A 72,089-nucleotide genomic window follows, 5' to 3' on the forward strand; every position below is an offset into this window, starting at 1 on the left:
AAAGAATCCTCCTTCCAACCAGGGGACGAGGGTTCGATCCTTGGTCAGGGAACTAAGATCCCACATGCTGCAGGGCAACTAAGCCTGTGTGCCACAACTACTGAGCTCATGCACCTCAACTAGAGCCCACATGCCGAAAACTAGAGAGCCCACGCGTTATGGAACCCCCGCGCCACAACTACAGAGCCCATGCGCCCTGGAGCCTATGCTCCACAACTAGAGAAGAGAAAACCCACATGCCACAACTAGAGAGAAGCCCGCACACCACAACAAAGAGCCCATGCGCTGAAATGAAAGATCCCACGTGCCGCAACTGAGACCCGATGCAGTCAAAAATAAATAAATAAATAAATAAATATATATATATATATATATATATATATATATATTTTAAAAAACCTCTAGGAAAGATCCTAAAGGAAAAGTTAGTAGTTAAAAACACTACAGCAGGGATTTCCCTGGTGGCTCAGTGGTTGGGAATCCGCCTGCCAAAGCAAGGGACACAGGCTCAATCCCTGGTCCAGGAAGATCCTACATGCCGCAGAGCAACTAAGCCAGTGTGCCACAACTACTGAGCCTGCACTCTAGAGTCCACAAGCCACAACTACTGAAGCCCACATGCCTAGAGCCCGTGCTCTGCAACAAGAGAAGCCACCGTGATGAGAAGCCCACACACTGCAACCAGGAGTAGCCCCTGCTCACCACAACTAGAGAAAGCCCGTGCGCAGCAACAGAGACCTAATGCAGCCAAAAATAAATAAATAAAAAGTAAATTTATAAAAAAGAAAAGAACACTACAGCAGAAATGAAAATACCTTTGATGGGCTCCCAAGGAGCCTGGACACAGCAGAGGAACAATCAATGAACTTCAAGATGGAAACAGCAAATTGAAATGCAAGAGGAATAAAAGGAAAAAAAACGAGACAGAACACCCAAGGAATGTGTGGACAATTACAAAGGAAGCAACATATGTATAATGAGGATACCAGAAGAAGGCAAAAACAAATGAAATATTTTAAATAATAATGGCTGAGTTTTTCAAAATTAGTGACAGACTCCCACCACAGATCCAGGAAGCCATCGGATACCAAGCCATATATAAATAAAACTATCTAGGAATATGCTGTTCAAACTTCCAGCATATAGAGTATTATTTGAAAGCTACCTGAATTACCTTTAAGTGTATAGTGTACTCTGGGGCAACCACTAAAGCTTTAAAAATGATAATTGGTATATCAAGAGGAAAGAAAATGCAATCACATAAAATGCACAGTTAAAATTACACAAGGCAGGGCTTCCCTGGTGGCGCAGTGGTTGAGAGTCCGCCTGCCGATGCAGGGGACACTGGTTCATGCCCTGGTCCAGGAAGATGCCACATGCCGCGGAGCGGCTGGGCCCGTGAACCATGGCTGCTGAGCCTGCGTGTCCGGAGCCTGTGGTCTGCAATGGGAGAGGCCACAATAGTGAGAGGCCCACGTACCGCAAAAAAAAAAAAAAAAAAAATTTACACAAGGCAGAAAAAGAGAAGAATGAAAAAGTACAATGAATAAATATTTTAAAACGGCAGATATATGTGAATTATCTAAATATACCAACGAAAAAACAATCTCAGAGTGGATTAAAAAAAGACCCAAATATATGCTATCTATACAAAACCCCTTTGAATGTAAAAAGATATATTAAAAGTAAAGGGATGAAGGGAATTCCTGGTGGTCCAGTGGTTAAAATTCCACCTTCCAATGCAGGGCACATGGGTTCGATCCCTGGTTGGGGAACTACGATCTCACATGCCACAGGGCAACTAAGCCTGCGCACCGCAACTACTGAGCCCGCATACTCTGGAGCCTGTGTGCCACAACTAGAGAGAAGCCTGAGAGCCGCAACGAAGAGAACATGCTCCGCAACGAAGGGTCTGGCATGCTGCAACTAAGCCAAATAAATAAATAAATAAATAAAAATTTAAAAGCCATTAAAAAAAAAAAAACAAAAGTAAACTACAGTAGCTTTATTACTTTCAGACAAAGCTGAATTAACAAAAGGAAAATTATCAGGAATAAAGAGGAGCATTACATAATGGTAAAGGGGTAGATTCAGCAGAAGATAGAACAAGCCTTAAGAGTATATGTTTAAAAACAGATCAAAATAGGAGGCAAGAACTGGGACTTCCCTGGTGGCACAGTGGTTAAGAATCTGCCTGCCAGTGCAGAGGACATGGGTTTGAGCCCTGGTCCAGGAAGATCCCACATGCCGCAGAGTGACTAAGCCCATGCGCCACAACTACTAAGCCTGCTTCGCAACAAGAGAAGCCACGGCAATGAGAAGCCCGAGCACCGCAATGCTGAGTAGCCCCCGCTTGCCACAACAAGAGAAAGTCCACGTGCAGCAATAAAGACCCAACGCAACCAAAAATAAATAATTTTTTTAAAAAAGAACTGAAAACAATTATAGTTTGAGATTTCAACAAACTTCCATTTGTACTTAATGGATTCATCAGTCGAAACAAGGACACAGTTGAACTGAGCAGCACCATCAATCAATGGGATCTAATCAACATTTATAGAATACTTTATTCTACAACAGCAGAATACACATTTTTAAGCTCAGATGGCACTTTGATTGAGATAGACAACATTGTGGGTCACAATGCACAATTCAAAAGACAATGAAGCTACTAGAATTAATTAAAAAAACAGCCAGAAATATCAAAACATTTGCAGACTGAACAACACACTTCTAAATAACATTTAGATCAAAAGAGTCCCAGATAATTTTAAAATATTTTGAACTAAAAGAGAATGGAAATACAACTTCTTTTTCTGCTTACAGGGTAAATAGTGAGTACCACTGTTCACAGCAACTCAATTGAATCAGATTTGTTCTCCCAACGACTGTGCATATGACTTTTGCATAATGAATATAATGTTCACACTAAATGCACTGGTGACCCTGAGACAATAAAAGTCTTGCAGAAAACATTGTTTGGCTTCTTTCCTGAAGAGGCAATTCAGTAACAATTGTATATCTTTTATACACTGGCCAGAAGACAGTAAGAGAAAATAGGAACATGAGGTATTTTAACTATCCAAATGTATCCTCTAACATGTTTACATAATGATAGTTTTTACATAAAAAGTGCATAATTCCCACTACCCTCATGTTGGATTCCAGTACAATTAAATTGAAGGTGGTCTTTGGGGAGAAAAGTTTTCCTCATCCATTACCTTCACAGGATGTTTTTCCTGTGTAAATTTCGAACACCCACTGAGTCTGGTGGAAAGACGGTTCATAAGTGATTAATTTCAAGGATTTACCTCTTGTGTGAGTCCTCTAATGTCCAATGAGGGCTGAAATCTGGTTGAAACACTATCCATACACAATGCACATGAGGGATTTCTCTGTGAGTTTTGTTGATTGATTTCTTGAAGAGAAAATTTCCAGGTTTATTATATTCATTGATCTTCCCGAGTCCTCTGATGCTGCACTTCCAGTCAAAGTTTCCCCATATCCATTACATTCATAGAGTTTCTCAGTCTAATGTGTCCTAAGACCTGACTTCTGGCTAAAAGCTTTCCCATATTCATCATGTTAATGGGATTTCCCCGTGTGACTTCTCTGATGTGTTCTTAGGCCTGGGTTGCTGCTTTAAGTTTTCTAAAGTTTACTACCGTTGATAAGGTTTCTCCCACGTGGGGACTGTCTGATGTACTCTGAGGTTCAGTTTATAGGGGAAAACTTTCTCACGTTCATTACTAATAGGATTTCTCCCCAGTGTGAGTTCTCTGAAATCTTTAGGACTGGCATCTAGTTAAAGCTTTCTCACATTCAACCCATTCATTGGGTTTCTCCTCCGTGAATTCGCTGATGCAGAGGTAGATGAGAATTTTCACAGAAGGATTTTCCACACTTACTACACTGTTAAGGTTTCTGTTCTGTGTGAATTTTGATGCCGAGTGAGGTGAGACTTCCTAGAGAGACATTTTCCACATTTACTACACTCATAGGGTTTCTCCCCTGTGTGATTTCTCTGATGTCTTTTTAGGGTTGATTTATGGCTAAAAGCTTTCCCACACTCACTACATTCATAAGGTTTCTCCCCTGTATGAGTTCTCTGATGTTCTCTGAGGTTTGACATGTGGGTAAAAGTTTTCTCACATTCATTACATGCATAAGGTCTCTCCCCACTATGAGTTCTCTGATGTCCAGTGAGGTATGACTTTCTATAGAAAAATATTCCACACTCATTACATTCATAGGGTTTCTCCCCTGTGTGAATTCTCTGATGCACAACGAGGTATGACTTCCTACAGATAGATTTTCCACACTCACTACATTCATAGCGTTTTGCCCCTGTGTGACTACTCTGATGCTCAGTGAGGTGAAACTTTGTATAGAAGACTTTTCCACATTTATTACACTCATAGGGTTTCTCACCTGTGTGACTTCTCTGATGTCTTTTTATGGTTGACTTATGGCTAAAAGCTTTCCCGCACTCACTACATTCATACGGTTTCTCCCCTGTGTGAGTTCTCTGATGATCTCTGAGGTGTGACGTGTGGGTAAAAGTTTTCTCACATTCATTACATGCATAAGGTCTCTCCCCAGTATGAGTTCTCTGATGTCCAATAAGGTAATACTTCCTAGAGAAGGATTTTCCACATTCTTTACATCCATAGGGTTTCACCCTTATTTGAGTTCTCTGATGTACACTAAAGGTAGACGGAGCGGGCGAGGAGGTTTGCCAAAATATGGTATCATGACGGAAGCTCCCTTTTGTGTCACATTTCTGGGGAATGGTAAGGGCTGCATCAGGGCTTAAGTTTCCTCCAATTTCAAAGGTCTTTATTTCTGAGTGAGTGCTTTGATGTCCTCTGCAGTGTAACTCCTGGAGGAAAGTTTTCTCAACTGTGTCTTTATTCTGAAGTTGAGCAAAAAAGTCTTCCTGCAAGTATTTTCCTTGATTTGCCAGACTTTTCTCTAAGAGGTTATCAAGTTTGCTGTCTTATAAAATAAAGAAAATTAAAATGTCTTATGAACATTAAACACATTTCTTATAGGATGCAGCCTTTATATATATGTGCTATATTGTATTTAATTATTTGCTTTCTAGGCACCAAGTCTCCCTGAAATAAACATTCCAACTGTTTATACTATTCCTATACTCCTTGAGAAAAAAGGACAACAAAATTATGATGATTATTACTATATAGTTGGCATTTTAAAAATAAGGAAATGAATGGTAAATAGACAATAGGACTCTCAAAAGTGGTTCACTCAGGAAATCTGAAAATGAGAGACTGGGATGACTGATTATGAGCAGTAGGTAGAATTGTAAGAAAAATCAGTTAACAAGGGTTTTCAAATGATAGATCAAAGAAGGGATTGGACTGAGGAAGAATAACAATGTCCAGGTCCTTATACTTCCAACTAGAGATTACAGTGGGAAGTCTACAAGTTTCCGGCTGGAGTCCCCCCTTTTCTATTCTAAACACATCAACACTAAAATAAATTTATAGTTGCACTAATTTTCTCCTGATTATAGAAACAATTCTATAGCTCAAGCTCAAATCCTCCTGGAGTTATTCACAGAAATACAAATGTACAAGAAGTGTAAAAGTGATGAGAGGTAAAACCATAATTTGACCTAGAATGAATTCACTTCTATATGCTGGCTCTAATGCCTTAGTTTACTATACCAGGGCTGTTCAACAACAAACCTCTCTTGAACATCAAATCGTAAGTTTCCACTTTCACTATGATTACTCACTCTCTTGAAACTAGTCTTAACCATGACTAATCTCTATATAAGCACTCCACCTACTTCTCAACATACTTAGTTTCTATTAGCTGAGATCCTTAACTAGCATGTTTCAACCTGTTTCCAAAAGCCTATTTAGAAATACCCTTTTTATTCATTTCACATAAAAGTTTCTTTCATATGTGTGACTCATCTTACCTAGGCTATTTTAACCTTTGATGTAAAATGCCAGCCCTATGCTAAAACCTAAGGTGGCACTGAACACACTACTCTAAATACAACAGAAAACAGGAGTTAAGTGGCATCATTCTGGAAAACAACTTTTTTTTTTTAACAACTCCAGGCACATTAGATATTCTAGCTACCATTTCACAACTCCATATTTTCCAATCTAGCCTGGCCAGGCTATTTTGTCTCCTACCAGTGGTTCCTTATCTACAATAATATTTTTCAGTTTCAACATTTATCTTCTACTCACAATCCTTTCTCTAAGGAACTCTATATCCCAATTTAAGGATTAAAGATTAATCTAGGTATCTTTTGAGGCAATACTATTCTCTAAACTTGACCGAGAAAATACCTTCTTAGAGCTCCCCAACACTAATTTACACTCTCACAATAAGTACTGCCTATACCATTCATCTTAACAATGAATAGATGGAGAGCACATGTGCACATTGAGGCACACACGTTTTTAAGCAAATTATTATCACTTAAATCAGGATTCATCTTAAAATTAATGGCATGTTGACAGTTTTTTAGCTACCCCTAAAATAATGGTTCCTCTTTCAACTGATACCTTCTTAGAGCCTATAAAATATATTTCATGCAGCTTTGTGCTCCTAAATCTGAAACAGAACTCTCATTCTCTGATTATTTTTGCACTCCTCTGTGATATGATATAAATTAGTAGTCCTTAAAAATGCAGTATGGAACTTCGCTGGTGGTGAAGTGGTTAAGAATCTGCCTGCCAATGCAGGGGAAAAGGGTTTGAGCCCTGGTCCAGGAAGATCCCACATGCTGTAGAGCAACTAAGCCTGTGCGCCACAACTACTGAGCCTGCACTCTAGAGCCCATGAGCCACCACTACTGAAGCCCATGCGCCTAGAGCCTGTGCTCCGCAACAAGAGAAGCCCGTGCACCACAATGAAGTGTAGCCCCCGCCCACTGCAACTAGAGAAAGCCTGTGCACAGCAACAAAGACCCAACGCAGCCAAAATAAAATATATATATATATATATACACACATACATACATATATATAGATAAATAGATAGATATATTTTTTTAAATGCAGTATGTTTCAGAGCTACCCAGACCACTCTCAGTTACACTGGCTTAGTCAAGGAAATTTGACTGCTGCATCAATAAGTATGAAATACCTCTCTCCAACCTTATGGTCAATCCAATGTAACTACACAATATTAATTATATATAATGTCCCAGAAGAGGCAGGAATAAAGTAGGGAATATTCTTTTCTGGTGCATTATAATACACCAAATAATTTACCCACACACATTCATTTTAAGTACATCTTAATTTTTGTATGTGTGTATGTTTTAACATTCTGTTCCAAATAACAAGATACTATTCAGTTTTTTGTTTCTGACCATTATTTATATGGCATTTTTCTACCAATAGACTTTTGCTGCTTGATTTCATATGCATAATTTTCATTTTAGCTTCATAGACCATGGTTGTCCTGCAGTGTGTAATATTCCATTGTATTATTATATCATGATTTAACTTTAAGTTCACATGTAAATTAGTATTGAGGTTCCTTCCAAAATTGGCCTTTTTACAAATGTTGTATGAAAAGTATCTTATTTTGTTTCCCAGTGAAAATGTACAGGAAACTCTAGAAGATAAACCTGGGAGTGAAACAGTACTGAGTCATGGGGAACAGGTATGTTAAAATTTAAAGAAAATGCTAATCTGTTTTCCCAAATACCAATTAATACCGCTCCTGCCTTGCTGATGATTCCCTGCATATCATCATACTCTTGGAATCATAAAACTTCTCCATGTTTGAAAATTGAGTGGGAAGAACATCATACTACAGTGTGATCTGATCTGAATTTGTGCTTCCCAGAGTAAGCTTTTTTCATCTATGCCATTCATCCCCTTCTTTGAGAAATGCCTCTTTATGGACTTTGACTCTTTTTTAAATGGGTTGCTTACCTTTTTACTAACAATTTTAGTAGTTTAATATTTAACATACATTTGAGTCCCAAGTTTTTGTCTCAGGTACTGAATCAGAAAATAAAATATTTTAAATATCTGCTCTCAGAGAGCTTATATTCCAGTGGAAAGAGACAGAGGGAAAAATTCATACTTCACAATAGTATATTAGGTGTTGAGTGGCTGGGAGAAAAATGAAACAGAAAAAAGGAGGAAATAAGACTATTTGACACAGGAGTGACATTTAAAATACGATAGTCATGGAAGGCCATACTAAGGAGATATCTGTCTTAAGAGCTGAATTCCTTATGTATTATAGAAATAAATTCTTTCTGAGGTATATTTATAACAAATATCATTTCCCACTGTTTGATTTGTCTCCTCATGGTTATAAAAATATGAAACAGCATAAATATACATACAACTATTCTGTCCATGATAAGAAACAGTACAGAGTGACCACCCATGGAATTATCATTCTCATAAAGAAACAGAATATGACTGGATCAGAAAAACATCAGGTCTTTCTTAAGCACAAGTTTCTGCATCATTACACGTCACATCACTCATAAAATTTATAGTAATTAATTACTCTCATTTCTGTGCTGTTTTACAACTCTCTTTTAGAGGCCTTAAGAATTTGGACGTTTAGAAAAAATATATTCAATATCGGAAAAGTAAGATGTAACAAAAGTAACGAGATGTAATCCTGATGTTTTTCACATCTTGAAAAGCTAGGAAGCCAAATACATAACTTACAGCTGACAAATCAAGTAATGGTCACAATGATATTGAAGAGGTAAAAACTAAGAGAGATTATAAAAGAAACTAAAGTTGGGTGTTAAAATATGGGAAGGAAGAGAAAGTAAGCATTTTAATTTCATAACTGTTTACACATCAGGTGATTACTAGACATTGTCTAAATAAATGGATCATTAAGCAATTGCATGAGATTATAAATTTTTATGGTCACACCTTAAGCCAAAGTACAACCTAACTACGTTATTAGGAGAAAAACACACTTATTCTAAAAAGAAAAGAAAGCAGGGCTATTACTGAAGAGCTTCTGTAACATTATACACAGAAACAGCATTTAGAAGTAACTGTCGATCAATATGAATGGGCTAAGGTAAACTATTAAAAGAAAATGCTATTAGACTGTATTTGAGACATACCTAAAATTAATTTGGAAAATCAGAAATATAAAGTGGTAAATTAAGAAAACATATAAAAATAATTCAGGATTCACTAATCTCAGTCAAGGCTGAATTCAATTTTTCAAAGTTAAATTCAAGGTTTAATATCATGCCAAAAAAAAATCTCATGAGTATTTTTTGAAATTTGATCAGCTCATTATTAAAACATGTCATAAAGGTGCTGTAATCAATATGAAATGGTCTAGTGTAGAGATATTAAAGAGGCCACAGAAACAACAGAGAAACCAGGACCAAATACATGATTTACTGACTCTTGACTTCTAAAGTAACAATGCATAAAACTGAAGAAAATTCCCCATGTGAATGACTGCTAAATTGCATGTTTGAATGGAAACGTTTATATCATTTATATTTAGAATAATCATCTATGTATTTGGGTTTGTACTGTATCTTGAAGCTTACTATTTGTAAGATGAGAAAATCAATGTGCTAATATTCCATCCCTTTTCTTACACACTCATTTACATCATATTTGGTATACTCTTTACACACTTCAAGATATAAGTCCTCACAAAGAAAAGTGTTTAAACTATTTCACAATGTCCACCTCTAACTGACCATTTTGGATCTAACTTCCCCTGGAGTTGTGTCTAAAGTACTCAACTCACCTGCATGGCTCTTGTTTAGAAATTCTTCCTCTAATAACAATGGATCATCTTGCTCCAACTTGATGATTACATCCGGTTTTGTAAAATAATACCCTGTAAATGGGAAATAATATGGCATTTAGATCAGCTGAACTGGCTTTAACGCACATGAATGTGAAGGAAGGAATAGTTATAGGAGTAGCAAAGTGATGGTGCTCATTTGACCTTTCCTTTGGAGAGGAAACTACAATATAGTTTTTTTCTGAATCTAAAAAGGAATTGATCTCATTAAAGCCCTGAGTCATAAGGATACATAACACTGAGTCTACGTGTACAGAGGTTTAAATAAGGCTCTGCACAGGAACTTCCAATCATGACCATCATGGTGTAAGAGGAATAATGGTACATGCCAATCAACTGGAAACCATGCAAAAATCAATAAAATAATGACCTTTAGGGATTACACATGAGACAATGGCACTGGAAAACAAGGACCTCTGAGAGAAGGGAAAGAAACAGAATTTCTAGGTTATGGTACAGAAAGAAGACACCAAATCACAGCCTGCTGAACTACAGAATGCAAAGTTCAGAGTTCAGGAAAGCCAAAACAATTAGAATTTCTGGAGTAAAATATTTCAGAGGAAAGAGGTACGCTGAGAGAGAGGCAGGAAGCTCTAACAGAAAGGTCACCTTGAGTAAAATTTGTACATTCATATAAGAAAGCTTCCAACAATGCAGGAAAAAGAACCCAAACACAATAGGTGGAAAAATTCCCAAGCATACACAGAGACAGGATGTTTGGAAAGAGTGGAAAGATCTACTATGTGAGGTATTAGATGCTCTGTATCCAAGAGTATTATTGTCCTACTACTGTGACCAAGTTAGTCTTAAAGAATGCTCTAGACCTGAAATAACAAGCAAATACTGAGTTAATTTAAATGATTTACTTGAATTAAATTACATTAGGGGCTTCCCTGGTGGCGCAGTGGTTGAGAGTCCACCTGCCGATGCAGGGGACACGGGTTCGTGTCCCGGTCCGGGAAGATCCCACATGCCGCGGAGCGGCTAGGCCCGTGAGCCATGGCCGCTGAGTCTGCGCCTCCGGAGCCTGTGCTCCGCAACGGGAGAGGCCACAACAGTGAGAGGCCCACGTACCGCAAAAAAAAAAAAAAATTACATTAGAAGCAAGCACTGAAAGGATTAAAATTATTCTCAACTAATTTACTACTCCCCCAAAAAATACCCCAAAGAATTTAAACAAATATCACAAAATCTAGCAGTCAACAATGCAAAAGTCACAATATGTAGCACACTATCAAAAATGACTAAGTATGGGGCAGGGAGCAGGAGACAAGATGGCGGAGTAGAAGAACTTGAGCTCACCTCCTCTCATGAAAACATCAAAAACACAACTGCAATCAACCATTGACAAAAAAGACTTGAACCTACCAAACAAGATATTCTACACCCAAAGACAAAGAAGAAGCCAAAACGAGACGGTAGGAGGGGAGCTTCTGTGATATAATCAAATCCCATGCTCACTGGGTAGGTGGCCTACAAACTGGAAAATAATTATATCGCAGAGGTTTTCCCACAGGAGTGAGAATTCTGAGCCCCACGTCAGGCTCCCAAGTCTGTGGGTCTGGCATCAGGAGGAGGCGCTGCCAGAGCATTTGGCTTTGAACACTAGTGGGGCTTGAGTGCAGGAGCTCCAAAGGACTGGAGGAAACAGAGATTCCATTCTTGGAGGACACACACAAGGTTTCATGTGCACTAGGAACCAGGGCAAAGCAGTGACTCCATAGGAGCCTGTGCCAGACATAGCTGTGGGTCTTGGAGGGTTTCTTGGAGAAGCGGGTGTTGGCCGTGGCTGTCTGTGGGGGCAAGTACACTGCTGGCGGAGGCCTCAAGAAATAATCATCACCATGAGCTCTTCGGGAGATTGTCATCTTGGCACCGACAGCTGGCCCCAACCAACAGCCTACAGGCTCCAGTGCAGGGATGCCTCGGGCCAAACAACCAACAAGGTGGGAACACAGCCTCACCCACCAGCAGACAGGCTGCCTACAGTCTTCTTAACCCCACAGCTGCCTCTAAACAAATCCCCTGACAAGGCCCTGACCACCAGAGGGACAAGACCCAGCTCCACCCACCAGTGGGCAGGCACCAGTCTCTCCAACCAGGAAGCCTACACAAGTCTCTGGACCAACCTCACTGACCAGGGGGCAGACACCAGAAGCAAAAGGAACTACAGTCCTGCAAACCGAGGAATGGAGACCACAAACACAGAAAGTTAGATAAAATAAGACAGCAGAGAAGTATGGCCCAGACGAAGGAACAAGATAAAACCACAGAATAACAACTAAGTGAAATAGAGATAGCCAATGTAACTGAAAAAGAATACAGAGTAATGATAATAAAGATGATCCAAGATCTTGGGAAAAGAATGAGGCACAGATGAAGAAGATAGAATAAATGTTTAATAATGCACTAGAAGCTTTGAGAAGGGAGTTGAACAATACAATAACTGAAATATAAATACATGAGAAGGAATCAATAGCAGGAAAAATGAGGCAGACTAACAAATAAGTGAGCTGGAAGACAGATTGTTGGAAATCACTGCTGCAGAACAGATAAAGAAAAAAGAATGCAAAGAAATGAGAACAGTCTAAGAGACCTCTGGGACAACATTATATGCACCAATATTCACATTATAGGGGTTCCAGAAGAAGAGAGAGAGAAAGGGCCTGAGAAAATATTTGAAGAGATAATAACTGAAGATTTCCCTAACATGGGAAAGGAAACAGTCACCCAAGTCCAGGAACTGCAGAGGCCCAGTCAGGAAAAACCCAAGGAGGAACACACTGAGACACACATTAATCAAATTGACAAAAATTAAAGACAATGAGAAAGTATTAACAGCAACAAGAATAAGCAACAAATAACATATAACAAAATTCCCATAAAGTTATGAGCTGATTTTTCAGCAGAAACTCTGCAGGCCAGAAGGGAGTGGTATGATATACTGAAAGCGATGAAAGGGAAGAATCTACAACCAAGAATCCTCTACCCAGCAAGGCTCTCGTTCAGATTCAATGGAGAAATCAAAAGCTTTACAGACAAGCAAAACCTGAGAGAATTCAGCACCGCCAAACTACCTTTACAACAAATGCTAAAGGAACTTCTCCAGATGGAAAGAAAAAGTCACAACTAGAAACAAGAAACAAGAAAATTATTAATGGAAAAGTTCACTGGTAAAGGCAAACAGAGTAAAGGTAGGAAATCACCCACACAGAAATGATATCAAAGCCAGCAACTGTGAGAAGAGGATGGTACAAATGTAGGATATTGGAAATGCATTTGAAATTAAAAGACCAGCAGCTTAAAACAATCTTGTTTATATACAGACTTCTATATCAAAACCTCATGGTAACCATAAACTGAAAATCTACAATAGAGACACACACACAAAAGAAGACAAAGCAAGGCAAACACAACTCTAAAGACAGTCATCAAATCACCAAAGAGAAAAGAGGAAGGGAAGAAAAAAGCCCCACAAACACAAATTCAAAACAATTAACAAAATGGCAATAAGAACATACATATAGATATGCTCCACCCAAAAGACTTATAGGCTGGCTGAATGGATACAAAAACAAGACCCATATATATGCTGTCTACAAAAAACCCACTTCAGACCTAGGGACACATACAGACTGAAAGTGAAGGAATGGAAAAAGATATTCCAAGCAAATGGAAATCAAAAGAAAGCTGGAGTACCAATCTTCTTATCAGACAAAATAGTCTTTAAAATAAAGACTGTTACAAAAGACAAATAAGGACACTGAATAATGATCAAGGGATTAATCCAAGAAGAAGATATAAAAATTATAAATATATATGCCCTAACATAGGAGCAACTTGATATATAAGGCAAATACTAACAGCCATAAAAGGAGAAATCAACAGTAACACATAATAGTGGGAGATTTCAATGCCACTATTATTAAACCCCACCTTCAAAGGACAGATCAACCACACAGAAAATCACTAAGGAAACACAAGTCTTAAATGACTTAGTTGATATTTATAAGACATTTCCATCTTACAGCAGAATACACATTCTTCTCAAGGGCACACAGAACAATCTCCAGGATAGATCACATCTTGGGTCACAAATCAAGCCTCTGTAAATTTAAGAAGATTTTCATCATAGCAAGCATCTCCTCCAACCACAGTGCTATGAGATTAGAAATCCACTACAAGGAAAAAAACTGTAAAAAACACAAACACATGGAGGATAAACAATATATTACTAAACAACCAATGGATCACTGAAGAAATCAAAGAGGAAATAAAAAAATACTTCAACACAAATGAAAATGAAAACATGATGATCTGAAACGTGGGAGGCAGCAAAAGCAGTTCTAAGGGGGAAGTTCATAGCAATACAACCTTACCACAGGAAAGAAGAAAAATCTCAAACATTAACAACCTAATATTACACCAAAAGCAACTAGAGAAAGAACAAACAAATTCCAAAGGTAGCATAAGGAAAGAAATAATAAAGATTAGAGCAGAAATAAATGAAAGAGAGATTGAGAAAACAATAGAAAAGGTCAATGAAACTAAAAGCTGGTTCTCTGAAAAGATAAAAAATCGGTAAACCTTTAGCCAGACTCATCAAGAAAAAAAGGGAGAGGGCTCAAATCAATAAAATTAGAAAAGAAAAAGGAGTTACAACTCACACCATAGAAACACAAAGGATCTATAAGAGACGACTACAAGCAACTATATGCCAATAAAATGGACAACCTAGAAGTAATGGACAAACTCTTAGAAAGGTACAATCTCCCAAGACTGAACCAGGAAGAAATAGAAAATATAAACAGACCAATCACAAGTACTGAAATTGAAACTGTGATTAAAAAATTTCCAAGAAACAAAAGTCCAGGACCAGATGGCTTCACAGGCGAATTCCATCAACATTTAGAGAAGAGATAACACCTATCCTTCCGGAACTCTTCCAAAAATTGCATAGGAGGGAATACTCCCAAACTTGTTCTATGAGGCCACCATCACCCTGATACCAAAATGAGACAAAGACACCACAAAAAAAGAAAATTACAGGCCAATATCACTGATGAACATAGATGCAAAAATACTCAACAAAATACTAAAAAAACGAATTCAACAATACATTAAAAGGATCATACACAATGACCAAGTGGGATTTATCCCAGGGATGCAAGAATTCTTCAATATGCACAAATCAATCAGTATGACACACCACATTAACAAATGGAAGAATAAAAACTGTATCATCATCTCAACAGAAGCAGAAAAAGCTTTCGACAAAATTCAGCACCCATTTATTATAAAAACTCTCCAAATGTGGGCATAGAGGAAACCTACCTCAACATAATAAAGGCCATATATGACAAGCCCACAGCTAACATCATTCTCAACCATGAAAAGTTGAAAGCATTTCCTCTAAGATCATGAACAAGACAAGGATCTCCAGTCTTGCCACTTTTATTCACTTTTACAGTTTTGGAAGTCCTAGCCATTGCAATCAGAGAAGAAAAAGAAACAAAAGGAATCCAAATTGGAAAAGAAGGAGTAAAACTGTCACTGTTCACAAATGACACGATATTATACATAGAAAATCCTAAAGATGCTAAAAGAAAACTACCAGAGCTAATCAGTGAATTTGGAAAGGTTGAAGGATACAAAATTGATGCACAGAAATCTCTTGCATTCCTATACACTAACAATGAAAGATCAGAAAGAGAAGTTAAGGAAACAATCCCATTTACCATCACATCAAAAAGAATAAAATACCTAGGAATAAACCTACCTAAGGAAGCAAAAGACCTGTACTCTGAAAACTATAAGACGCTGATGAAAGAAACTGAAGATGACACAAACAGATGGGAATATATACCATGCTGTTGGATTGGAAGAAACAATATTATCAAAATTACTATTCTACCCAATGCAATCTACAGATCCAATGCAATCCGTATCAAATTATCAATGGCATTTTTCACAGAACTAGAAGAAAAAAATTGAAAATTTGTGTGGAGACAAAAAAGACCCTGAATAGCCAAAGCAATTCTGAGAAAGAAAAACAGAGCTGGAGGAATCAGGCTCCCTGACTTCAGACTATCCTACAAAGCTACAGTCGTCAAAACAGTATGGTACTGGCACAAAAACAGAAATATAGATAAATGGAACAGGACACAAAGCCCAGAAATAAACCCACACAACTATGGTCAATTAATCTACAACAATGGAGGCCAGAACATACAATGGACAAAAGACAACCTCTTCAATAAATGGTGCTGGGAAAACTGGACAGCAACATGTAAAAAGAATGACACTAGAACATTCTCTAACACCACAGACAAAAATAAACTCAAAACGGATTAAAGACCTAAATGTAAGGCCAGATACTATAAAACTCTTAGAGGAAAACACAGGCAGACACTCTTTGGCATAAATTGCAACAACATCTATTTAGATCCACCTCCTAGAGTAATAAAAATTAAAACAGAAATAAACAAATGGACCTAATTAAACTTAAAACCTTTTGCACAGCACAGGAAACCATAAACAAAACAAAAAGACAACCTACAGAATGAGATAAAATATTTGCAAAGAAAGCAACTGACAAAGGATTAATCTCCAAAATATACAAACAGCTCATGCAGCTCAATATCAAAAAAACCCACAAAACAGAACAATCAATAAATGGGCAAAAGATGTAAATAGACATTTCTCCAAAGAAGACATACAGATGGCCAAAAAGCACAGGAAAAGATGCTCAACATCTCTAATTATTAGAGAAATGCAAATCAAAACTACAATGATGTATCACCTCACACCAGTCAGACTGGCCATCATCAAAAAGTCTATGAACAATAAATGCTGGAGAGGGTGTGGAGAAAAGGGAACCCTCCTCCATTGTCAGTGGTAATGTAATTTGGTACAAGCACTATGGAGAACAGTGTAGAGGTTTCTTGAAAACCTAAAAATACAACTACCATATGACCCAGCAATCCCACTCTTGGGCATATAACCGGAGAAAACCATAATTTAAAAAGATACATGCATCCCAATGTTCACTGCAGCACTATTTACAGTAGCCAAGACAAGGAAGCAACCTAAGTGTCCATCAACAGAGGAATGGATAAAGATGCAAGGCATATCTACCGTGGAATATTACTCAGCCATAAAAAAGAATAAACTAATGCCATTTATAGCAAAAAGAATAAAATAATGCCATTTGCAGATGGACCTAGAGATTATCACACTAAGTGAAGTCAGACAGAGAAAGATAAATATTACATGATATCCTTACATGTGGAATCTAAAAAAATGATGTAAGTGAACTTATTTACAAAACAGAAACAGACTCATAAATTTGAAAACAAATTTATGGTTACCAAAGGGGAAAGGCGGGGGAGGGACTAGTTAGGAGTTTGGGATTAACATATACACACTACTATATATCAAATAAACAAGGATATACTTTATAGTACAGGGAACTCCACTCAATATTCTATAATAATCTATATGGAAAAAGAATCTGAAAAAGAATGCTTATATGAATATTTAAAACTAAATCACTCTGCTGTACCTTGAAACTACTACAACATTATAAATCAACTATACCCCAGTATAAAATTAAAATTAAATTTTAAAAAAATGACCAAGTATGAAAAGAAGGAAAACATGATTCATGACCAGGAAACAAGTCAATCAATGGGACAGAAGAAAAAATGTCATCTGAGATTAAATTTGCTTCCAAGGACCTCAAAGCTGCTATTCTAATACACTCCATAGGTTAAAGAAGATAGAGAAAAACATGAACATGTTGAGAAAACAGTGTTAAAACAAAAGTTCAGAACTGAACTTCAAGGCAGGACAATATACTCCCCGGAGGGGAGAAAAACACTAAAAGACTCCAAAGGGTTTTGTTATAAGGATTACCAATATTTACATCAGATATAAAAACTGACATAGATCTCTTTAATAAGACATGTAGGTTCTCATGTGCTTTTGCACTCATTTTGTTATGTTCCAATCATATACTTATTTGGAAACTGCATTGTTTGCTTGTGAATGGTGCAAAAGGCTAATACCTTAGTGTCGTTATGGCAGCTTTTGACCTCAAAGGCACTCTGAGAAGGTCACTGGGACTCCCAAGTCAAAGGGCCATATGGTCCTAATAGACCTGCCATATTCAGTGCCTTCAGGAATTCCTCATTAATTTCAAAGGGCACCCAGCCAACTGAGCATTCTATTACTCTAGTGGTTCTTAAGTTGTGGTTCTGGGGTGACATATGAGAATTTGCATTTCTAACAAATTTTCCCAGATGATTCAAAAGTCTAATATTAGAGTCTAATATTAATATTAGAATGTCTAATGTTCTGGGGTGACATATAAGAATCTGCATTTCTAACAAATTTTCCCAGATGATTCAAAAGTCTAATATTAGAGTCTAATATTAATATTAGAATGTCTAATGTTCTGGGGTGACATATGAGAATCTGCATTTCTAACAAATTTTCCCAGATGATTCAAAAGTCTAATATTAAAGTCTAATATTAATATTAGAATGGCAAACATTTCTGTTCCCCTGTGACTTATTCTAAATGGCAGCTTTTAAAAAAAAGTCAGTATGCCCAAACATGAGATTTTCAAACTGTTCATGCTTATCTTACAAATTCAGTACATTATTCTTACTAACTTTCTCTGCTAAATAAAGGACCTAAAATTAAGTATTAACTTTCACCTGCCCCAATCAAGTTAGGTTCCTCTTGTCTCCCCAAACCAGTGTCTGGAATCCTGAGCAAACTCAAAGTGCTAGTACTTATCTAAAAATATAATGACACTTTTAGACAAATGAATAAATAAAACCCATTGCCAGCTGACCAGATCTAAAAGAAAAGTTAAGTCATCTGGATTTTAAAAAATTATACCAAGTGTAAATATGAATCTACACAAAAGAAATAAAGAGAAAAGTAAATGGATAATATATAAATAAAACACATTGTTCTTGTTTTAAAAATATATTAAAGTGCAAATAACATTTTATAAGAAGAAAACAAGGTATTATGTGGATTATAAGATATGTAGAAGTAAAATAAATGACAACAAGAACACAAAGGATAAAAGACAGAAAAGGAAAATATTCTGTAATAACAAAGTTGAAGTAACAAGATATCTGAAGGCAGACTGACACTTCAGAGATGTATATTTAGAAACCACTAAAAATACAAACAAGTATATCTCAGAAGCCAAAAGTGGTTAAAGGAGATTCATTAAAAATAAGTAGTTAAGGGAATTCCCTGGTGGTCCAGTGCTTAGGACTTGTGCTTTCACTGCTGAGGGCCCAGGTTCAATCCCTGGTCAGGGAACTGAGACCCTGCATGCCACACAGTGCAGCCAAAGAAAAAAAAAAAAAGGTGGGGGTGGGGGGGAACGAGTTAATCACAGAGAAGGTAGGAAAGAGGGGGGAAAAAAGACAAAAAACTAGAAGGTAAACAGCAAGAAGGTTTCAAATTCAACCACAAAGATAGTATTAAATATAAGTGATATGAACATTTTGCTAAAACACAAAAATTGTCAGAGCTAATAAAAAGTAAAACAAACATACTCTCTTAGAAACTGACTGTGAATGTAAAGACACAAGTTAGAAATAAAAGGACAGAAAAACTATATATCACACGAAGCACACAATAAGCAAATGATAGTCTGACTATACAGTACCAAACAAAATTCAGGAAAAGAAATACTACCAGGAATAAAAATAAACAATGGAAAATGCTAAAAGGGAAAATTCATCAGGAGGATGTAACAATCCTAAGTGCTTTGCCACTTAAAAACAGAGCTTCAAAATGCCTGAAGCAAATCTTGTTAAGAAAGATAACACACAAATTATACTTAGATACTCACATTCCTTTCTCAATATTTAATAAAACAAGTAGATAAGATATTAAAAGGATATAGAAGCCTTCAGCAATATGATCGGCCCACTGGAACTAATCCCCATCAAGAAAAAGTACTCTTTTCAGTCACATATGGAACATTCCCCAGAATCATATGCTAGGCCCTAAGACAAATTTCAATACATTCAGTAAGACTGAACCATGCATGAAATATTATCCAGAGTGACACACAAACAAAGGATATAAAAATTATAACAATAAGAAATTATGAAACAAATAGTTGGAAAGTAAACAAATTCTACAAAACCAATGGATCAAACAAGAAATCACTGGACATTTTAAAAAATATCTTGGATTAAATGAAAATAAAAACACAACATCAAAACTTGTGTGATGCAGCTAAAGCAGTTTTCAAAGGAAAATATAGTGCCTTATGCTTACATTAAAAAGCAAAACCGGGTGGCGCAGTGGTTAAGAATTCGCCTGTCAATGCAGGGGACACGGGTTCGAGCCCTGATCCAGGCAGATCCCACACACTGCAGAGCAACTAAGCCCATGTGCCACAACTACTGAGCCTGCGATCCACAACTACTGGGCCCACACGCCGCAACTACTGAAGCCTGTGCGCCTAGAGCCTGTGCTCCGCAACAAGAGAAGCCACCACAATGAGAAGCCCGCGCACCACAACGAGAAGCCCACACAACACAACGAAGAGTAGGCCCCGCTTACTGCAACTAGAGAAAGGCTGCATGTGGCAACGAAGACCCAACGCAGCCAAAAATAATTAATTAAAAATAAATAAATAAAAATAATAAAGCAAAACCAAGTCTCAATTCATGAGCTTAAATTTTATCATAAAACAGCAAAGAAAGGAAGGGCAAGGTAAACCAAATCAGTATAGAAAATCCTAAGGTATCCAGAAATAAATAAGTAAACTTCTGAAAGTTAATAACCAGGTTCATCAAGGTTGCAGAATACAAGATAAATATGCAAAACTCAGCTGTATTTCTATGTACTAGCAATGAGCAATCCAAATATGAAATAAAGAAAACAATTCCATTTACAATAGCATCAAACAGAATAAAATACTTAGAATAGCTTTAACAAAAGTATAAATCTTGCCCATTTAAAGCAACAAAATATCATTGCAATAAATTTTAAAAGGCCTAAATAAATGGAAAGACAGATAATCTCAATGTTCATGGATCAGAAGAATTAAAGTTGTCAAGATGGCAATACTCCAGGAGTTGAGCTACAGTCGAACCCTCTCAAAATCTCAGCTCTACTCTTTTACAGAAATTGACAAACCAATCCTAAAATTATGGAAATGCAAGTTACCCAAAATAGCTAAAACAACCTTGATAAAGAAAAAACTTGGAGGGCTCACACTATTCAATTTCAACTACTCTGTTATAGAAAACACTCCTGTTTCTCATCTATATTACTGTCTCTACTCACAAAATACTTCTGTATTCTCAATACTACTTCACTGCTGGTCACTGAATGTGTAGAGGTTTTTCCCACTACCAGGCAACTGCAATACAAGCAAGGTGTCCTACATTCAATTCAGTTCTGACATATCTACTTAGAGTTTGCATCAGATCCCACAGGCTAGGGGTTCAGTCCCACAAGATTGCCTCTCCTCACACTTTAGATGTCAATTACAAGTCCGGGATGCTACCTGTGCTTCTGACCAGCTAGCTATAAATGGGAGGTTCCCACATCCTGGTCCTCAGGTTTAATTTGCTAGAATGGCTCACAGAACTCAGGAAAACAGTTTGCTTACTATTAATAGATTGCCAGGTTTATTACAAAGCATACAACTCAGAAACAGCCAGACAAAAAAGCTGCATAGGGCAAAGCTTCCATGCCCTGTCCAGGAGCATCAGCCTCCCACCACCTACAAGTGTTCACCAACAACAAAGCTCTCTGAACCCCAGAGTTCAGAAATTTTTATGGAGATTTCATTATGTAGGAATAACTGTTGTTAGTAATTATGTCAAGCCCTGGAGGTCTGGGGGTGGGCCTGAATGTCCCAACCCCCAAATCACTTGATTGGTATTCCTGGCAACAAGCCTACATCCTCAGGGGGTTTCCAAATGCTACCTCATTAACATGAACTACGGGCATGGTTGAAAGGGGCTTGTTACCAATAACAAAAGACACCTCAATCTCTCTTACATTTAGGAAATCTCAAGGGATTTAGAACTCTGTGCCAGGAACAGGGATGAAGACCAAATTTTCTTTCTTATTATAAATCACAATATCATACTATACTATTAAGGTAGTACTGGTGTGAGAATAAACATTATAAAAATAAAAATAGAGACCAATGGAATAGAAGTGAGAGGACAGAAATAAACCCTTACATCTATGGACAACTGAATTTCAACAAGGGGGCTACAATTCAATCAGAAAAATATAGTCTTTTCAACAAATGATGTTGGAAAACACTTCACTATTCACATGCAAAAGAATAAAGTTGTAACACATACCATCTATAAAAATTAACTCAAAATGAATAACAGACCTGAATGTAGAGAAAAAAATTATAAAATATACAGAAAAAAATAGGAGTAAATGTTTTTGACTTTGAGTTAGGCAAAGTTTTCTGAGATTTGACAAAAAAGAGGAAAAGAGAAAATAGTCCAGCTGGATATTATCAAAATAAAAAACTTTTGCGATTCAAAGAGCTCCATGTAGAAAGTGAAAAGACAACTCATAGAATGGAAGAAAATATTTACAAAACATATAACTGATAAAGAGACTTGTATCCAGATTATATTAAAAAATCTTAAAAGTCAACAATGAAGACAAATAACCCAACTTATAAATGGAGAATGGGATGTGAACAGACATTTCTCCAAGGAATATACACAAACAGCTAATAAGCAATTAACACATTAAAATGCTCAAAATTAGAGAGATACAACTCATAACTATAATGAAATCCCACTTCACACTCCACTTTTTTAGGAGGGCTAAAAAAAAAACAACAGACGGTAACAATTATGCAGGTACATGTGGAAAAACAGGAACCCTCATTCATTGCTGGTGGGGTAGTAAAAGAACTTTGAGAAGTTCTTTTGGCAGTTCCTAAAATTGTTAAAACAGAGTTACCATATCACCCAGTAATTCTACGCTAAGTATATACAAAGTAGAATGGAAAACTATGTGCACACAAAAACACAACTGGTCTAGCAGCATTATTCATTAACAGTCAAAATGGAAACAACCCAAAGCCCACCAATGGAAAAAAAAATGTGATATAGCCATAAAATCAAATATTACTTAACCAGAAATTGAATTTGATTACGGATACATATTATAACACTGATGAACCTTAAAAAGATCATGCTGGGCTTCCCTGGTGGCGCAGTGGTTGAGAGTCCACCTGCCGACGCAGGGGACACGGGTTCGTGCCCCGGTCTGGGAGGATCCCACGTGCCGTGGAGCGGCTGGGCCCGTGAGCCATGGCCACTGGGCCTGCGCGTCCAGAGCCTGTGCTCCACAATGGGAGAGGCCACAGCAGGGAGAGGCCCGCGTACCGCAAAATAAAAAAAAAAAAGATCATGCTAAGTAGAAGAAGCCGCTCAGAAAAAGCTATATATTTTGTATTCTACTTATATGAAACCTCCAAAATGGGCAAATCTCTATAGACATAGAGTAGATTAGTAGATTAGGGTTTCTTCTTGGGGTGATGAAAATATACTAAAACTAAATAGTGGTGATAGTTCCATATCTCTGTGAACATATTAAAAAATACTGAATTGTGGGGCTTCCCTGGTGGCGCAGTGGTTGAGAGTCCGCCTGCCGATGCAGGGGACATGGGTTCCTGCCTCAGTCTGGGAAGATCCCACATGCCATGGAGTGGCTAGGCCCGTGAGCCATGGCCGCTGAACCTGTGCGTCTGGAGCCTGTGCTCTGCAACGGGAGAGGCCACAACAGTGAGAGGCCCGCGTACCCACCCCCCCCCACACACAAGATATATATATACTGAATTGTGTAAATTAAAAGGGTGAACTTTTGGTACACGAATTCTACCTCAATCAAGTTGTTATTAAAAAAAAAATTCCAACAAAGAAAATTCCAGGTCCAGATTGCTTCTGTAATGAATTCTAGTATGAACTTTTAAGGAAGAAATGATATTAATTTTACAGCACTAGGAATAGAAAGAAAAGAAATAGGTGACAATGAGCAACTATTTAAGGCCTATGACTAACATCATACTTAGTTGTAAATAATAAATAAATTCTTCACATTAAATCCTGGCCTGTTCAAAAAAGAAATTAAAATGCATAGAGATTAGAAAAATATCTTTATTTACAAATCATATTATTTAATATATAAAATAGTCTAAGGAATCTTCAAGACATCTAGTAGAAGTAACAAGTGAAGTTAGCAAAACAGAGATAAACAAATCAATGAACATGAATTATAATTCTACTTCAATCCAAAAAAAAATTGGAAATTGAAGTTTTTAAAAGTATCATTACAGATAGCATCAAAAGATTTAAGGATACATCTCACAAAAAAGGCTGAAGACACGTAAGTGAAAACTGTAACACACTGCAAAGGAACATTAAATGCTAAGGAAAAGTAAGGACATTGTTCACACATCAGAAAATTCATTATTAGATGTAAATTTTCTCCCAAATCTTCTAAACATTCAACACAATCCTTATAAAACACCACTAGGGTTTCCAGAAAAAATAAAATTTTTTAAAATTTATAGGGAAAGAAAAACAAACTGTAATAGCCAAAAGAAAAAGTTAAGAGGACTTATTCCTTCTGATGTAAAAACTTACTGCATAGACAGATTAATCAAAATAGTGCATGACTAGTGCACTAGTCAAATAGTACATACCTATTAAGATAGGTATTTAGATCAATAAACCAGAATGATATTGAGAGAAGCCTATGCATATATGTACAATTTATTTCAAAAGGTGCCAAGGCAACTGAATAGGAAAAGGATAACCAGTGAGCCAAGCAGACCTTTAGCTGCAAAAATGAATCACAATCTATATTTCACACCATTTACACAGATTAACCGGAAAAAGTCAAAGACTTAAATGTAAAATCTAAACCAAGGATATTTCTAGAAAAAAACAGAGGAGAAAATCTGAATAACCTCTGTTAGGCAAATTATGAAACAGGGGTGGGGGGAATAGAATAGGAAAGTAAAGGAAATGATAGATTGGACTTCATCAACATGAAAACCTTTTGCCCAACTGTTTCACAACTAAAAAGATCAACCACAGATTAGGAGAAAAAATTTTCAACATGTGTATCTTATAAAAGTCTTCTATCAAGACTGTATAAAGAACTGTTTCAACTGAATTATAAGCTGAAAAACTCAACAAAACAAATGGGCTAAGGATCTGAACTTACTTTTTTAAAAGCTATGTGAATGAACAAGTAGCATACAAAAGTTGTTCATCGTCATTAGTCAAAGAGAAATGATAAATGAAACCCAAGTAGATACAACAGACCCCCACTAAAAGGATAAAAACTCATCGGGTTTACAACACAAAATGATGGTGAATATTTGGAGCAACTAGAATTACTATAAGTTACTAATGCCCACGTAAATGACACATGCACTTTAAAAACATCTGGCAGTTATTGTTTTCTTCTTCATATACAGGCATATGTCAGAGACACTGCAGGTGTGGTTGCAGATCACAGCAATACAGTGAATATCACAATAAAGTGAGTCGCACAAATTGTCTGGTTTCCCAATACATAGAAAATCTGTGTTTACACACAGAGTAGACTAGTAAGTTTGCAACAGCATTATGTCTTAAAAAACAATGTACATATCTTAATTTAAAATAACACTTTATTGCTAAAAAATGCTAACTATCACTGAGCCTTCAGTGCATGGTAATCTTGCTGGTGGAGGGTTTGCCTCAGTGTTGATGCTGCTGACTATTAATGGTGGTGGTTACTGAAGGCTGGGGTGGCTGTGGCAGTTTCTTAAAACAAGACAACAATGAAGTTTGTCACATCAATTGACTCTTCCTTTCATGAATTATTTCTCCGTAATATGCAAAGTGAATTGACAGCATTTTACAGACAGTAAAACTTCTTTCAAAACTAGTCAATCCTCTCAAACCCTGCTACTACTTTATTAACTAAATGTGTAATATTCTAAATCCTTTGTTGTCCTTTGAACATCTTCAGAGTGTCTTCACCAGTAGATTCCATCTCAAGAAACCACTTTCTTTGCCCCTTCAAGAAGCAACTCCTCATCCATTAAATTTTTATCATGGGATTGCAGTAGCTCAGTCACATCTTCAGGATCTGCTTCTAATTCTGATTCTTCTGCTTCTTCCACCCATCTGCAGTCACTTCCAACACTCAAGTTTGGAATCCCGCAAAGTCATCCATAATGACTGGAATCAACTTCTTCCAAACTCCTGTTCAGGCTGATATTGTAAACTCCTCCCATGAATCACAAATGTTCTTAATGTCATCTAGAATGGTCAATCCTTTCCAGAAGGTTCTCAATTGACTCTGCCCAGACCCACAGAAGAATCATTATCTATGGCAGCCATAGCTTTACAAAATATATTTTTTAAATAATAAGACTTGAAAGTCAAAACAACTCAACACATGGGCTGCAGAATGGATGTTGTGTTAGCAAGCATAAATATACTAATCACATTGTACATCTCCATCAGAGCTCTTGAGTGACCAGGTGCATAACCAATGAGCATGTTTTGAAAGAAATCTTTTTTCTGAGCAATAGGTCTAACAATAGGCTTAAAATGCTCAGTAAATCATGTTGTCAACATATGTGCTGTCATCCAGGCTTCGTTGTTCCATTTCCAGAGCACAGGCAAAGTAAATTCAGCATAATTCCTAAGGCCCCTAGAATTTCTGGAATGGTAAATGAGCCCTGGATTTAAATTAAAGTCACCAGCTGCATTAGCTCGCAACAAGAGAGTCCTTGAAGCTTTGAAGCCAGGCATTGACTTCTCCTCTCTACATATGAAAGTCCTAGATGGCATTTTTTCCAATAGAAGAGTATTTCATCTACATTAAAACTCTGTTGTGTCATGTAGCCACCTTCATTAATCATCTTAACTAGATCTTCTGGATAACTTGCTGCAGCTTTTCCATCAGCACTTGCTGCTCCCCCTTGCACGTTCATCTTATAGAGATGGCTTCTTTCCTTAACCCTCATGAACCAACCTATAATAGATTCAAACTCTTCTGCAGGTTGCTTGCCTCTCTCAGCCTTTACAGAATTGAAGAGAGTTAGGACCTTGCCCTGGATTACACTTTGGCTTAAGGGAATGTTGTTTGACCTTTTATCTAAGACACTAAAATATTCTCCATATCAGTAATCAGGCTGTTTCACTTTCTTATCATTCATGTGTTCACTTGAGTTATCACTTTAATTTTCCCTCAAGAACTTTTCTTTTGCATTCACAACTTGGCTAACTGGTGCTATCAGCCTAGCTTTCAGAATATCTCGGCTTTCAACATGCCTTCCTTACTAATAATTTCTGTTTTTTAATTTAAAGTAAGTGGCATGTAACTCTCCCTTTCATTTGAACACTTACAAGCCATTGCAGGGTTATTAATTGGCCTAATTTCAATATTATTATGTCTCAGGAAATAGGAGGCCTGAAGAGAAAGAGAGAGATGGGGGAATGGCCAGTCAGCGGAGCAGTCAAAACACACACATATTTATCAATCAAGTTTGCCATCTCATATGGGTGCAATTCATGGTGCCCCAAAACAATTACAACAGATCACCATAACAAGTATAATAATGAAAGAGTTTGAAATGTTGTGAGAATTACCGAAACATGACACAGAGACACAAAGTGAGCAAATGCTGTTTGAAAACTGGCAGCAATAGACGTGGCTGGACCCAAGGGGCTGCCACAAACCTTCCATTTGTAACAAAAAGTAACAGCTGAGAAGCCTAATAAAGTAAAGCACGATAAAACCAGGTTTTCCTGTAGGTATACGTAAGACCCAGGAAACAACAACTAGGGTCTTTACACAAAGGTATGAAAACATAGCCACACACAGACTTGGACTTAAATATTCATAGCACCTTTGCTTATGATAGCACCAAAGCAAAGAGGACCTAATGTCTTATCAACAACTGAAAATACACGCCAAAGAACGAAACATTACTCATCACTATAAAGAATAAATACAGGAGAAGGCGGAAGATGGCGGAAGAGTAAGACGCAGAGATCACCTTCCTCCCCACAGATACACCAGAAATACATATACACGTGGAACAACTCCTACAGAACACCTACTGAAGGCTGGCAGAAGACCTCAGACCTCCCAAAAGGCAAGAAACTCCCCACGTACATGGGTAGGGCAAAAGAAAAGACAGAGACAAAAGAATAGGGACGGCACCTGCACCAGTGGGAGGGAGCTGTGAAGGAGGAAAAGTTACCACACACTAGGAAGCCCCTTCGCGGGCGGAGGCTGCGGGAGGCGGAGGGGGGAGCTTCGAAGCTGCGGAGGAGTGCACAGCAACGGGTGCGGAGGGCAAAGCGGGGAGATTCCCGCACAGAGGATCGGTGCTGACCGGCACTCACCAGCCCGAGAGGCTTGTCTGCTCACCCGCCGGGGCGGGCGGGGCTGCGAGCTGAGGCCGGAGCGCAGGGAGAGGACTGGGGTTGGCGGCTTGAACATAGCCTGAAGGGGTTAGTGCACCACAGCTAGCCGGGAGGGAGTCCGGGGAAAAAGCCTGCACCTGCCGAAGAGGCAGGAGACTTTTCCTTCCCTCTTTGTTTCCTGGGGCGTGAGGAGAGGGGTTTAAGAACGCTGCTTAAAGGAACTCCAGAGACGGGCGCGAGCCGCGGCTGAAAGCGCGGAATCCAGAGACGGGCGCGAGCCGCGGCTGAAAGCGCGGAATCCAGAGACGGGCGCGAGCCGCGGCTGAAAGCGCGGACCCCAGAGGCGGGCGGGAGACGTTAAGGCTGCTGCTGCCGCCACCGAGGGGCCTGTGTGCGAGCACAGGTCACTCTCCACACCCCTCTTCCGCGGAACCTGTGCAGCCCGCCACTGCCAGGTTCCCGGGATCCAGGGACAACTTCCCCGGGACAGCGCACAGCGCGCCTCAGGCTGGTGCAAAGTCACGCCGGCCTTTGCCACCGCAGGCCCGCCCCGCACTCTGTGCCCCTCCGTCCCCGCCGGCCTGAGTGCGCCAGAGCCCCCAATCAGCGGCTCTTTTAACCCCATCCTGTCTGAGCAAAAAACAGACGCCCTCCAGCGATCTACACGCAGTGGCAGGGCCAAATCCAAAGCTTAGCCCTGGGAGCTGTGAGAACAAAGAAGAGAAAGGGAAATCTCTCCCAGCAGCCTCAGAAGCAACGGATTAAAGCTCCACAATCAACTTGATGTACCCTGCATCTGTGGAATACATGAATAGACAACCAATCATCCCAAATTAAGGAAGTGGACTTTAGGAGCAAGATCTATGATTTTTTCCCCTTTCCTCTTTTTGTGAATGTGTATGTGTATGTTTCTGTGTGAGATCTTGTCTGTATAGTCTTGCTTCCACCATTTGTCCTAGGGTTCTATCCGTCCATGTTTTTTTTTAATTTTTTTTCTTAATAATTAATTTTAATAACAATATTATACTTTACCTTCGTTCTTTCTTTCTTTCTTTCCGTCCTTCCTTCCCTCCTTTAGACAACGAATCATCCCAAATTGAGGAGGTGGTCTCTGACAGCAAAATTTAGGATTTTTCCCCATTTACCTCTTTTAGTGAGGGTGTATGTGTATGCTTCTGTGTAAGATTTTGTCTGTATAGCTTTGCTGCCAACATTTGTCCTAAGGTTCTTTCCGTCCCTTTTTTTTTTTTTCTAAATAAGAATTTTTTAATTCAATAACTTTATTATACTTTATTTTATTTTTACTATATCTTCTTTCTTTCTGTCTTTTTTCCTTCTTTCCCTCCTTCCTTCCTTCCTCCCTCCCTCCCTCCCTCCTTTCTTTCCTTCTTGCCTTCTTTCCTTCTTTGCTTCTTTCTTTCTTTCTTCCTTCCTTCCTACCCTCCTTTCCTTCTTTCTTTCCTCATACTTCTACTAATTCCCTCTACTTTTTCTCCCTTTTATCCTGAGCCGTGTGGATGAAAAGCTTTTGGTGCTCCAGCCAGGAGGCAGGGCTCTGCCTCTGAGGTAGGAGAGCCAACTTCAGGACACTGATCAACAAGAGACCTCCCAGCTCCACATAATATCAAACGGCGAAAATCTCCCAGAGACCTCCATCTTAACACCAGCACCCAGCTTCACTCAACGACCAGCAAGCCACAGTGCTGGAAAACCTATGCCAAACAACTAGCAAAACAGGAACACAACCTCACCCATTAGCAGAGAGGCTGCCTAAAATCATAATAAGGCCACAGACACCCCCAAACACACCACCAGACGTGAACCTGCCCACTAGAGAGACAAGATCCAGCCTCATCCACCACAACACAGGCACTAGTCCCCTCCACCAGGAAGCCTACACAACCCACTGAACCAACCTTAGCCACTGGAGACAGACATCAAAAACAGGAGGAACTACAAACCTGCAGCCTGCAAAAAGGAGACCCCAAACACAGTAAGATAAGCAAAATGAGAAGACAGAAAAACACACAGCAGATAAAGGAGCAAGATAAAAATGCACCAGACCTAACAAATGAAGAGGAAATAGGCAGTCTACCTGAAAGAGAATTCAGAATAATGATAGTAAGGTTGATCCGAAATCTTGGCGATAGAATGGACAATAGATTGGACAAAATGCAAGAATCAGTTAACAAGGACCTAGAAGAACTAAAGATGAAACAAGCAACGATGAACAACACAATAAATGAAATTAAAAGTACTCTAGATGGGATCAATAGCAGAATAACTGAGGCAGAAGAACGGATAAGTGACCTGGAAGATAAAATAGTGGAAATAACTACTGCAGAGCAGAATAAAGAAAAAAGAATGAAAAGAACTGAGGACAGTCTCAGAGACCTCTGGGACAACATTAAACGCACCAACATTCGAATTATAGGGGTTCCAGAAGAAGAAGAGAAAAAGAAAGGGACTGAGAAAATATTTGAAGAGATTATAGTTGAAAACTTCCCTAACATGGGAAAGGAAATAGTTAATCAAGTCCAGGAAGCACAGAGAGTCCCATACAAGATAAATACAAGGAGAAATACGCCAAGACACATATTAATCAAACTGTCAAAAATTAAATACAAAGAAAGCATATTAAAAGCAGCAAGGGAAAAACAACAAATAACACATAAGGGAATCCCCATAAGGTTAACAGCTGATCTCTCAGCAGAAACCCTACAAGCCAGAAGGGAGTGGCAGGACATACTGAAAGTGATGAAGGAGAAAAACCTGCAGCCAAGACTACTCTACCCAGCAAGGATCTCATTCAGATTTGATGGAGAAATTAAAACCTTTACAGACAAGCAAAAGCTGAGAGAGTTCAGCACCACAAAACCAGCTTTACAACAAATGCTAAAGGATCTTTTCTAGGCAAGAAACACAAGAGAAGGAAAAGACCTATAATAACGAACCCAAAACAATTTAGAAAATGGGAATAGGAACATACATATCGATAATTACCTTAAATGTAAATGGACTAAATGCTCCCACCAAAAGACACAGATTAGCTGAATGGATACAAAAACAAGACCCTTATATATGCTGTCTACAAGAGACCCACTTCAGACCTAGAGACACATACAGACTGAAAGTAAGGGGATGGAAAAAGATATTCCATGCAAATGGAAACCAAAAGAAAGCTGGAGTAGCAATTCTCATATCAGACAAAATAGACTTTAAAATAAGGACTATTAAAAGAGACAAAGAAGGACACTACATAATGATCAAGGGATCGATCCAAGAAGAAGATATAACAATTGTAAATATTTATGCACCCAACATAGGAGCACCTCAATACATAAGGCAAATACTAACAGCCATAAAAGGGGAAATCGACAGTAACACATTCATAGCAGGGGACTTAAACACCCCACTTTCACCCATGGACAGATCATCCAAAATGAAAATAAATAAGGAAACACAAGCTTTAAATGATACATTAAACAAGATGGACTTAATTGATATTTATAGGACACTCCATCCAAAAACAACAGAATACACATTTTTCTCAAGTGCTCATGGAACATTCTCCAGGATAGATCATATCTTAGGTCACAAATCAAGCCTTGGTAAATTTAAGAAAATTGAAATTGTATCAAGTATCTTTTCTGACCACAACGCCATGAGACTAGATATCAATTACAGGAAAAGATCTGTAAAAAATACAAACACATGGAGGCTAAACAATACACTACTTAATAATGAAGATATCACTGAAGAAATCAAAGAGGAAATCAAAAAATACCTACAAACAAATGACAATGGAGACACAACGACCCAAAACCTGTGGGATGCAGCAAAAGCAGTTCTAAGGGGGAAGTTTATAGCAACACAAGCCCACCTTAAGAAGCAGAAAACATCTCGAATAAACAACCTAACCTTGCACCTCAAGCAATTAGAGAAAGAAGAACAAAAAAACCCCAAAGCTAGCAGAAGGAAAGAAATCATAAAAATCAGATCAGAAATAAATGAAAAAGAAATGAAGGAAACAATAGCAAAGATCAATAAAACTAAAAGCTGGTTCTTTGAGAAGATAAACAAAATAGATAAACCACTAGCCAGACTCATCAAGAAAAAAAGGGAGAAGACTCAAATCAATAGAATTAGAAATGAAAAAGGAGAGGTAACAACTGACACTGCAGAGATAAAAGAGATCATGAGAGATTACTACAAGCAACTCTATGCCAATAAAATGGACAATCTGGAAGAAATGGACAAATTCTTAGAAATGCACAACCTGCCAAGACTGAATCAGGAAGAAATAGAAAATATGAACAGACCAATCACAAGCACAGAAATTGAAACTGTGATTAAAAACCTTCCAACAAAGAAAAGCCCAGGACCAGATGGCTTTACAGGCGAATTCTATCAAACATTTAGAGAAGAGCTAACACCTATCCTTCTGAAACTCTTCCAAAATATAGCAGAGGGAGGACCACTCCCAAACTCCTTCTACGAGGCCACCATCACCTTGATACCAAAACCAGACAAGGATGTCACAAAGAAAGAAAACTACAGGCCAATATCACTGATGAACATAGATGCAAAAATCCTCAACAAAATACTAGCAAACAGAATCCAACAGCACATTAAAAGGATCATACACCATGATCAAGTGGGGTTTATTCCAGGAATGCAAGGATTCTTCAATATACGCAAATCTATCAATGTGATAAACCATATTAACAAATTGAAGGAGAAAAACCATATGATCATCTCAATAGATGCAGAGAAAGCTTTTGACAAAATTCAACACCCATTTATGATAAAAACCCTGCAGAAAGTAGGCATAGAGGGAACTTTCCTCAACATAATAAAGGCCATATATGACAAGCCCACAGCAAACATCATCCTCAATGGTGAAAAACTGAAAGCATTTCCACTAAGATCAGGAACAAGACAAGGTTGCCCACTCTCACCACTATTATTCAACATTGTTTTGGAAGTTTTAGCCACAGCAATCAGAGAAGAAAAGGAAATAAAAGGAATCCAAATCGGAAAAGAAGAAGTAAAGCTGTCACTGTTTGCAGATGACATGATCCTATACATAGAGAACCCTAAAGATGCTACCAGAAAACTACTAGAGCTAATCAATGAATTTGGTAAAGTGGCAGGATACAAAATTAATGCACAGAAATCTCTGGCATTCCTATATACTAATGATGAAAAATCTGAAAGTGAAATCAAGAAAACACTCCCATTTACCATTGCAACAAAAAGAATAAAATATCTAGGAATAAACCTACCTAAGGAGACAAAAGACCTGTATGCAGAAAATTATAAGACACTGATGAAAGAAATTAAAGATGATACAAATAGATGGAGAGATATACCATGTTCTTGGATTGGAAGAATCAACATTGTGAAAATGACTCTACTACCCAAAGCAATCTATAGATTCAATGCAATCCCTATCAAACTACCACTGGCATTTTTCACAGAACTAGAACAAAAAATTTCACAATTTGTATGGAAACACAAAAGACCCCGAATAGCCAAAGCAATCTTGAGAACGAAAGAAGGAACTGGAGGAATCAGGCTCCCTGACTTCAGACTATACTACAAAGCTACAGTTATCAAGACGGTATGGTACTGGCACAAAAACAGAAAGATAGATCAATGGAACAGGATAGAAAGCCCAGAGATAAACCCATGCACATATGGACACCTTATCTTTGATAAAGGTGGCAGTAATGTACAATGGAGAAAGGACAGCCTCTTCAATAAGTGGTGCTGGGAAAACTGGACAGGTACATGTAAAAGTATGAGATTAGATCACTCCCTAACACCATACACAAAAATAAGCTCAAAATGGATTAAAGACCTAAATGTAAGGCCAGAAACTATCAAACTCTTAGAGGAAAACATAGGCAGAACACTCTATGACATAAATCACAGCAAGATCCTTTCTGACCCACCTCCTAGAGTAATGGAAATAAAAACAAAAATAAACAAATGGGACCTAATGAAACTTCAAAGCTTTTGCACAGCAAAGGAAACCATAAACAGGACCAAGAGACAACCCTCAGAATGGGAGAAAATATTTGCAAATGAAGCAACCGACAAAGGATTAATCTCCAAAATTTACAAGCAGCTCATGCAGCTCAATAACAAGAAAACAAACAACCCAATCCAAAAATGGGCAGAAGACCTAAATAGACATTTCTCCAAAGAAGATATACAGACTGCCAACAAACACATGAAAGAATGCTCAACATCATTAATCATTAGAGAAATGCAAATCAAAACTACAATGAGATATCATGTCACACCAGTCAGAATGGCCATCATCAAAAAATCTAGAAACAATAAATGCTGGAGAGGGTGTGGAGAAAAGGGAACACTCTTGCACTGCTGGTGGGAATGTGAATTGGTTCAGCCACTGTGGAGAACAGTATGGAGGTTCCTTAAAAAACTACAAATAGAACTACCATATGACCCAGCAATCCCACTACTGGGCATATACCCTGAGAAAACCAAAATTCAAAAAGAGTCATGTACCAAAATGTTCATTGCAGCTCTATTTACAATAGCCCGGAGATGGAAACAACCTAAGTGCCCGTCATCGGATGAATGGATAAAGAAGATGTGGCACATATATACAATGGAATATTACTCAGCCATAAAAAGAAACGAAATTGAGCTATTTGTAATGAGGTGGATAGACCTAGAGTCTGTCATACAGAGTGAAGTAAGTCAGAAAGAAAAAGACAAATACCGTATGCTAACACATATATATGGAATTTAAGAAAAAAAATGTCATGAAGAACCTAGGGGTAAAGCAGGAATAAAGACACAGACCTCCTAGAGAACGGACTTGAGGTTATGGGGAGGGGGAAGGGTGAGCTGTGACAGGGCGAGAGAGAGTCATGGGCATATACACACTAACAAACGTAGTAAGGTAGATAGCTAGTGGGAAGCAGCCACATGGCACAGGGATATTGGCTTGGTGCTTTGTGACAGCCTGGAGGGGTGGGATAGGGAGGGTGGGAGGGAGGGAGACGCAACAGGGAAGACATATGGGAACATATGTTTATGTATGACTGATTCACTTTGTTATAAAGCAGAAACTAACACACCATTGTAAAGCAATTATACCCCAATAAAGATGTTAAAAAAAAAAAAAAAAAAAAAAAGAATAAATACAGACACACACAACAATATCCATGAATCTCCAAAGAATTATGCTAAGGGAAAGAAGCCATACAGACAGTATATAAAGTGTGATTCCATTTATATGAACTTTCAAAAAAGGCAAAAGTATTGAAATAGGAAGAGGATCAGTGATTATCATAAAATGGGTGGGAAGAGAGGACTGACTGAGAAAGGCCATAAGGAAAATTTTCACATGATAGAAATACCTGTATGATTTTGGTGGTATAGCCGTACACATTTTTCAAAAGTCACTGAATTATACATAGAAACTTGTTGAATTTTATTTTCTGTTAATTATACCTCAATATAGATGATTTTTTAAAAAAACAGGAGAAGAAACAGAAAATCAAATACACTGTAGGCAGTCGCATGATAAAGTAGGCTCACCCAATGAGACAAGGTGGCTGTAGTTCTCCAGCATCACATCTCTGTACAGGGTCCTCTGAGCAGAGCTCATACACTGCCACTCCTCCAGGGTAAACTCCACAGTCACGTCCTTGAATGACACTGATGTCTGTGAAAGCACATTTCTCATCAATCTGAAGAATTCAAAATTAGGTGACATGGATAATACCTTTGGAATGTAAGATGAAAACTGAAATTTTTTCACATTATGAAAAATCAAAAATATCTGACAGTACACACATTATCTGTGATGTCCTAGGGAAGCAGGCATTTTCAGAGTTTTGGTTCTGCCTTTAAATTCCATCCAAAATTTGATCACTTCAAAGTACAACTGCTAACATCACCATTTCTTGAAAGGATTACTGAAAGTCCTGCTATATCATTTATTTCCACCACTATCTCACTAGAGCCCACTCTCAGAGTTATTATTAAATTATAAGTCAGGTCATGTCTTTTCTCAGCTCAAAATTCTCTAAACAACCTAGTAAACAGAGATAAATATTGAATTCATAGATTAGGAGATTCAGTATGATGGAGATTGTCAGTTCTCCACAAAGAAATCTATAGATTCAATGAAATCATAATCAAAAGCTTACCAGGATTTTTAGAATCACAAGTTAATTCTAATATTTACATAGAAAGCAAACAACCTAGAATATGAAAACAGGTTTGAAAAAGAACAAAGTCAGAGGACTGATATTACTTGATTTCAAGACATACCATAGAGCTTAACACAAAGAAAGTGTGTGATATTAATGAAAATGAAACACAGAGATCAAAAGAAAAAGTATAAAAATGATATATACAAACATAATGCACACACACAATTATTTAATTTAGGTGTCTGGGCAATTCAATGGAGAAAGTATATTCTGACACAAATCATGTTAGACTAAAAAAACTCCATTAGAAAAATAATAACAATAACCTTGATTCATACTTTGCACCACAAAAAATAATTAATTCAAACTGATCAAGACCTCAATGAATATGCTTTCTGTTTAGATTTTAGAGTCACGTGAATATATCACCTATCTAAAAAAGAAATTGACAGCTGGTGTACTGAAGTTGGAACCAGCAAAATGGTTGAGTGCATGCTCCCTCAACTCAGTATTTAGAACATACTAACAGTACAAATTTCCAAGCCCAACAGCAGGCTCTGAAATTCTAGATTTATGACAGGGCCGACCCGTTAACATGTTTGGTTGTTTTCTGATCAGCATTCCCTGTGTTAAGTAGAAAGTTTAAATATATGAAAACAGAAATTATTGATGTAACAACAAATATAAGAGAAAACTACCAACAAGGTCATGAAAATACATTGCAAAAACAGACAAAAATGTACAATTTTCTCTGAAAATAATTAAAAAAATAGAAAACCAGACTAGATCCATGACTGTTTAAATAAAGTGACTCAGTAATCTACATCAACACACAAAAAGCAGATGTACTCACAAAGTCCAGTTTTAGAGGTGAGTTTCAGGAAGTCTATAACAGATGATTTTCTCATATGAAATAGACACACAGAGAGAGAGAGAGAGAGAGAGAGAGAAAGGATAAAAGAAGGAAGGGGGAAGGGAAAGGAGAGGAGAGGAGAAAAAAGCAGAAAGAGCCCCAAAGACTAATATAACCAAGATACCACAGTTAGTCAGGGACATAAGAAAACAAAATTATAGGCTAATGTAGTGTGTGAATACAGAATAAAAGTTCAAATATGATAATAGCAAAAAGATGTCAGTTACAAATTTAAAACAAAAAACAAAAAAGGCTCACACCCACTATCAAGTAGGGTCTATACAAGAATTCAAGAGTAAGTTAACATTCTAAAATCCATTTAAGCTACTTGCTACCTCTAATATTTGGAGATTAAAAAAAATAAGCTGTAGCTTTACTCCAATAGATACAAAAAGGTATTCGATATAATTCAGGGTACATTCATGACCCAAGTAAAACTGATTATAAAAGGGAAATAACTTACACTGATAAAAGATGTATAACAGAATCTGAGAGCAATCTGAAATCAAGAGTTGAATCTATCATACCACTAACAGGGGGATGAATAAAGAGCTCACCTCAGATATGTTCATTTTCAGTAGGTCTTGGGAGAGTGTAGACGACAGTGAAGATTCAGCTGGGGGGGACAGAAGAGGAAAAGGTCAGAACACCTGGCCTGCCTTATAGTTCCTACATTCACCTCCCAATCACCTCAGCAGCCCAGCTGAGGGGCAGCCTCTCTAAGGACTCACTTTGGCCCTTGAAAAGGCAAGGGAAGTACCCTGTGGAAGCACCACTTGTCCATCTTCCAGTTTGAAATGATCATGGGGCTTAAACCTACCACTTCTCAGTTGGTAAAAATAATTTTTTTTTACTAATTTAAACAATACAAACAAAAAACTAACATACTAAAATACACCAAAGAACGACACGTTTCATTAAAATTAACAGTAGAAGAAAAGACACTGCCTGCATCCTTACTTTGTTTTCCTAGCAATATTGTTTACCCCTGGAGTTAGAAAATCCACAGGAAGCCCAGTAAAAAGGATGGCAAGCTTTAAGACAATTTTTAAAATCATTATTGAAGTGGGCTGCATTTTCTCAAAAGGGACTCTTGATAAGTTTCTTCTGATGACTGAACGGTATGAACGACTGTTCGGCTCCTGGCTCTGTCACATTCCGGGTGAGCCTGGAGAAGTCACAGGCGCTCTCAAACTCAGGACCACCTCACCACCCTGAGACTCAGATCTGCTTTTTGCTTAACGTGTTTAATGCAGATGCTCATACCGCTATCACGAGATAATTGGGAGGCTTATGTAAACCACCCAAGGAAAAGAACAAAGTGTCTTCTGAACAACAACATCTACTGTCACTTTTTCGGCGGTTAGTACCTGGCACTTGCCTCTTTTTCCAAATGACACCACATCGCATTCTCAGAACAACGCCATGAAGCAGGCATTATTCATAGCCTCCTTTGCAGACCTGACTCGTCCCCAGGTTACTTCTCCCGCCCACAGTACCGGTGACACGGCTGTAACTGACCAGGTCTCTCCCGCTCCAGAGCAGGGCTGCCCAGCATACTCTCCGCCCGCGCTTTCTGGCCCGCTCACGGCCAGCGTGACCACCGCGCTTTCCCTCCCACTGTCCGCCACGGCGTCCCCCCGTCAGATGCAGGCCGGGCCGGGCTTTCCATCCCCACACGCACCGTCCCCGCTCCTAACGGGTCTCAGCGCCACCTGCCCCCGAGACCACAAGGCCCGAACCGGGATCGCCCCACCCACCTTCCCAGGGCCGACGTCCAGGCCAGACCCGGGCACTGCAGTCCCGCCTGGACCAGAAGGTGGCCCGAGACGTACCACTTCCGACCCCGCCACGAGAACGCCGCTCTCAGCAAAGCTCCGGGCCACGCGAAGTTCCCGTCCCCACCGTGCAGATCCCGCACCTGCGAGGGCCGAAGCTCCAGTCTCTTCACACCACGAGGCCTGTGAGAGCGGAAGAGATGAGGCGGGGCCTATGTTGCACAGGCGCAGAGGAAGCCCCAGAAACCAGGAGGGCTGTGGAGGGAGAAAGACTACATTTCCCGTCGCTCCCCGCGCCCTGGGGTGTCTTGAACAGAGCAATCCATTTATTGCAGCAGAGTAGAAATACGGGGGAAATGCTTGTTCCGTGGTCCTGGGTTCTCCGAGACCCCGGATTGGGTGTTTCTCCGCACTGTGGTTCTTGGACTATCTCCATACCGGGCCTATCTGGGTGTACCAAGGCAAGCAGGTAAAGGTCATGACTGATATCAGATTCTCCAGATTGGTAGATCCTGATAGTCCCGAGAAAATATCCTCCTAATGGAATAGAATTTTCCGTCTCTGCATTAATTAACCTACTTGGCATCAAGGGGGCGTCCTTTGTGAAAGACAAATAGCGTATTTTCTCAAAAGTGAGTTCACTGGTTTAGTCATAATGGGACAGACTTCTTTTTCATTTACTGCAATTTTGAAACCAAGTAGGACGCTACAGGGCTCTTCTGGATACAAAAGCCCTTCCCTGTCCCTTGCATCTTTGTAGGAAAAAGGTTTCAGCTCCTAGACCATCGCTGAGTTCCAAAGGACAGACTCAAACAGTTACTAACCAGGGAACGGAGGGAGTGCAGAAGCAAAGAGAAGCAGTCAAGAAACAATACTGCAGCTATAAAACAGGGACCTGGTTCCTCCTCAAGGGATTATACATAAAATATCTTTGAGTTTTGCTGCAGGATCTAAAGCCCCCTCTCTGCAGGAGGATGGTAACTTCAGGTTGAGCACAATATTCCTGAAGAGCACCCAGTCACCTCATCACCAACCAAAGTAAATACCATGCAGGCTCCGACCCCAAATATGCCTATAAAACTCTTTCCTCAAAATCATCGAGGAGTTCAGGTCTTTTGAGCATGAGCCACCTGTTCATTCTCCTTGCTTGACCACTGCAGTAAATCTTTACCTGCTCCAAACATCAATGTTTTGGTCTGTTTGGCCTTACTGTGCATCAGGTACATGAACTTGCATTTGGCAATGATTTTCTATGTAAAAATGCCTGACCTTCTAACACTAAATCTAAATATGACAGTATAATGCACTGATAGCCCAACCATGTTTGTTTTATGCAAATTAGATGGCCCTCCTCATGACATAGGCCTAGCAAAATACTCAATATACTTTGCAAGTATTTTTTTCATACACCACCAATTCTGACCTGAGCAAGGCTGTTGAAAAATCATTATTCTTTCAACATTTTATGGAGTATTTCCTGTGTTCTTTAATGTATATAAATATATTTCAACATTTTGTTTTAAATTATACAAAAACACAAGATCAGTTTCATCAAAAGAGTAGTGCTTGATGGGATAATTGGAGGAAGTTCCCACTCTCCATCTCCTTCCCAAACATAACCAATGTTAATTAGCCTCAACTTTATTCAGTGCAGTACACCACACAAATACATTTTTCAGATACAAGCTTTCCTTTTTTCTACTTATTTACAGCTTATTTTGACCCTTAATTAAAATGTAATCATATCATCAGGTCAAACTATTTAGAACTACATTGCTGGGCTGCACCCTGCATGCCTGCAAGAAAAGATATCTTTACAAAAGTGAAATAGTGACATTATCCTGTCTGCCACTAATATAATCCTGCCCACTATATATCCTCTCTCTTCTTTAAATCTCTTATGCAGGTTAATACTTTTCTTCATATAGACTTACATATAGGTAAACATTTATTAAGTTCTTTCAATTTGAATCCTATTACAGTAAATAAAACACTCTCACATATGGTGTAACAAGTATTTATTTGCACATAGGAGAGATGCTTGTTTTGATATATTAACAATATTTTCTCCTTCATCCTCTAATTTATTTTTTAACTAATTTTAATATTAATAGTCTTTGATTTTCATGCACAAAATGACAAGTTACTCATTTTCAATTTTATCATAATTTGTCCTCTATTATGGGCTGAATTGTGCCCATCTTCCAAATTAATATGTTGAAGCCCTAAGCCTGAGTACCCTACTATGTAACTATATTCAGAGTTAGGGCCTTCAGAGAAGTAATTAAGTTAAAATGAGGCTGTTAAGGTAAGCTCTAATCCAATCCAACTGGTGTTCTTATAAGAAGCTTTGGATACACAAGGAATGCATACCTACAGAAGAAAGACCATATGAAGACACAATAAGAGGGCAACACTAAAAAAGTCCCAGAGATCTAAAGCACAATATAGTGAATACAAACAACAATATTGTATTGTAATCGTCAAACTTGCTAAGAGACTAGATCTTAATTATTCCAATCACCAAAAAAAAAAAAGATAATCATGTAACATGATCAAGGTGCTGATTGTCCCTACAACAGCAATCATACTACAATACATAAACCTATCAAATCAACATGTTTTACAACTTAAATTTACATAATGTTATATGTCAAATATATTTCAGTTTAAAAAAGGAGACAACCACCTGCAAGCCAAGGAGAGATTCTACAGAAGACACCAAAATTAAGGACACCTTGATTATGAACTTCTGGACTCTCTAACTGTAAGAAAATATATTTCTGTTGCTTGAGCCCTTAGTCTGCACCATTTTGTTATGGCAGGCCTAGCAAACTAATACACCTCTCTAATGAAGTAAAAGTAATAAGCACAAAAAGGCTGGTGGAGCTTTATTAAATAAGTCATAATTGAATTTAAGTAAAGATTACTAATGGAGATAAAGTACATATACATCTCATCTCATATATTATATATATTATATATGAAATATCTTTTCTGTGTATTCATAAAACCTGCTGTGTGACACCTATTATTCTAGATGCTGTGTTGACAGTAGGGGAAAAGAAATAAAAATCCCTTTACTCTGCTCTTGGTTTTCTGTTCAGGATTAGTCTATTAGTTGGAGTCACAGCAAGCGAGCAAGAGAGTATGGCACTAACCTGGGAGAAAGTCCTGACCAAATTGTTGCTGCTCCCTTAGGTTGAGGTGCTTGATCATGGCTGGCCCTTTGTTCAGGACAAGATAGTCCAAAGAAGAGCCTTGCTCTCATCTCACTTAACAAACCTTAATGGCAAAACACAAAAAGATCAAACAGTTTACAAATAACATAAATACATCTCAGAACCAAGCTCAAGAATATTTTTTTGACTACAAAATATCCACCACCCAACGAGTCTCTAATCCAATTAAAAATGATCAGATTTGTAAAGATTCAAGAAAATGGGATCCATGCGGAGCAAAATAAACCAATTAAAATTGTTGCTAATCATATACGGGTGTTAGAATTAGGAGAAGGGTTTTAAAACAGTTATTGTCACTGTATTCTGTACATTCAAAAAGTTAAGTAGAGGCATGGGAGATAAAAGATTCAAACTGAACTTCTAGATGTAGATGAAAACTACAATGCTTGATATAAAAATACAATTGATGGGATCAACAGCACATTATGAATTTCTAGGGAAAAGACATAAGAAAAAAAAAAGAAAAAAATTAACAATGAACAGCAAATGGTAGAAAAACTTCAAGTGACCAGGTAAATATGCAATTGGAGTTCCTGTAGGAGTGTGAGGGATATGGGAGAGAAAATTTAAAGAAATAATGCTTGAAAACTTTTCAAACTGTAAATCCATACATCCATGAAGTTTATGTCAAGCATAAGAAACATAAAGCTACACCAAAGTACATCATAATCAAATTGCTCAAAACCAGTGATAAATATAAAATATTAAAAGCAGCTGGAGGCTTCCCTGGTGCCACAGCGGTTAAGAATCCACCTGCCAATGCAGGGGACATGGGCTTGATCCCCAGTCCAGGAAGATCCCACATGCCGCGGAGCAACTAAGCCTGTGTGCCACAACTACTGAGCCTGCGCTGTAGAGCCCGTGAGCCACAACTACTGAGCCCACAGTGCTGCAGCTACTGAAGCCCACGTGCCTAGAGCCTGTGCTCTGCAGCAAAAGAAGCCACCACAACAAGAAGCCTGTGCACCGCAATGAAGAGTAGCCCCTCCTTGCCACAGCTAGAGAAAGCCTGTGCACAGCCACAAAGACCCAACGCAGCCAAAAAAAAAATAAAATAAATTAATTTTTTTAAAAAGCTTTAAAAAATAAAAGCAGCTGGAGAAAAAAATAATCTGTATAAGGAAGCTAAGATAAAGATGACAAATTTCTTGTCAGAAACAAAGCAAGAAGAAAAAAGAAAGAAAAGAAAGAAAGAAAGGGACCAAAAAAAAAAACCTGTCAACTTGGCAGTTGGGGAGAACAGCAAAATCTTTCAAAATGATGAAAAAATAAAGTTTTTTAAAAATACCTCTTGGGGCTTCCCTGGTGGTGCAGTGGTTGAGAATCTGCCTGCCAATGCAGGGGACACGGGTTCGAGCACTGGTCTGGGAGGATCCCACATGCCGCAGAGCAACTAGGCCCGTGAGCCACAACTACTGAGGCTGCGCGTCTGGAGCCTGTGCTCCTCAACAAGAGAGGCTGTGATAGTGAGAGGCCTGCACACCGTGATGAAGAGTGGCCCCCGCTTGCCACAACTAGAGAAAGCCCTCACACAGAAACGAAGACCCAACACAGCCATAAATAAATAAATAAAATTAAAAAGAAATACCTCTTGATTTTATTTTTTAAAGAATTTGTGTTTCATTTGTATTTGCTTTTTGAATTTAATCACAGCTACTCTCAGGGGCCCTTTTTCCTGAAAATTATTAGTTAGAAAGTAGGGTGAAACCAAATCACAGATTAGACATCCCTCTGTAAAAAATAACAATTAAAATAATCATTTTATCTGAGTATTCTGACAAACTTCAGGGAAAGAACCTGACATAGGATTTAGTCACCTCCATATATCTGTACAACCACTCAAGACTATAAGAGTGTTGCACCCTCAGGGAGCTTTCAAGGAAAAGAAGGGGGTAACCTAAACTAGAATTATCAGGGCAGAACCTAAATTTCAAAATAGGTCCATATAACCCCATATTCTTTTCATCCTGATCATTATGCAGGAGGTGCGTGGAGGAAATTAATCCTTTCTGAAGAGAGCTGAAATCAGTGACCAAACTGCTTTACTAAGGTTAATTTTTTAAGACCTGCAGATCTTAGATTTGCATTCTCTGGAGAACTAGATTATTGGTGGACCCATATAATAAATTACATAGCTCCAAGGAGAAGCTAGAGTGAGACTCATTAAAAAATTAGTTATTTAAAACATCAAGTTATTTAAAACATCAAGTGTACCTATGTATGCATTATGTGAGTCCCAGATGAAGAAGAGAGAAAAGAGCAGAGAGATTACTTGAAGGATGAGGGCCAAAAATCTCCCAAATTAGAGAAAAGGAGGTATGTACAAATTTAAGAAACTCAATCATCTACCAAGAGGATAAACCCAAAGAGGCCCACACTGAGATACATTAAAATTAAACTGTTGAAAGACAAAGAAAAAGAGAGAATCTTGAAAGTAGTAGGAAAAAAGTGACTTGTCACAAACAAGATATCCATCCTCATTAAGATTATCAACCAATTTCTCAGCAGAAATCTTGGAGGCCAGAAGGCATTGGATGCTATATAGAAAGTATTGAAAGGGGAAAAAATCTTATCAACTGATAATTTTATATCTAATTGAGAGTTTTATATCCAGAAAAAAATGTCTTTATAAATGTGTAAGATATTAACATATTCCCTGTTAAACAAAAGCTGAGGGAATTCATGATCACTAGACTACCCTAAAAAATGCTGATGGGACTCCTCCAGATTATAATGAAAGGACACTAGGGAGTAATTTGAAACCATATGAACGTATAACAATCTCCAGTAAAGGTATACCCATGAGAAAATTTTTAAAAATTATAATTTTGTTTATAACTTTACTTTGTATTTTCTACAGGATTTAAAAGAAAAATGCATGAATGTTATTATAAAACTGTGCTAATGAGTACAGAAAATATAAAGATGTAACTTTTGACATCAGTAACATAAAGTGCAGGGAGATGGAATTATAAAGGGGTAGTTTTGTGTGCAGTTACATTTATATTGTTTCAATTCAAAATAGAGAACTATAACTTTAGGATGTTATCTGTAACCCTTATGGTAGCCACAAAGAAAATATCTGTAAAAGGAGTTAGAAGGCAGCTGACACATGTGACTACAAATAATTAACTAAACACAAGGGAAGGTAGTCATAGACAAAATGAGTTACCACAAAAAGCCATAAGAATTACAGAAAACAAATAATTACTTTATTTATGGAAAAATAACAAAAGAATTATTTCTTAACAGTAATTAAATATAAGTGGATTAAAATTCTGAAGCACAAGGCATAGTTTTGCACAGCTGATGTTTACAAAAAGGATATACTATATACAGCAGACTCACTTTAGATCTAAGGACACACATAAGTTAAAAGTGAAAGGATGGAAAAGATATCCTATGCAAATAGTAACCAAAAGAGCTGCATGGCTATATATTAATATCAGACAAAATAGATGTTAAATCTAAAACTGGTAAAAGAGAAAAATAAGAACATTATGTATCGGTAAAAGAAATATTTCACTGAGAATATATAATAACTATAGATATGTACACAACAAACCTCAGAGCTCCAAAGTATACAAGGCAAGTGTCGACAAAATTGAAGGGAGATATAGACACGTCCACAGTTAGAGAGCAAGATTTCAATATCCCATATTCAATAGTAGAATAACCAGCCCAAGGATCAATAAGGAAATAGAAAATTTGAACAACAATATAAAACAATTAGACCTAAAAGATATATACAGAACACTCCACCCAGAAAGCCCAGAACACACACTTTTCTTCAAGTGCATATTGAACATTTTGTATGATACATCATATGTTAGCTTACAAAAAGAACCCCCCCCAAAAAGCAAAGAAAGCCTTTGTGAACTATAGGAAACCATTACAAGTAATAATCTATGCATAACTGTGGTCCCAGAGGATGAGACAAAGAAAGGGGTAGAAAGTATATTTAAGGAAATAATGGCTGAGAACTTTCCATCTCTGCAGAGAGATTTGGACATCCAAGTTTACAAAGCTCGTAAGTCCCCAAACAGATCCAACCCAGAGGGATCCTTTCCAACAAGCATTGTGATAAAACTGCCTAAAATCAAAGGTAAAGAGAAAGTTTTAAAAGCAACAAGGGAAAAAAAAGCATCACATGCAGTGGAAACCACCCCCCCATAAAACTATCAGCAGATACCTCAAAATAAACTTTGCAGGGTATGAGAGAGTGGGATGATAAATTCAACATGCTGAAAGAAAAAAAAATCAACCAAAAATAGTTTACCTGAAAAGTTGTCTTTCAGAAATGGAGTGATAAAGACTCTCAGACAAGGAAAATCGAATGGAGTTCACAACTGGCAGACCTACACTGCTTACATTGCCAAAGGGAGTTCCTCAGGGTTAAATGAAAAAACACTAAGAACATTAAAACAAAAAATACAAAACACATTGGTAAGGCAAGTATATAGTGAAATAGGATTACAACAATGCATAAATATGATGGTGTGTTAATTAATCATACAAATGTTAAAGGACAGAAGCATTAAAAATAACTACACTTACACACTAATTTGCTACAGCTAAACAATATAAAAATACATAAACTGTGACCTCAAATCATAAACTGTTGGGAGAAGGGAGTAAAAGGGTAGAATTTTGTATGTGAATAGTTAGGTTGTTGCAGCCTAAAATAGACTGTTATATGTATAAGCTGTTCATGGCTTATCAGCTTCACAGTCACCACAAAGCAAAGACCTACAGTAGATACACAAGAGAAAAAGGAAAGAAAACCAAACATTCCTCTACAGGAAATCATCAGTTCACAAAGAAAGACATCAAGAGACAAAGAAAGGAACAGGAAGACTACAAAACAGCCAGAAAAAATTAACAAGATGTCATTAGTAAGTTCTTACATATAAATAAATACTCTAAATGTAAATAGATTAACATTTCCAATTAAAGGACAGAGTGAACGAATTTTTAAAAAGACTAACTGTATTCCACCTAAAGAGATTTTTTTTTCAGCTTTCATGACAAATAAAAATGAGGAGATGGAAAAAATATATTCCATAAAAATGAAAACCAAAAATGAGCAAGGGTAGGCAGTCGCGGGCAGCCATCTCCCTTCGATGGCGGCGGAGCAGGGCCGGCTGCTGCCGCGGCCAGAAAGACGGCAGTGGTGGAGATAGTGGTAGGTGTAGCGGGGGCCTGTGACCGGGAGCCATCCTCGGGCCCAGGCACCTTGAGCCAAGGCTCACCCCCCGCCAAACGGGAGAGCAGCGAGCCCGCGAAGCAAAGGTCCCCAACACTAAGCAGCTTTATCCGGGCTGTGGTAAAGGCTGTGCATCGACTTGACCTCATCCTTTGCAACAAAACCGCTTATCAAGAAGCGTTCAAACCAGAGAACATTAGCCCGAGGAGCAAGCTGCGTGACCTCTGCGTCAAGCACCCGGTGGACTATGGGAGGAAGGCTAAGGAGCTGCTGTGGAGAAAGGTATGCTACGAAGTTATCCAGGTCATCAAGTCTAACAAAAAGCATATCCACAGCCGGAGCACCTTAGAATGTGCCTACAGGACACACCTGGTCGCTGGGATTGGCTTCTACCAGCATCTCCTTCTCTATATCCAGTCCCACTACCAGCTAGAACTGCAATGCTGCGTCGACTGGCCCCATGTCACCAACCCCCTCATAGGATGCAGGAAGCCAGTGTCTGCCTCAGAGAAGTAGATGGATTGAGCACAGACGGCATGCCACCAATGGCTAGTGTACCTGGGGGATTTGTCATGATATCAGAATGAATTAGCTGGCATAAACTCTGAGCTGCTAGCTGAGAGATTTTACTACCAAGCCCTGTCAGTGGCTCCCCAGATTGGAATGCCTTCAACCAGCTGGGCACCCTTGCAGGCAGCAAGTACTATAATGTGGAAGCCATGTATTGCTACCTGTGCTGCATCTAGTCGGAAGTGTCCTTTGAGGGGGACTATGGGAATCTCAAGCGGCTGTGTGACAAGGCAGCCAAAATGTACCACAGCTGAAGAAGTGCGAGACTAGGAAATGCTCTCCCAACAAGAAGCGATGTAAAGATATTAAGAGGTTGCTGGTGAACTTTATGTATCTGCAAAGCCTCCTGCAGCCCAAAAGTAGCTCCCTAGACTCAAAGCTGATGTCACTTTGCCAGTCAGTCCTGAAGGGCTTCAGCCTCTGTCTCTTCTACCTGCCCTCCCCACCCAACCTCAGCCTGGCCAGTGAGGATGAGAGTGGATATGATTTCCTCCCAGACCTTCTCAGCTTTCAAATGGTCGTCATCTGCCTTATGTGTGTGCACAGCTTGAAGAGAGCAGATCCAAGCAGTAGAGTGCAGCTATTGCCTTCACCCTGGCCCTCTTCTCCCACCTCGTCAGTCATGTCCACATAGGGTGGCAAGCTGAGCTGGAAGAGGGCGAGACTCCTGTCCCGGCATTCCAGAGCGATGGCACATATGAACCAGAGTCCAAGGGACCCTTGGAGAAGGAGGGTCTTGAGCCTCTTCCTGCAGCACCTCAAGAGGGCAAAGCCAGAAAGAACCAGAAGTTCTCCCACCTCTCTTGCCTCTGCCGCCCACCCACAGCTGGTGATGACAGTGACATGAGTGAAGGCTTTGACTAGGACTTGAGCCATGACTCAGTCCAGGCCAGCGAGGGCTCGGACAGTGGCTCTGACAAGAGTCTTGAAGGTGGGGGAACGGCCTTTGATGCCAAGACAGATTCAGAAATGAAGAGCCAAGAGTCCAGATCAGACCTGGAAGATAAGGAGGATGAGGAAGGGACATGGTCCCCAGCCCTGGAGCCACCTTGGGCCAGGTCAGAGGCTCCTGAATCCTTCAATGGCCCACTGGACCCCAGCAAGGCCAGCACTGCCAGCAATCTACAAGCGATGTCCACCCAGATGTTGCAGACTAAACGCTGCTTCCAACTGGCCCCCATCTTCAGCAACCTGCTCCTCCAGCCCACCACCAAAGCTCCCACATTGGCCAGCCCCAGGCCCTGTGTCAGAGGGGATGTGGACAAGCCCTCAGAGCCAGCCTCTGAAGAGGGCTGTGAGTCGGAGGGAAGTGAGTCCAACAGTGGGCGTGCCTGCTGGAATGAGCGCAGCATCCAGGAGAAGCTGCAAGTCCTCATGGCCAAAGGCCAGCTTCCTGCTGTGAAAGTCTTCCTGGACTGGCTGCAAACCAACCGCAGCCTCATCATTGTATGTGCGCAGAGCTCTCTAAGTCTGTGGAACTGCCTGTCTGTGTTGCTGAATCTGTTGCCAGCTGCTGGAGAACTCCAAGAGTCTGGCGTGGTCCTGTGTCCCAAGGTCCAGGATCTTCTTGAAGGTTGTGAACTGCCTGACCTCCCGTCTAGCCTGCTGCTCCCAGAGGACATGGCACTTCACAATCTGCCTTCCCTCCAGGCTGCCCACAGATGCTTTAACTTTGACACGGATCAGCTCTTGCTCAGCAGCTTAGAGGAGACAGTCGTGCACATCTGCTGCATCCACAGCTTTGGCCACTTCATTGCCCGCCTGCATGGCAGCATCCTACGGTTCAACCCAGAGGTCAGCATCTTTGTCAGCATCTCCCAGTCTGAGCAAGACAGCCTGCTGCAGCAGGCCCGGGCCCAGTTCCTCATGGCACAGGAGGAAGCTCAGCGGAATGGGCTAATGAGAGACATGGCCCAGCTATGACTTCAGCTTGAGGTCTCTCAGCTGGAAGGGAGCCTGCAGCAGCCCAAGGCCCGGTCAGCAATGTCTCCCTTCCTCGTCCCCAACATCCAAGCCCTCTGCCACCACCACCCTATCATCCGCCAGCTGGCCACCAGTGGCCTCTTCATTGTCATCATCCCAATGACAGTGATCGATGGCCTAGATTTGCTGAAGAAGGAACACCCAGGGGCCCAGGATGGAATCCAATACCTGGAGGCAGAGTTTAAAAAAGGGAACAGGAACATTGGCTGCCAGAAAGAGGTGGGGAAGAGCTGCAAGTGGCATAAGCTGAAGAGGCAGGATGCAGATGCCTGGATGCTCTATAAGATCCTGGACAGCTGCAAACAGCTGACTCTGGCCCAGAGGGCAGGTGAGGAGGACCTGAGTGGCATGGTGACCATCATCACAGGCCTTCCACTGGACAACCCCAGCATGCTCTCAGGCCCTATGCAGGCAGCCTTGCAGGCCACTGCACATGCCAGTGTGGATATTAAGAATGTTCTGGACTTCTACAAGCAGTGGAAGGAGATTGGCTGAGACCAACCCCCAGGCCCTGCAGTGGGCTGACTCCACAACTCTCCCGCCCTCCCTGGCAGCCAGGACCACCACCTGTAGTCACCCCACCACACGCAGACTCACGCATTGTACACAGGAAGGAAGCCCAGCTGCACACAGGCTGCAGGAAGGGCCCAGGAGCCAGCTGGGAGGGTGGGGGTTCCCCTGTTTCCAAGATAACGTCAGGAAAGCAAGGAAAGTGCTTGGAGCAGGAGAGGCCTGTGGGCCCCTAGCCAGCCTTCCTGCCTCAGCCCCCCTGCTTTCCCCAGGGGCAGGTGGTAGGCACGGGTGTCTTCGTTTCATTGGAGTAGTTCCTGGACTGCTGGGGGGAAGGGACAGCAGAAGGGGCCCTTCTTCCTCACCCAAGGCATAGGGTGGTTGGTGCCAGGAGTTTGGGCCCTCTGGCCTTGTGGGTAGAGTTGGGTAACACCAGATGTCTGGGTGGTCCTCTGCAGACCCTTCCTCTCCCCAAGGCCCACGCATCCCCCTCTCATCTCCCTTTGCAAAAGCTGGGCAGCTCTGGAGCCTTGGGGACTCTTAAGAAAGAGGGGCCTGGAGCTGCCTGCACCAATAGCAGGGCAGAGCTTAGATCCATCTTGCTGCAGGGGCTGCACATCCACTACCCCACTTCTCGTTTCTGTCTCCCTTCATCTGGCTTCCAGTGCAGGGAGCAGGCCCATGACGGCTTCAGGCAGTCAGGCCTGTATGCCAGTGAGGGCTCCTGTGCCCACCAGCCCCGTGGTCACTGCGCTTTGTGCTCTGGGCTGCTGTGCTGGGACAGAGTGGGATGCCAGTAAGAGGAGGGGGGGTGATGTTTGAGGCCATCACCTCCCTTACTCTCTAGGGAGGGGCCTATGTTCCGATGGGCAGCAGAAAGGAGACATCCCTTGAAGCTGCCCGGCCAGGGGCCCTCTGCCCTGATAGGCTTCCCTACTTTTGTCCTTCCCCAGGACTAAAGGCCTGGAGGAGCTGAGCACGGGTCTAGCTTTTGGAGTGTCGAGGTGAATGTGGGAGCAGAGATCACGAGTGGAACAGCAAGAGCAGGGCTGTGTGTGGGAGGCTTTGGCCAGGATTGCCTCAGCCCCCCCCCCTCAGGCTGCACATAGAGCTCGGACTGGAGGTTGAAGGTGGGGATCTCAGCTCTGCTGTTCCCCCCAGCCCCAGTGCTAGCCTAGCTTCCCAGGCTGTTCTCAGAGGACAGCAGGCATCCTGCCTCTTTCCTCTGAGACGGTAAGTCTGGGACAACCTGGGGGCAGTGTGATCACCCCCATTTCCAGTCCCTGGCAGAGACTGAGACTAAAGCGTCACTGAATAAAGACCCACCCCCACCTGAAACCTAAAACAAAAACAAAAACAAAACTACAAAAACAAAAATGAGCAAGGGTAGCTCTACTTATAACAGAAAAAATAGACTTTATGCCTAAAATTTAACATGAGACACAGAAAGTCATTATATAATATTGAAGGGTCAATTCAGCAAGGGATTTAACACTTGTAAATTTTATACAACTGACGTTGGCACACCTAAATATATTAAGTCAATACTAACAGATCTGAAGGGAGAAACTGGACAGCAAAACAATAATAGTATGAATTTCATTACCGCATTTTCGACAACAGATATATGATCCATACAGAAAATCAATAAAGAAAGAGCACACTTATGCTCTACTTAGACTAAATGGACCTAACAGGTATACACAGAGCATTCATTCCAGCACCGACAGAATAGACATTTTCTCAAGGATACATGAAATGTTCTCCAGGAAAAAGCATATGATAGGTTACAAAGCAAGTCTTAGCAAAATTAAAATATTTAAATCATGTTAAGTACTATTTTTTTTTTACCACAATGATATGAAACTAGAGATCAATAATAGGAGGAAACCTGGAAATGTGCACATATGTATAAATTTTTAAAACACATACTCCTGAATAACCAATGGATCAAAAAATAATAAAAAGAGATGTAAAAAACACTCTGACATACATAAAAATAGAAATACAACATGGCAAAACTAATGAAATTCAGCAAAAGTGCTCCTAACAGAGAAGTTTATAGTGAAAAATGCCTACATTAAGGATAAAAAGAGATCTCAAGTAAACAATGTAACTTTTTACATTGTTTACACTTTTTACATTGTTTACACTTAAAGTGTTTTACACTTTTTACACTCAAACCCAAGTTTAGCAGAAGAAAATTATGAAGATCAGAGCAAAAATAAGTGAAAATCAGATAAACAATAGACAAATCAACAAATGAAGAGCTAGTTTAAAAAAAATAAGGAAAATCAACAAAACTTCAGCTAAACTAACACCAGGAATAAGAGCAGACTTTGTAACTGACACCACAGAAATACAAAGGATTATAGGAGACTACTATAGGCATTTATATGCTAATAAATAGGATTACCTAGAAGAAATGGATAAATTCCAAGAAACATACAAGCTACCAAGACTGAATTAGGATGAAAGAGAAAATTTGACCAGACCTATAATGAGTAATGAGAATGACTCACTATTCAAAAATCTCCTGGGCTTCCCTGGTGGCGCGGTGGTTGGGAGTCCGCCTGCCAATGCAGGGGACACGGTTTCGTACCCCGGTCCGGGAAGATCCCACATGCCGCGGAGCGGCTGGGCCTGTGAGCCATGGCCGCTGGGCCTGCGCGTCCAGAGCCTGTGCTCCGCAACGGGAGAGGCCACGGCAGTGAGAGGCCCACGTACCGCAAAAAAAAAAAAAACAAAAAAACAAAAAACCTCCCGACAAGAAAAGCCCAGGAGCAGATGGCTTTCCAGGTGAATTCTACAAAGCATTTAAAGAAGAAGTAGTGCCAGTCTTTCCAAATTCTTCCAAAATATTGTAGAGGAGAAAACATTCCCAAACTCATTTTTTTTGAGGTCAGAATTACCCTGCTTCCAAAACCTGATAAGGACATGGCTAGAAACAAAAATCACAAACCAATATTCCTGATGAATATAGATGCAAATCATCAACAAAATACTAGTAATCCAAATCAGTCACACAATAAAAGGAACACGCACCCTGATAAAGTGGGATTTATCCCTGGATGCAAGGAAGGTACAAAATATACAAATTAATAAATGTGATACACCACTTTAATGGAAAGTTAAAAATCATATTATCATCTCAATAAATTCAGAAAAAGAATTGGACAAAATTAAAAATTATTTCATGATAAAAACTCTCAACAAGTGGACATAGAAGGAATATCCCACAAAATAATAAAGGTCATATATGACAAACCCACTGCTAACATCTTACTCCACAGAAAAAGTTTGAAATCTTTTCCCCTGGAAAAGAGAAGGATGCCACTTTCACCTGTCCTCTCAACAATGTATTGGTAGTTCTGGCCAGAGCAATTAGAAGAGAAAAAGAAGGAACAGGCATCCAAACTGGAAGGGAAGAAGTAAAATTGGCTTTTGCAGATGACATATTATTATATATGTAGAATATCTTAAGTACTCCTATGCAAAAAACATTTAGAACTAATAAACAAATTTAATGAAGTAACAAGATACAGAATATAGAAAACAATGTAGCTGCATTTCATTACACTAGGAAAAAACTATCTGAAAAAGAAATAAAGAAAATAATCCCATTACAGTTGCATCAAAAATAATAATATACTTAGGAATAAACTTAACCAAGGTGGCAAAAATCTGTACACTGAGAACTATAAGACTTTGATGAAAGAAACTGAAGAAGTCATAAATAAACAGAAAGATACATTCATGTATTGGAAGAATTGGTTTTTTAACATCTTTATTGGAGTATAATTGCTTTACAATGGTGTGTTAGTTTCTGCTTTATAACAAAGTGAATCAGCTATACATATACATATATCCCCATATCTCCTCCCTCTTGCGTCTCCCCCCCACCCTCCCTATCCCACCCCTCTAGATGGTCACAAAGCACCGAGCTGATCTCCCTGCGCTATGCATCTGCTTCCCACTAGCTATCTATTTTACATTTGGTAGCATTTATAAGTCCATGTCACTCTCTCACTTCGTCCCAACTTACCCTTCCCCCTCCCAATGTCCTCAAGTTCATGCTCTACATCTGCATCTTTATTCCTATACTGCCCCTAGGTTCTTCAGAACCTTTTTTTTTTTTTTAGATTCCATATATATGTGTTAGCATACGGTATTTGTTTTTCTCTTTCTGACTTACTTCACTGTGTATGTCAGACTCTAGGTCCATCCACCTCACTACAAATAACTCAATTTCATTTCTTTTTATGGCTGAGTAATATTCCATTGTATATATGTGCCCCATCTTCTTTATCCATTCCTAAGAATTGTTATTGTTATACTGTCCCTACAATACAAAGGCATCTATAGATTCAGTGCAACCCCTATCAAAGAGTCAATTACATTTTTCACAGAAATATAAAATTGCTAAAATTAATCTGGAACCACAACAGACCCCCAATAGACAAAGTAATCCAGAGAAATAATTTTTAAAAAGCTGGAGGCTTCACACTTTCTGATTTCAAACTCTATTAAAATGCAATACTAATCAAAACAGAATGGTACTGGCATAAAAATACACATGTAGATAATGAAACAGAATTGAGAGCACAGGAAAAAAATCTCATGTGTATATGGCTTACTAATATTTGAGAAGGGAACTGTGAATATATAATGGGGAAAAGATAGTCTCTTCAGTACATAGTATTTGAAAAAGTGGATATTTGCATGCAAAATAATGACACTGGATCCTTTTCTTAAATCACTCAAAAATTAACTTCAAATGGATTAAGACTTAAATGTAAGACCTGAAACCATAAAACTCCTCAGAGAAAATACAGGGAAAAGCTTCTTGACATTGGTCTTGGCCATGATTTTATGTGTACGACACCAAAGCACAAAGACAATAGCCAAAATAAACAAGTGGAACTACATCAAACTTCTGCACAGCTTCTACACACAACAAAGGAAATAAGAAAATGAAAGGCAACTGACAGAATGGGTGCAAATATTTGCAAGCCACATCTAATAAGGGGTTAATTCTAATATATATAAGAAACTTATACAGCTCAATATCCAATAATAACAGTGATAATGATAATAAATAAATAATCTGGTTAAAAAATGGATAAAAGACCTGGATAGACATTTTTTTCACAAAGAAGACATACAAATGGCCAACAGATACATGAAAAGTTGCTCAATGTCAGTAATCATCACTGAAATGAAAATCAAAACCTCAAAGAAATATCACCTCACACCTGGTTAGAATGGCTATTATAAAAATGACAGGAGGTAACAAGTGTTGGCAACGATGTGGAGAAAAGGGAACTTCTGTACACTGCTGGTCGGAAAGTAAATTGGTGCACCCCCTGGAAAACAGTATGAAGTTTCCCCTAAAAATTAAAAATAGAATTACCATATGATCTAGCAGTTCCTCTCTGGGTGTCCATTCTTAACAAATGAAGTCACTCTCTCAAAGAGATGTCTGCTCCTCCATGTTCTTTAAGCATTATTTACAGTAGTCAAATTATGAAAATAACCTAAGTGTCCACTGATCAATAAATGAATAAAGAAAATTATGCGTGTGTGTGTGTGTATATATATATATATATATATATATATATATATATATATATATATAATGGAATATATTTCAACCATATAAATGTCTGCCATTTGCAACAACATTGATGTACCTTGAGGGCATTATGCTAAGTGAAATAAGTCAGACAGAGAAAGATGCATATTGTAGCACCTAACTTATGCATGAAATCTAAGAAACCCTAAGTCATAGAAACAGAGAGTAGGTGGTATTTGGCAGGGAAAGGTAAGGAATATGGGTGGGAGAGGCTAAGATGGTCAAAGGGAACAAACTTCCAATCTTTAGATGAATAAGTTCTAGGGTGTAATATACAGCAATGTGACTATAGTTAACAATACTATATACTTGAAATATACTAAGAGGGTAGATGTTACAAGTTATCATCATGGAAAACAGAGGTAACTATACAGAGATAACTATGTGAGGTGATAGATATGTTAACTAAACTTATTGTGGTAATCATTTCACAATATATACATGTATCAAATCTCCACATTGTACACCTTAAAGTACACAATGTTATTTGGCAATTAAATCTCAATAATCTGCAAAAAATAGTGAACAATGTTTTCTCAGTGAAGGAATTGTTCACCACATTGTTCTATATGGAAAGAAGGGGGGGTTGTTTTTGTTTTTTGTTTGTTTGTTTGTTTCCAGAGTTTGGCTTTATTTTGCTGTATAGAGATTATTGGAGCCACTGTGAGACAGACATCATTGAAGCAGAGGCTCTGTCAAATCAATACTGTGTTGCAGCTTGGTCCGTTGAAGAAGCCACACCTGGGTTGGAAAGAAGCTTTGTGTGTTTATATATATATATATGTATATATATATATATATATATACATATATATATAATACACATACATTTATATATATATAAAATATATATATATATAAAATATATATATATATTTCTTTTAACATGACATAGCATTTTTTTAGAATTTTATTTATTTATTTTATCTTTGGCTGTGCTGGGTCTTCGTTGCTGTGCACGGGCTTCTCATTGTGCAGCACGGGCTCTAGGCATGCGGGCTTCAGTAGTTGTGGCATGCGGGCTCAGTCGTTGTGGCACGTGGGCTCTAGAGCTCAGGATCAGTAATTGTGGTGCACGGGCTTAGTTGCTCCACTGTATGTGGGATCTTCCTGGACCAGGGATCGAATCTGTGTCCCCTTCATTGGCAGATGGATTCTTAACCACTGCACCACCAGGGAAGCCCTATAGATATATTTAAACAAATATTTCTAACAAAGCTCATATGAGCTCCTATGAGGACTGTATTATTTTAAAGAATAAATGGGTTCATCAGCTCAATCCATATATAAATTGCTGTTTAAATACACATATATATAAATGTTTCACAGTACTACTTTCATGTGAATTTGAAAAAATATTTCAGTAAATGATTGTCCATCCAATTGTCTGCATTTAAATCACTATTAAAGACACGTGTGAAAAAATTTTATGTAACATTACTAGTGTGCAAATTTTAGAACAGCATTATTTCAATGAATATTTGCCACATTGGTCTGCATGGTAAACATTAGAGACAAATGTTATAAACATGTTTCTAAAAGGGCCACTTTGTCGAGAAGGTGTGAGAAGGTTATTTCAGTGAATGAATGTGTTTGCCACACTGGACTGCCTATATGTGCATTGTTTAAGTGCACATTTACAAAAGATGCTTCTTACAGTATTTCCTCTGTGAGAAGTTGAGAATAAAGTTACTTCAGTGAATGACTGTGTTCCCCATTTGTAATGATTATAAAAGAGTGTGTTTAAAGAGCCATGTATAAAAGATGTATCTAAGAGTGCTATTTCACCTCTAGTTGATAGAGTTATTTCAAGAAATAGATGTATTTACCACGTGTAATAGATGTAAAATGGTTTTATAGACACAGGTATAAAAGATGTTTCTAAGAGTGCCCCCTTACTTGTGAAGTTGAGAACAGTGTTCTATCAAGGGATAGATATGTTCACCACAATGTATTGCTTGCAAAGCAGTGTTTAAAGATACATGTATAAAAGATGTTTCTAAAAGTACTATTTGCATGGGAAGTTGAAAATGGTGTTATCTAGGTATAAATGCATTCACAACAATGTTATCCATGTAAATCATGTTTTAAAACAAGTGTAAGAATTGTATATAATAGTGCTACTTGCATGGAAAATTGAGATGAGTCTTATTTTAGAAAGAGATGTGTTCATCATACTGTACTACACAAAAACAAAGCTAAAAAAAAGTTTAAAAGAGGTTTGAGAATGCTACTTGGTGTCCATATTTGAAAACAGTGTTATTTCCAGGACAGATGAGTTCACCACACTGTAATGCTTGTAAACTGTGTTGAGAGAGAAATTATAAAAGATGTTTCTAAGAGTGCTACTTGCATGCAGATTTGAGATCAGTGTTCCTTCAAGGAGTAGCTGTGTTAAGAACATTGTTCTCACATGGATGGACCTAGAGATTGTCATACTGTGTGAAGTAAGTTAGACAGAGAAAAAGACAAACATCATATGGTATCGCTTACATATGGAATCTAAAAAAAGGGTAAAAATAAACTTATCTATAAAACAAAAATAGAATTACAGATGTAGAAAACAAACTTATGGTTACCGGGGGTAAGGTGGGGGAGGGATAAATTTGGGAGATTGGGATTGACATATACACACTACTATACAGAAAATAGATGACTAATAACGACCTACTGTATAGCACAGGAAGCTCTACTCAGTACTCTGTAATGACCTATATGGGAAGAGAATCTAAAACAGAGTGGATATATGTATAGGTATAACAGATTCTCTCTGTCATACAGCAGAAACTAACACAACATTGTAAATCAACTGTACTCCAATAAAAATTAAAAAAAAAAACACTGTTCTCCATTTAAATCACTGTTTATGCACATTAAAAAAGTTGTTAGTAAGAAGTTTACCTTCATGAGAAATTGAGAGTTGTGGTGGTTTATCATTGTGGTTTTTATTTGCCCTTCCCTGATTAATGGTGTACAAAAGATATTGCTAGAGTGCTTTTTGCATGCAATGTTAAGAAGTGTTATTTCAAAAGAAGGATGTAATGCATGTAAAACAGTGATTCTAGGCAAATGTATAGATTTTTAACCGTGCTAATTGCATTGAAATTTTATTATATTATTTCATGAAATAGATGCATGGCAGATCATGTAAAACAGTGATTAAAGACACATGTAAACAATATGTTTCTAAGAGTGCTTCTTGCATTCAAATTTGATAAGTTATTTCAAAGAATGGATATGTTCAACACAGTAAATTATGTAAAACTTGTAAATATACATGTAAAAAGGGTTTCTAAGAGTTATATATGCATGAGAACTTTGGAACAGTATTTCTTCAAGAAATGTATGTGTTTACTAAGCTAATATGCTTGTAAAATAGTATTAAAGATAAATGTATAATAGCTGTTCCTAATAGAGCTACTTGAATGTGAATTTGAGACCAGTGTTATTGCAAGTTCCCCACACTCTATTAAATGTAAATCAGTGTTTACAGACACATATAAAATATATTTCTAAGAGTACTGGTTAAATGCAATTTTGAAAAAAGTATTATTTCAAGGAATGTATTTTTTGACCACACTGCTGTCCATTTAAAGCACTGTTAAAGACACATCTATAAAAGTTGTGGACAGCTAAATGCAAAAGAAACAAACTGGTCTACTTTCTCACATCATGTAGAAAACTAAAGTCAAAATGGATTACAAACTTAAATATAAGACCAGAAACCATAAAACTTCTCCAAGAAAATATAGGCATTATGCACTTTGACATCGGTCTTAGCAATTGTTTTGGATATATCTTGTCAGGCAAGGGAAACAAAAGCAAAAATAAACAAATAGAACCACATCCAAGTAAAAAGCTTTTGAACAGTGAAGAAAACTATCAACAAAATGAACAGGCCTCCGGGCTTCCCTGGTGGCGCAGTGGTTGGGAGTCCGCCTGCAGATTCAGGGGATGCGGGTTCGTGCCCCGGTCCAGGAGGATCCCACATGCCGCGGAGTGGTTGGTCCCATGGGCCATGGCCGCTGAGCCTGTGCGTCCGGAGCCTGTGCTCCGCAACGGGAGAGGCCGCACAGTGAGAGGTCCCTGTACAGCAAAAAAAAAAAAAAAAAAAAAAAAAATGAACAGGCCTCCTACTGAATGGGAGAAGATATTTGCAAGTGAAATACCTGGTAAGGGGTTAGTATCCAAGGTATATGAAGAACTCATATGACTCAACCTCAAAAACAAACAAACAAACAGATAACCTGATGATAAAAATGGGCAAAGGATCTGAATAGATATTTTCCCAAGAAAACATACAGATGGCCAATAGGCACATGAAGAGATGCTCAACATCACTAATTATCAGGGAAATGCAAATAAAAAACACAATGAGATATCACTTCACACATGTTAGAAAGGCTATTGTAAAAAACAAAACAAAAACAAAAACAGATAACAAGTATTGACAAGGATGTAGAGAAGAGGGAAACCTCATGCACTGCTGGTGAGAATATAAATCGATGCAGACACTATGGAGATCCCTCAAAAACTTAAAAACAGAATTTCCATACTATCCAGCATTTCCACTTCTGGGTATTTATCAGAAAGAAATGAAAACACTAATTTGAAATGATATATGAACTCCTATGTTAATTGCAGCATTATTTATAAGAGCCAAAATATGGAATCAACCTAAGTGTCCATCAATAGATGAACGGGGGGCTTCCCTGGTGGCGCAGTGGTTGAGAGTCCGCCTGCCGATGCAGGGGACATGGGTTTGTGCCCCGGTCCGGGAAGATCCCACATGCCGCTGAGGGGCTAGGCCCATGAGCCATGGCCGCTGAGCCTGCGCGTCCGGAGCCTGTGCTCCACAACGGGAGAGGCCACAACAGTGAGAGGCCCGTGTACTGCAAAAAAAAAAAAAAAAAAAGAGAACGAGAAAAAAATATATAAATATGTATATATATGATTGCTGGACTATTACTCATCCATAAAAAGAATGAAATATTGCTATTTATAATACCCAATGGATCTAGAAGGTGTCAAGCTAAGTGAAAGACATCATCTCTGACATCCCACACTTGTCCACAGTGTCAGGTTGCCAGGTCAACCATCCATCCATCCATGGATCATGGGTCTCCTAGAATTGGTCTTGGTGTCAGGCTTCCTGGTCAACCAGCTCACCATCTTGGGTGTCTGGGCACCTTGGATTTCCTCTCAGGTGCTGGGATTCCAGGTCAACCAGATATCTTTCAGGGGTGTCTAGGACTTGGCCTCTGGCACCACGCTACCAGCTTGACCAGTTGTCATTCCTGGACATCCCAGACTTGGATGTTGATGCTGGGCTGCCAGGACGACCAGGTGTTTGTCCGGGAGTCCAGATTTTGCCTTCTGAACTTGGCTGCTGGATCTACCAGCTGTCCATTCCAAAGTGTCCTGAATTTGCACTGGAATGCCGGTGTGTCCAGCTGTTAATCTTAGCTATCTCTGACTTCGTCTCCAGCATCAGGCTACTGGATTGACCAGCTGTCCATCATGGGCATCCCAGATTTGTCCACTGTTGTCAAGATGCCTGGTCAATCAACTGTCTGTCCTGGATGTGCCAGGTATCCCAGACTTGGCTTTGAGTGCCAGGCTGCTGGGTTGACCATCTGAATACCCCAGGCATCCTGGATTTTCCTTGATGCCAGATTATTGGTTTGACCATTTGTACATCGAGGCTTCATGGATGTCCCTGATGTGGCCTCAGCCATCAGGCTGTCAGGTCAACCAGCTTTCATCTGGGGTGTCCTGGACTTAGCCTTGAATGCCAAGCTGTCAATGAAGTCAGGTGTCCCAGAATTGGCCAAGGGTGTCAAGTTGCCAGCTATTTGTCCCAAGCATCTCCAGCTTCTTTGCCTTGGCCTTGAGTGCCAGGCTGCAGAGTTAACGAGCTGGCCGTCCAGGGCATCACGGGCATCCTGAACCTGGCCTTCATTTTCAGGATGCTAATTCAACCAGCTATTCACCTGGAGTGCCCCAGTCTTGCTTCTAGTGCCAGGCTGCTAAATTGATCAGCTATCTGTCCTGGGCATTCCAGACTTGGCTTCAGTGCTGAGCTACTGGGTTCAAAAGAACATCACATTTAAAGAAGTTTCAAGTGGCTTGTTACAAACATACTCATTAAAAATCATTCTAAAACCTTCATTTTATGCCTTACAAAATGGGTATCACTTAGCTTGAATGAACACAAACTTTGGTGAATACAGCTTGCAAGTACTTTATTGGAAACATGTGTATTACAAGTCTTCTTAGATACTTCATGCATTAAAGAGTGGGTAATACTTCCAAACAAGGAAACACATTGGGCTGAATACATCTTGATAGTATCTTGCTAGAAACATCTTTACTAAAACTCTTATTATACACTACATGCATCACAAAATGAGTATCATTTGCAATCACTGAAAGAACTCTGGGTGGAACACTACTTGCAAGTAGCTGTGTAGCAACATTTTAGTTATGTCTTCCTTAGCACTTCACTACAGGCATTCCAGAATAGTGATAATTTCCATTCATGGAAGAACACTGTGTTGAATCCAGCTTGTAAGTAGCTTGAAATGTTTCACTGCATGTAAATATTACAGGATGGGTATCATTTCCATTCAATGAGAGAACACTATGCTGAACAAAGTTTGAAAGAAGCTTGTTAGAACTTTATTACAAGTCTTGTTAAACAAGTGACTATATGCATTAGAGAATGAGCATCATTTCCATTCTCTGAAAGAATATTGTGCTGAACACAGCTTACAAGTAGATTGCTAGAGTGTACTTTACTGCAAATACTGTGAAACCCTTCACTGCATGCATTACAGAATGTCTATCACTTCCATTCAATGAAAGAACAGTCTCCTGAGCAAAGGGTACAAGTAGCTTTTAAGGAGCACCTTTATTACATGTGCTCCTTGTTACACACTTTCCTACATGGATTACAATATGGGTATCACTTCCATTCACTGAAATAACACTGTGTTGAATGCAGCTTGCAAATGGATTTTTATAATCAATTTTATAAAAAGTGCTCTTAGGGCTTCCCTGGTGGAGCAGTGGTTGAGAGTCCGCCTGCCGATGCAGGGGACATGGGTTCGTGCCCCGGTCTGGGAAGATCCCACATGGCGCAGAGCGGCTGGGCCCGTGAGCCATGGCCGCTGAGCCTGCGCGTCCGGAGCCTGTGCTCCGCAACGGGAGAGGCCACAACAGTGAGAGGCCCGCGTATCGCAAAAAAAAAAAAAAAAAGTGCTCTTAAAATCTTTACTCCATATATTAGAGTGTGTGTCACTTCTATTCATTGAAATAACATTGCTGAAGGCAGCTTGCAATAGCTTTCAGAAACATCTTAGTGCAAGTGTTCTTAAACACTTCACCACATACATTAAAGAATGGATATCACTTCCACTGTCTATAATGAAAGTGTAGTAAACACAGCTTGCAAACAAGCTTCTTAGAATCCTCCTTGTAAAAAATGCTTTTAAACACTTCTCTACCTCCACAGGAGAATGTGCATCACTTCCATTCACTAAAATGACACTATGCTTAATGCAGCATGAAATTAGCTAAAAATAAATTTTTAATGAAAGTTTTCTTAAATTTTTCACTACATGAGTTACATATCCAGTATCAGTACATTCCATGAAACGACACTGTATTAAACCCACTTGCAAGTAGGTACTTAAAAAATCTTTATAGGAATATTCTTAAGCACTTTAATATGTACATTACAGAATGGGTATCACTTCCATTCACTGAAATAACACTGTCGAACACAGCATGCAGGTAGCTTGTTAGAATCGCCTTTATTAAAGTGTCCTTAAACATGTCACTTCATGCATTAAACTTGGGAATCTCTCTCCTCTTTTCACTGAAATGACACAATTCTGAATTCAGATTGCATGTAGTTTCTTAGGAACCCTTCATATCAAGTGTTCTTAAACACTGTGCTAAAGGTAGCTTATAACACTTCATTACAGGCATTACAGAATGGGTATCACTTTTATTCACTAAAATAACTCTGTGATCAATGTAACTTATAAGCACTTGTTTGAAATATCTTTACTCCAAGTGTTCTTAAACACTTCACTACATGCATTTCAGAAAGTGTATCACTTCCATTACTTGAGAGATCACAGACAAGTGTGCAGTTTGTAATTGGCTTGTTAGAAACATTTTTATTGCAAGTGTTTTGAACTCTTTTACATACATTACAAAATGGGCATTACTTCCATTTATTGATATAACACAGAAACACAGCTTTTAAGTAGCTTATTAGAACATCTTCATTACAAATGTTCTTAAGCACTTAAATACATGCATTGCAGAATGGGTATCACTTCCTTTCACAGAAATAACACTGTGCTGAACACATCCTGCAAGAAGGTGTTTAGAAACATCTTTGGTATGTGATTATAGTCACATCGCTATGTGTATTAGATAACAGATATCAGTTCCCTTCACTGAAATACCACTGTTCTGAAAAATATCAAGTAGCTTGTAAGAAACATTTTTATAAGACGTGTTCTTAAAATTTCACTACATGTGTCACAGAATGATAGCATTTCCATTCACTAAAATAACTGTGTTAAGAGCTTGTTAAATATGCATTAATAGAATAATATTTACAAGTGTCCTACAGTAACCACAATGCATTGCTGAATGTTATCACATTTATTCACGCATATACACTGAGCTAAACGCATCATGAAAGTAGTTGTTTAGGGAATTCCCTGGTGGTCCAGTGGTTAGGACTCTGCGCTTCCACTGCACAGGGCCCAGGTTCGATCCCTGGTTGGGGAACTGAGATCCCACAAGCCCCATGGAGCAGCCAAAAAAAACAAAAAGGTAGTTGTTTAAAACATCATTATTAAAGCTTTTGACAAAATTCAATATCCGTTTATGATAAAAACTCTCCAGAAAGTGGGCATAGAGAGAAACTACCTCAACATAATAAAAGCCATATACAACAAACCCACAGCAAACAATATTCTCAATGGTGAAAAACTGAAAGCATTTCCTCTAAGATCAGGAACAAGACAAGGATGTCCACTATTATTCAACATAATATTGGAAGTCCTAGCCACAGCACTCAGACAAGAAAAAGAAATAAAAGGAATACAAATCAGAAAAGAAGTAAAACTGTCACTGTTTGCCAATGACATGATACTATACATAGAAAATCCTAAAGATGCCACCAGAAAACTACTAGAACTAATCAATGGATTTTGTAAGGTTTCAGGATACAAAATTAATGCACAGTAATCTCTTGCATTCCTATACACTAATGATGAAAAATCTAAAAGAGAAATTAAGGATACACTCACATTTACCACTGCAACAAAAAGAATAAAATACCTGGGAATAAACCTACCTAAGGAGACAGAAGACCCGTATGCAGAAAACAATAAGACACTGATGACAGAAATTAAAGATGATACAAACAGATGGAGAGATATACCATGTTCTTTTATTGGAAGAACCAACATCATGAAAATGACTATACTACCCAAAGCAATCTACAGATTCAATGCAATCCCTATCAAACTACCAATGGCATTTTTCACAGAACTAGAACAAAAAAATTCACAATTTGTATGGAAACACAAAAGACCCCAAAGAGCCAAAGCAATCTTGAGAAAGAAAAACAGAGCTGGAGGAATCAGGCTCCCTGACTTCAGACTATACTACAAAGCTACAGTAATCAAGACAGTATGGTACTGGCACAAAAACAGAAATATAGATCAATGGAACAGGATAGAAAGCCCAGAGGTAAACCCACACACATATGGTCACCTTATCTTTGATAATGTAGGCAAGAATATACAATGGAGAAAAGAGAGCCTCTTCAATAAGTGGTGCTGGGAAAACTGGACAGCTACATGGAAAAGAATGAAATTAGAACACTAACACCATACACAAAAATACGCTCAAAATGGATTAAATCTAAATGTAAAGCCAGACACTATAAACCTCTTACAGGAAAACATAGGCAGAACACTCTGACATAAATCACAGCAAGATCCTTTTTGACCCACCTCCTAGAGAAATGGAAATAAAAACAAAAATAAACAAATGGGACCTAGTGAAACTTCAAAGCTTTTGCACAGCAAAGGAAACCATAAACAAGATGAAAAGACAACCCTCAGAATGGGAGAAAATATTTGCACATGAAGAAACTGACAGAGGATTAATCTCCAAAATATACAAGCAGCCCATGCAGCTCAATATCAAAAAAAACAAACAACCCAATCCAAAAATGGGCAGAAGACTTAAATAGACATTTCTCCAAAGATATACAGATTGCCAACAAACATATGAAAGGATGCTCAACATCACTAAACATTAGAGAAATGCAAATCAAAGCTACAATGAAGTATCACCTCACACTGGTCAGAATGGACATCATCAAAAAATCTACCAACAAGAAATGCTGAAGAGGGTGTAGAGAAAAGAGAACTCTCTTGCACTGTTGGTGGGAATGTAAATTGATACAGCCACTAGACAGAACAGTATGGAGGTTCCTTAAAAAACTAAAAATAGAACTACCATATGACCCAGCAGTCCCACTACTGGGCATATACCCTGAGAAAACCATAATTCAAAAAGAGTCATGTACTACAATGTTTATTGCAGCTCTATTTGTAATAGCCAGGACATGGAAACAACCTAAGTGTCCATCAACAGATGAATCGATAAAGAAGATGTGGCACAGATATACAATGGAATATTACTCAGCCATAAAAAGAAATGAAATTGAGTTATTTGTAGTGAGGTGGATGTATGGACCTAGAGACTGTCGTACAGAGTGAAGTAAGTCAGAAAGAGAAAAACAAATACCATATGCTATCACATATATGTGGAACCTAAAAAAAAAAAAAGGTTCTGAAGAACCTAGGGGCAGGACAGGAATAAAGATGCAGATGTAGAGAATGGACTTGAGGACACGGGGAGGGGGAAGGGTAAGTTGGGACGAAGTGAGAGAGTGGCATTGACATATATACACTACCAAATGTAAAATAGATAGCTAATGGGAAGCAGCCGCATGGCACAGGGAGATTAGCTTAGTGCTTTGTGTCCACCTAGAGGGGTGGGATAGGGAGGGTGGGAGGGAGAGGCAAGAGGTAGCAGACATGGGGATATATGTATAACTGATTCACTTTGTTATAAAGCAGAAACTAATACACCATTGTAAAGCAATTATATTCCAATAAAGTTGTTAAAAAAAAGAAAACAATACCATTCAAATGGATCAAAAATAATAAAATAATTTGGAATAAGTGTATCCAAGGAGGGGAAATACTGAAAACTATAAGAGATTGATTAAAAAATCGAAGAAGACACAAATAAGGGAAAGGTATTTCATGGTCATGGATTGGAAGAATTAATACTGTTAATAGATACAGACCCTTCAAAGAAATCTACAGATTCAATGTAATCCATATCAAAATTCCAATGGCATTCTTCACAGAACTAGAATCCTAAAATTTGCATGGACCACAAAAGACCCCAAATAGCCAAAGCAATCTTGAGAAACAACAAAGCTGGAGTCTTCACATTTCCTAAATTGGAACTATATCAGAAAAGCTATAGAAAAAAAAAATGCTGTTGACAAAAAAACAGACACATAGATCAATGCAACTGAAGAGAGAGTCCAAAACTAAACTCACAAATATAAGGTCAATTAATTCACAACAAAGGTGCCAAGAATATACAAGGGAGAAAGAACTGTCTCTTTAATGAATAGTGTTGAGAAATGTGGATAGCCGTATGCCAAATAATGAAACTGGACCCCTAATTTATACGATACACAAAAATTAACTGAATGGAATAAAGACTTGAAAATAAGACCTGAGACTGTGTAACTCCGAGAAGAAATATAAGAGGGTAAACTCCATGATATTAGTTCTGGAATAAGTTTTTTTTTTGGATTTGACACCCAAAGCAAAGGCAACAAAAGCAAAAATAAACAACTGGGACCAAATCGAACTAAGAAGCTTCTTGACAGTAAAGGAAACCATCAATATATTGAAAAGGTAACCTATAGAATGTGCGAAAATCTTTGAAATCATATATGTGATAGGGCTAATTATGAAAATATACAGAGAACTCATATAACAATAGAAAAAACATTTTGATTAAAAAGTTAGCAGAGGATATGAATAGAGATTTTTCCAAAGAAGACATTCAAATGGCCAACAGACACATGAAAAAGTGCTCAAGATCACTAATTGTAGGAGAAATGCAAATCAAATTCCCAATAAGATATCACCTCATGCATATTAGAATGTATGTAAAAAAGACAAGAGAGAACAAGAGTTGGTGAGGATGTGGAGAAAAGTGAACCGTTGCACACTGTTGTTTGGAAAGTAAAATGGTGCAACTACTAAGGAAAACAGTATGGACATTTCTCAATAAATTAAAAATAGAACTACCTAATGATCCAGCATTCCACTTATGGATATTCATCAGAAGGAAACAAAATCAGTATCTCAAATAGAAACCTGTACACACGCACACTCCCATGTTCACTGAAGCATTATATTCTAGATGCACCACAATGATTTTATCTCACTAGTAGTTGGTCTGTTCATATTTTCTATTTTTCATGATTCATAATTGGTAGGTTGTAAGCTTATAGGTATTTAGTTTTCCTATATTGTCTAATTTCTTGGCAAATAATTCGTTCATAGCAGTTTCTTATGACCCCTAGTGTTTCTAATAGATCAGTATTTGGAACTAATTTTCATGGTAATACACTGTTCTTTTTCCCATATACAACTGGCTTTATGAGGAACATCTTTTATATGCTTCTTTAAATAATGTATTCCGTGCAATAGAATTTGGTGAATACATTATGTCAGTGAAATGTCACTCTGCTCTTCCATATGTATAAATAACTTTCTGAGAAACATCTCTTATACCTGTGTGTTTACATAGTGTATAGCAAATATCAAAGTGTGGTGAAAATATCTTTAGTGAGTTAATATTCTTTAATATATTCAGCTAACAGTCTTTGAAATTTATTTTACACAGGTATTTTTACATAGCATATTCCAACAACAGTGTGTTGAACACGTTTTCACTGGAAAAAACCCTATCATTTTATACATTCACATGTAAAACTAGCTTTTTAGAATAATCTTTTATACATGTGGTTTTCAAAATGTATTCCATGCCCGTTCTTCCAGTGATCACATTCTTCCACTTAACACTGACTCATTCAGGAGTACAACTACAGTAAGTAGAAGCAACCTTTATATATGTGTCGTCTTTTGGCTGCACTGGGTCTTCGTTGCTGCGTGAGGTCTTTCTCTAGTTGTGGCGAGCAGGGGCTACTCTTCGTTGCAGTGTGTGGGCTTCTCACTGCGGTGGAGCACAGGCTCTATGTGCACAGGCTTCAGTAGCTGTAGCACGTGGGATCAGTAGTTGTGGCTCGTGGGCTCTAGAGCACAGGCTTATTAGTTGTAGCTCACGTGCTTAGTTGCTCTGTGGCATCTTCCTGGACCAGGGCTCGAACCCGTGTCCCCTGCTTTGGCAGGCAGATTCTTTTTTTTTATTATTTTTTTTTTTGCGGTACGCGGGTCTCTCACTGTTGTGGCCTCTCCCGTTGTGGAGCACAGGCTCCGGATGCACAGGCTCAGCGGCCATGGCTCACGGGCCCAGCCGCTCCGCGGTATGCGGGATCTTCCCGGACCGGGGCACGAACCCGTGTCCCCTGCATTGGCAGGCGGACTGTCAACCACTGAGCCACCAGGGAAGCCCTGGCAGGCAGATTCTTAACCACTGCACCACCAGGAAAGCCCTATATATGTGTCTTAATTAGAGTAACCTTAGCACCACAGTGTGGTCATTCTTTCCTTCACTGAAATAACTCTGCCATATTCATATATACAACGAGCATTCTTTGAAACAATTTTATACGTGAGATTTATCATAATATATTACATTCATAATAGTGGTAAACACTTTCTATCACTCAATTTATATCACCTTTATACACATAAACACTAGTATTCAAAGAAGCATGGTTTTCAAACCTACCTTTACATAATGTTTTCCATGTAGCACCTTGTGGTGAATTATTCGTTCAGTAAAATAACACTATCCTTATTCACATACACAGTTAACATTCTGTAAAACATGTACATTTTTCTTTATAGTGAGTTCCATGCATCACAGATTACTGACACAGTCTGTCATTCAAATAACTACAGAAATGCAACAAAATTCTAACTCTTAGGGATGTCTTTTATACATGTTCCATTACAGGGTATATGATATATTGTACTTGGTGAACACATTCTTTCACTGAAATAACACTGTCCTTTATTTACATATACAACTAGCGTTCTTGAGACATTTTTCATACATGTGACTTTTCATAGTGTATTCAATGCATCACAGTATTGTAATCATATTCTCTCACTAAAATAACAGAAATCTTTTTCATGTATACAACAAGCATTCTATATGTTTCATGAACTTTTTTACATACATTATGCTATGCATTCCAGTATGGTGATTACAATTTTTCACTCTAGTAACACTGTCCTTATTTCAAGTACACAACAGCTTTATTAGGAAAAACGCTATACAAGTAACTTCGTCACAAAGTTTTTTCACGCTCCAGAGAATGTTGAACTTGTACTAGATTTGCACTGTCATTTTTACAAGTACAACTGGCTTATTTATAATCATCTTCTATACGTGTGTCTTAGAAACATTTTTTTTTCCATGTGCCACAGTGTGGTGAACTAATTAATTCACTGAGAGAAGGTAATATTTATTTGCACATACCACTGGCATTCTATTTAACATATTATATATATGTGCCTTTACACAGTGTGCTGTGTCTGGTCTGGGATTTTCCGTTGGGAGGTATTGGGAGGCATTTGATTACTAATTCAATCCCCTTACTCTTTCTTGGTCTGTTCAGACTTGCTATTTGTCCCTGGTTCCATTTGGTAGGTTCCATGACTGTAGGAAATTATCTTTTAGGTTATCTAATTTGTGTTGTATAATTATTGATAGTAGTCTCTTATAATCCTATGTATTCTGTAGTGTTAGTTATGATTTCTCTTCTTTCATTTCTTTTTTTTTTTTTTTTTAAGATTTTGGGGGTAGGAGTTTAGTAATTTATTTATTTATTTTTGCTGTGTTGGGTCTTCCTTTCTGTGCGAGGGCTTTCTCTAGTTGTGGCAAGCGGGGGTCACTCTTCATTGTGGTGCGCGAGCCTCTCACTATCGTGGCCTCTCTTGTTGAGGAGCACAGCCTCCAGACGCACAGGCTCAGTAGTTGTGGCTCACGGGCTTAGTTGCTCCGCGGCATGTGGTATCCTCCCAGACCAGGGCTCGAACCCGTGTCCCCTGCATTGGCAGGCAGATTCTCAACCACTGCGCCACCAGGGAAGCCCTCTTCTTTCATTTAAGAGGGAAGCCCTCTTCTTTCATTTCTTTAAGTCTTCTTTCCTTTTTTCTTAGCCAAGCTAACATATTTTCTATTTTTAAAATCTCTTTAAAAAATCAGCTCTTAGTTTCATTGATCTTTTCTATTGTTCTCCTGAAGTCTATTTTATTTATTTTTGTTCTGACCTTGATTATGTCCTTCCTTCTGCTACTTTGGTTTAAGTTGTTTTTCTTTTCTTAACATGTAAAGTTTGGTTGTTTACTTGCAGTCTTTCTAACTTCTTAATGTATGCATTTATTGCTAAAAACTTCCCTCTCAGAACTG

At 38.8% G+C, this 72,089-nt stretch overlaps 1 protein-coding gene and 1 pseudogene across 2 annotated transcripts; one reads left to right on the forward strand and one right to left on the reverse strand.

The window, feature by feature from the left end:
* Nucleotides 1-3,907: 3,907 nt before the first annotated feature.
* LOC309964597 (uncharacterized protein) lies at nt 3,908-39,372 on the reverse strand (the record flags this gene model as incomplete). The annotated part of the gene is made up of 5 exons (XM_082843709.1): nt 39,257-39,372; nt 37,979-38,037; nt 35,889-36,015; nt 9,763-9,855; nt 3,908-4,998 (listed from the first exon to the last, which is right to left on the reverse strand). The coding sequence occupies exons 2-5, from the start codon at nt 37,991-37,993 to the stop codon at nt 3,908-3,910; spliced, it is 1,326 nt and encodes a 441-aa protein (XP_082699835.1). The 5' UTR covers nt 37,994-38,037; nt 39,257-39,372.
* Nucleotides 38,847-50,695, forward strand: LOC309964598 (nonsense-mediated mRNA decay factor SMG5-like; annotated as a pseudogene). The gene is made up of 2 exons: nt 38,847-39,384; nt 47,538-50,695. The product of its transcript is annotated as a nonsense-mediated mRNA decay factor SMG5-like (transcript).
* Nucleotides 50,696-72,089: the final 21,394 nt, after the last annotated feature.

The sequence above is a fragment of the Leucopleurus acutus genome (genome assembly GCF_964270905.1).
Source record: "Leucopleurus acutus genome assembly, chromosome: 7".
In the NCBI taxonomy this organism is placed as follows: domain Eukaryota; kingdom Metazoa; phylum Chordata; class Mammalia; order Artiodactyla; family Delphinidae; genus Leucopleurus; species Leucopleurus acutus.